A 69,721-nucleotide genomic window follows, 5' to 3' on the forward strand; every position below is an offset into this window, starting at 1 on the left:
AGCCCCCTCTCATCCTCTGAGCTGCTGCTGCTTTCGCTGGAGCTCGACGTCTCGGACTCCTCGATTGTCCTCTCGAATTCTTCAGCAACAAGCGCCTTCCTGCGCTGATACGTCTTTGATGATCCTTTGAAGCCACCTTGTGTTGGCTTCTCCCTGGATTCCTCTATTCTCTTGGAATCCTTGCCTTCTTGGCCCTGATGTTTGCTTACTAGTGGGTAAGGGCATTCGGCCTTGAAATGTCCCGGTCTTCTACAGTTGTAGCATAGACCCTGATTTTCCTCCTCCGTCCTTCTGGATGGATATCTCTCATTTTTCCTTCTTGAGGAGGAAGGTGAACTTTTGTTGCTCTCCTGGTTCATCTTCATGTATTTCCTGAACTTTCTCACAAAGAGAGCAAACTGTTCGTCAGACATAACATTCATAGGATTAGAGTCTGACCTTGAAGATGTGGATGGTTGCTCAGCAACAAGTGCTACGTTTCGTCGATCCACAATGTCCTCATCTCTTGGGAACATCTCGAACTCGAAGGCTTTGAGATCCCGGAAGAGTTTGTCTGTTGTGGTTTCCTTCAGATCTCGGTGATCTCTCATCGTGATCACCTTTACTTCCCACTCCTTAGTGAGGCCACGTAAGACCTTCAGGTTCAGCTCCTTTTGTGGGATCTCCTTTTCAAGGTCACTGATCTCGGTTGTGAGCTTCATGAACCGAGACTCCATGCTGTCGATGCTCTCTCCTGGCTTCATCTTGAAGTCTTCGAACTTCTTCATGGCCACGGTGAGCTTGTTTTCCTTTTCCTGTTCGTCACCTTCACCAATTAACATCAAAGTATCCCATACCTCTTTTGCCGTTTTGCACTTCCTCACTTTTGGGAAGATGGTTTCGTCTATAGCTCTGAAGAGAATATCCTTGGCAATATTGTCCAGGTTGTTTCTCTTCCTATCATCACTGGTCCATTCTTCCCTAGGTTTTGGGATGTACTTTGGTGTTTCTTGGGTTTGAACTGCAGCAGTATTAACCATTAGGATCTTGACTGGTCCAGAAGTTAGAACCTCGGCCATCTCATCATGGAGGGCTGATAAGTACGCAAGCATGCGTGTTTTCCAGTCGTCAAACCTGCTAAGATCAAAGAGAAGATGTCTCGACAACATGCTGTCCATATTGAAAAATTATCTCGTGCTTTGAAAATATTTAAGAAGATTTTTCAAAGAAGGATCTCTAGGCAATATAAACAAAGGTTTATATCGATCAGAGAACTCGCTCTGATACCAATTGTTGGTCCCAAGGGGATGGGGTACAAGTCTAGAGGGGGGGGTGAATAGACTTGTATAAGATTTTGCAAATCTTTTCGACCTCTCGTGTGTATTGAGCTTAGGATGTTTAGGTACGATACCTCACGAGGTGAAGACAAAGTTTTATGCGCAGCGGAAATATTATCCCCTTTTTGGTTAGCACGAGTTTGGGTTAGTTCGAGAGGTGTGATTATATGCAGTGCAATCGAGAAGTTAGCGAGAGATAAAAACAGAAAGTAAATGCAAGAGAGATTTTTAAGTGGTTCGGCCAACCCGCCTACTTCCACTCTTCTTCCAGAAACTCCCTGGAAGGATTGCACTAAAAACTTCCCTTTCTAGTACAATAACGAGCGCTTGAGCTTTGATCACCAAGCCCGCCTCAAGCCTCAGGTTTTTCGCCCCGCTTCCAGTTACTCCACCTCTCGAGCACTTGACCTTTGATCACCAAGCCCGCGTCAAGCCTCAGGTTTCTTTCGCTCGGACAGCAGCCAGGTTACTCCGCCTCTCCTCAGGTTTTTCTCCCCGCTTCCAGTTACTCCACCTCTCGAGCGCTTGACCTTTGATCACCAAGCCCGCGTCAAGCCTCAGGTTTCTTTCGCTCGGACAGCAGCCAGGATACTCCACCTCCCTTGCTTAATCCAAAGCAAGACGTTGTTGATAGTCACAGTTGAATGTAACAATCTCCAATCTGACCACAAGCTATCGTTGAATCAACTTTGATGTAGAGCAGCTTTGGTCACCTTCTGGATGTATGACAGTTTAGCTTTGTAACTCTCTTCGAACACTAAGATGTGTTCTCTCGCTGTATTGAATATCAGGATGATATTCCAAGTTAAGCACTTTGCACTGGAACGTTTTATCAGACACCTCTTGTTAACCTCTTGACCTCTTTCACAACCCTTTCTTTTTTCTGTGTCTTTACGTCCTTATATATGAGAGTAGAAGAATAGTTCCGTTGGAGGGAAAACTATTCCGTTTGAAATTGGTCTCCCACGCCGAACATGGGTCTTTGCACAATTTCAGCATTTTTCATGGAGTAGTGGTCTTTGTAACTTGAGCCTTTTGTTTTGTAGTGAATATTCCATATTCCACTTTCTTGAGTTCATGCTTCACTTGCTTCTTTTGGATAAAGTTACTCTTTTTATGTTCCCATCATTCCTTGTTTGGGGAATCTGACCACTTCAGGATTGGTGCACTTCTTGACCGTTTGTGGTGGAGGTCTGACGTGTCATCCACTTCCGTCCATTTTGAAACCTCCCGCTCAGCACCTCTTCAATATTTTATCTCCATGATATTCTTCTTCTCCAAACTTAGAGTATTTTATCTGCACATGTTGACTAACATTCAGCCTCTTGGAGAAGTGCCGGTTTATCGAGACCATAAAAGATGTCTCGACCACTTGATGTTTCAATCCCATGTATCGAGAGGTCTATCTCTCGAATATTCTTTACGTCTCGAACTCGATAGGTATATCGAGAGGTCCTTACCTCTCGAACTTGGCTTGTGTCTCGAGACTTAGTTGATGTCTCGTAGACCCTTATTCCTCCAGAGTTGTCTCATGCCTGCTTCTGATCTATCTGTTTGCTTACAACACGAAAACTTCTAAGTTGTTCAAACAAGTTTACCTTAAGCTTAAATATTTCCCGAGTTGAGCTCAAATTACCCGGTTGTATTTTCGCTCTTAGTTTACTTATCGAACTTACATTGTTTTGCCTATGTATCGAGACTTGGGGATTCTTACTTAACAGTTGGTATCATCAAAACCTATTACATGATGTTCCTAACAAAGTTAAGATACAATGAGATAGCATAAAAATTGGGGATCTAAACTCCTATTATTGGTATCATCAAAATCTTAGTACTCGGGGTTCCTAACAATATAATCATTTATGGTTTTAAAAGTCCTATTTAAGGATTAAATTTATTTACTAAAATCTTGACCCAAAAGTCTATTTGAGATGAGCCTGTTAAAATTATTTTTATACGTATCAAGTATCAACTCCCATAGCCTAAATGGTTTTTTAATAGCCATTGAAGGCCATTACTTGCACCATTTTAATTGAAAATGTTACATTCTCCCACTTGGTGCAAGTACAAACTCAAAGAAAACAAAGAAACATGAACTATAGAGATACGTCCTCTTAATGTGAGTAGCATCTACTATAATCACAATGTAACTTGTTCTCTAAGCATTTCATGTGGTAATCAAAACTTAATGGATAAACCTTATGTTTATTCCAGGTCCAAAAATATATTTTCTCAACGAAATATGTGCACAATACAATAATGAGAAAATATCTGAATACTTTAAGAATTTCATATAATAACTGAATGTATACAAATTTTACAAAGTGGGCGCAAGTCCCATTTTCTCAACAAAATCCCTTAACTTGAATGGTGGAATGCCTTTAGTCAGGGGATCAGCAATCATCAACTCAGTGCTTATGTGCTCAATGACTACTTTCTTATCCTTAACACGCTCCCTGATAGCTAAGTACTTGGTGTCGATATGCTTGCTTCGATTCCCACTCTTATTGTTCTTAGCCAGGCCAGGAAGACCGTAGCTGAGTTGTCACAATAAACCTTTAACGGCTTAGAAATAGAATTGACATGGTTGTTTGTTTAGGGTGAGGTGCGATAATGGATATGGAAGTGGTAAAACGAAGAGTCAAGACTCCCCGAGTGTCGTGTCTCTCAAGGATGACAAATTGGAGCGAATTAGTGTTGGCACTTAGGAGGTTGAAGTGAAAGAGTTACGGGAATAGCTAAGGCTAGATGTCATTTGTACTAAAGTTTGAAGGTTTAAAATGGTTGTGTTTAAGGAAAAGGAAAGGTGGAGATTGGGACTCCTGACTAGCATATGTGGTCTACTATCTAGTGGTTTTGTAAGCAAATGACTTGGATTTGACTAGGGAGTTCATGGCACTTCACCAAGTGGCGTCACACTTGGACTCCCACATCCTCATTCGGTTGGGGCATCTTATCAAACACCTTGTCTACCACTCCTCTCGGACCTCTTCCTTTCGGACTAAGGGCGGAGATGTGAGTGAGTTGGACTCAAGAGTGGCCGCTATCACGCACACACTCACTTTCACTGGGTTTCCTACCTAATGTGGCCACATTTAGGCACAAAGCATAATGAACATCAACCACACAAGTTTTATCATCCAAAAATCACAAAGCTCACATACTTCAAGCAAAGTTATATCAAATCAACCACATAGTTTAGCTTCGGGGCCACCAATCCCCTTTCTACTCTAAGCTATCATTAAAATAAAAAAGCAAGAAGAAGAAATGAAAGTCTCAAAGAAAACAAATATTAAAGCAAAATAAACATTGAAGAGAAGAGTACCATCCATGGTGAATGGTTCCTTTACATTTTGTTCTTGAAACTTCAATCCCTCTATCTTGATCTTGAATCTATTCTAATAGAAAGGAAGTTTTCCCCCAAGAGAGGAGAAAACCCTAAGAAACTTCAGATCTAAAACTATTCTATGCCTGCCATGTTTTTTTCATCTATCCAAAAAAGGGGTTTAATTAGGCAACCCAAAATCAAAATTCCCGAAGTAGCCCCTGTGGCCAGACCACGCCGGCCCACACGCGTGGTGACAGGCGTGGACAGTTACTGGAATGGATCCACGCTCGTTCACACGCGGTTGGTCGCGTGGGAGGTTCCTGCTTTGCGGCTTCGTTTGCCTTTTGCTCTGTTTTGGCCTCGAATCCCTTTTTGATCTGTGGAAACACTTCAAAACTTTTCTTAAAATTAATGTTAGAAGATTTTGATCACATCCGAGCTTAAAATGCATGAGATTTTTATAAACGGGTGGCAAAACTTTGCATTTGATCCTATTTTAGACCCTTAATATGTAATATTCTTGGTGTTTATCAAGAATCCATAATTCTAAGCCTTTAAATGAAATTCTTAAGCCATACACCTTGAGATGTAGCCTCAAAACAAGAAACGGACTCGGCTCCATGGTTGAAGTGGTGACAAGAGTTTGTTTAACACTTCTCCATGAAATAGCTCCATCGGCCATAATGAAAATGTTTCCCGAAGTTGATTTCCGAGAATCAACGCAACCAGCAAAGTTCGCGTTAGAGTACCCAACAATGTCCAAAGTGTTCATTTTCCTGAATACAAACTTATAATCCTTGGTACCTTTGAGATACCTTAAAACCTTCTATGCAGCTCTCAAAGTTCTTAGAAAGGAATTGTTTAACCTCGTGCAACATTCATTTATCATTTGATGTAAGCAAAATATCATCCACATATAAAAGAAGAAAACAAATTTTACTCCCACTTGTCTTCTGGTATATGTGATGTAGTGTGAGCGGGGTGTGAAAATGGGTGTAAAGTCGAACCACGGGGATTGGATTTTATGGCACGTACAGAGTAATCACCTAGACTCTAGTCACCAAGGTGTTGAAACCCGTAAGGATCCAAGCAAACATATTTTGGTTATGGATTTAACTAAAGTATTTTTGGAATTTTGGATATAAGGGAAAAACAAGATTAAACTAGGTGAAAATTCTATTTGGAAAGATGGGTTAAATTAGGTGAATTACTCTATTGATGCATTAACACTAGGATTGGGGGATGAACAATGGCCCTAAGTTCTTAAGGCTAGCACTAAGGAATCCAAGTTCCCAAGGATTAGAACAAAGGTTGTCCCATTTCCATGGTGAACCAACCTAAGTTCTTGAAGAACAAAAGCTATATAGCTCCAAATCTACCCCTATTTCCATAGAAGAGAAAATGGATTTGATATTGGGTTGGCTTAAATCTTCCATCCAACTTTCATTGAAATGAAAGACTTTCCAAAGACAAGCAATAATCATTGGCCACTAACTATTGAAAGATAGAAATAAACCCAATTCAAACTTAAGAACCCTAAATGGGTGTTCATCCCCTTTTATGCAATAATCACATAACAAGCATCAATAGAAGCAATAAACACCTAATCTAACCCATATATAAGACTACTCACTCATATCGATGGTAAACATAGCAAGATTCAACAAAGAAAACATAAATAAGCAATAAATGTAAAAACAAGTTGGAGAAGAGGAAAAGAGAATTTTACTATCAATAAGGAAGAAAATGTTGATGGAATCCCTTCCAAATCTTCAATACAAGCTCCAAGTGTGTTCCCCAAATGTAAATCTAAGCTATACTAAGCTAATAATTGCTAAGGAAATGAAGGAAAATAGTTCTAAACTCTCTAGGGTTCGGACTTGGGTACAAAATGCAGAAAAATAGCTTAAATACTGTGCAGAGTACCGGGCAAACGGCCTACCATACGGCCGTATGAGAGGCCGTATGGTAGGGCGTATTCTTCTTCGCTGATCGGGGCCAAACGGCCATCCATACGGCTGTATGGATGGCTTTTCAGCCCTCTTTTCGCCTTCTTCTCCAGATCTTCTTGCATGCACTCCTCCCGACCTCTAACATCGTTCTTTTATGCTCCAAAAGACTTCCAAATGACTCATTGCAACCATTTTATCTAAAGAACATCAATTCACACAAACAAGTCATATGTTCCAACTCAACTACAAGCATTTTGTTATCAAAAAGGTTAAAGAATAGGGTGAAAAACGTGTTACAAATCAAAGACATCAACTCCCCCACACTAGAACATTTGCTTATCCTCAAGCAAAGACTAGAATAACCACTACCAAGCAATGAACATTTATTCCACTTCCTTCTTGCACCACCAAACAAACCACAAACCCACTCATGACAACCCATCCAATCTTCAAGAATCATTTAGGCTTCACAAACAAGTTTCCTTCCCAAGCCAATAACCAAGTGCCAAATTATTAGATTATGTGAGGACCCTGTGTGCATAAATGCTAAGTTGGGATTATGCAAAACATGGCTAAAGATGAGATCCCATGGGTAAATGGTTAAACAAAGAAAGGGTATGGAGATAAACAAAAATGAGAGAGTTTCACACCTAAACATAAACTAATCTAAAAGAGATTTGACTAATATGGACAAAGATCAAACTATAATAGGAAAAAGGGCAACACTCTAGATTTGGGGTAAAGGTATGACTTTTTCAATAAAGATGGAGAACTTTAACTTTTATTCAACTATTCCTTCTCTTTTTTCTTTTTCTCTTTTCAAGAAATGATTCTCTTTTTTCAACTTTTTCCAAGATTCTTTTTCTACTTTTTTTTTTCTTTTTCTACTTTTTCAAGACATGACTTTCCAACATAAACAATATCTTCAAAATATTCACAAAAGACCCCCACACTAAAATAAAACTATCTAGAGTGATGCTAATGGCAATGAGCTCCAAAAGAATAATCTCTCCTAGACTAAGGAATAAGTGTTATACTCTCTCAAAGGGTGGAAGGGAAATATTTTTTTATATTTTTGGCTAAGGGCTAAAGGGTGAATTAACAAGGATGAACAAAGAAAAACAAATATAGGAGTGGAACAAGTGCTAAACACTTTATTAAATGAACAAAAGGCTCAAAAGGGGGACAACTAGGGATAAACACATTCACAGGGTAGGTTTTAAGGCTAAGGGTTAAACAAAAATGGCCTATATCATTTCAAATCATGCAATTTCCTAGGATTTTCACATTGGGGAGTAATAGGGCAAGTTCTAGCAAACCAACCGTTACCGGAATCTCACATAAGCCTTCACTAGCTAAGCACAACACACAGGATCAAAATTATTCATTTATTTACAGGCAAACAAAGTTATTGGCTCAAAATTATTCATTTATTTACAGGCAAACAAAGTTATTGGCAAGGGACTGAATCAATATTTACAGGCAAACAAAGTTATTGGCAAGGGACTGAATCAATCATAAGTTTAGCTTCAAATCATCCATCAAAAGTAAGATTGCACAAGTACCGCCATACAACCACCAACCAACAATAAGGAAGTGTTCATAAGTTCATGCAAGGAAAGTAATTACCCAAGAATTATGCACAAAGAATCATCCAAGCAAAATTAAACAAAAAGTAATATATACAACCCAAGATTCAACCCACAAAATGGTCCCCCCCCCCCACTAGAACCAACCATCGTCCTCGATGGACCAAAAATAAGCACACTGGGGGAACCACTAAGACAGTTAGAACATGAAAATGAAAGATAATAGGAATTAAAAGAAAAAGTTCAAGTGCAAGTAAACTAAAGAAACCGAAAGTGCAAAGTCTTAAGCAAAACAAATAAAAGTGCAGAAAATGTAAAAAGATAGAGTTTAGAATTCTTGTCCATAGGAGGGGCAACAACACCCTCGCAATTATCAATGACTAGGTCCAGCAGAAGGGTCATAGGGGCAGTAGGGGGGCCCTGGTGGTGGAAACTGGTTGCGGTGCTAAGCTTGATAATCCTCAATGCGGGTCACTGCCCCCTCCAGATGATCGATCCTCGTGTTTAGGGTTTGCACCCCGGTATTGATCTAGTGTTGCTCGGTCTGTACCAACCCAACCTGCTGGTAAATCTGCCACATCTGGAGTTGCATTGCGCCCAGTTGGGCTAACACTTGTTGCTCAAAATTGAGCCTCGTTGGCTCATCAGCAGGGGCGCCCTCAACAGGCTCATCTTCATTCCCTCCTTCAGCTGGCTCAGCTCGCCCACGATTCCCTTGTTCTACACGAGCCCCTTTTCCTTGAGGCATCTGTTGATAGATGGCAGCCATGAGTTCCACTGTGATCTCTTGCACACCTTGGCGACTGGGTTAAGTGAGGCGCACCCTTTGTGTATTGAGCACAATTCTGGTAAGGTACGAACCCAAGAATAGGACCCTCACTTTGGGTTTTTCTTGATTCTGGAACAGGTGTGCAATGACCATTCCCATGTGCACAGGGCGCTGCCTGACCATTCCATAAAGGCACAACATGTCTAGGTGGGTCAAAACGCCAATGGAGTTATGGCGGCCACTAACAGAACGAGTCAGAACGTGGTGCATAAACTTGTGGGCCATGTTGGTGAAACTCGAGGACCGGCTCGTGGAAGTTTTGAATACAGTGTCCTCATCTGTCAATTCATCCCAAAGACTCTGTTTGCAGCGCTGTTCGATGGTCACAACCCTGTCGTCCATTACATCCTCATCCAAGTTTTGAATAGCATCCATCTCCATATATTGACTGATTTCGTCGGCACTCAAATGGAATGCTAAACCCCCCGCTATGAATGATATGTTGCGAGTGGAGGGAAAATCAAAACTATGAATCTGTAGGGTCGCCATGACCTCAAGTAGTAAGGCCGTGTGAGTCATCTCTCGAAAATCCACCAGCAAAGCCTTCCATTCTAGCAATTCTGTCATTTTCAAAATCTCATCTTTGACTCCATAGTGCTCCGCCACACCCATATTGAGAACATAATTCGTGTAGATCTTCTGTTTTTTAAACCACTCATAGCGCTCTTGATGATCAGTGTTAGGGAATCTCAATTCTGCCGGCCCTTGGACGGGTGGAATGGTGTCAGCGGGCTTTCTGGCGGCAGATTTCTTGCGCTGTGGTCTGCAAACAGGGCTCAAAGGAAATATACAAGTGCGGGTGTGTGGGTTAGGACATGGTTTCAACTATTCAACTATATACAAGAATCCAGCAAGATCATGGCTTCAAAACAAATGCTACTAACACCTTCTCTACTATTTCTATGCCTAGATTGAAAGTAAAACTGTAATGAGTATTTTTTTTTTTGTTTTTTTTTTTTTGAATTTTTGGATTTTTTTTGTTTTTTTGTTTTGATTTTTTCAGATGCTCACAAAAGAAATAATTCAACAAAGTTAAGAAAAACAACATTTACAATGTTTCCTAAGTTTAGAAATTGCAACACCCACTTCAAAATTCAGAGTATATGCATAAGAACAAGTTGGGGGAAGTGGGTGTGCTATGTAGAACTCCAAAAGCAAATGTGAACACCATGAGAGCAAAATTGAAGCATATGTACAAGAATAGAGAAATTAACAACTATAAACATGCTAAGGAAGCTAGAATCTAACAAATAATATCATAAATTAAAGCTATATGTTCATAAAAGCAAAAATTTCAGAAATTTGAGAGAGAAAGTGAAAGATTTTGAATTCAAACCTTGAAACCATGAGTAAGAAGGAGAGAAATTGAAGAAGAAGCTTGAGCCATGAAGCTTTAATGGAGAAATTTTGCAGAGATTGGCGTGGGTTTTGGGTGGGGAGGGAGATAGAGAGAGAGATTTGGGAGTGGAGAGCACTAGGGTTTGGCTGAAATGGGGAAATTTTTTCTTATATAAGTCAGGCAAACGGCCTGGTATACGGCCGTATGGGTGGCCGTATACCAGGCCCTTCTTTCGTAAAAAACACACTAGAAACGGGGTGTTTGCATACGGCTGTATGGGGGGCCGTATGTCAGGCGTCTGGAAATTCGAAAACTCACTGGAAAGATCATAAATCCAAACGGCCTGGTATACGGTCGTATGGGGGGCCGTATACCAGGTCTCTAGAACCTCAAAAACGTACTAGAATGCACCGATTTTCATACGGCCGTGCACACGGCCGTATAGGTGGCCGTTTAGGGCCCTCTTCAAACTTCAAGAATGTGATTTTTGCACCAAAAGCCATGTTTTCAACACCAATGCATCCCCAAACAACATCTAAACATTATAGTTCATCAACCAAACAAGTTTATGCAAATTCCCAACATCCCCAACACTCTTCAATGCCTTTAAGATCAATCATCACTCAAATTTTGCAATTCAAACCACCCAAAAGCAATCAACTTAAAACCCCAATGCAATGCAACACCTTAGACCTTATGAAATGCAAGAGATATGTGCCAAAGCACTTAGGGACAAGTTCTAACTCTTTAAAACAAAATGAAAGCAAGTAAAGGCATGGAATGAAAATGCAAGAAAACTAAAATGCAAGAAGGTAAGATAACATGGGGTGCCTCCCATGAAGCGCTAAGTTTAATGTCGCTAGCTCGACTCGACCTTTTTTGTTTTTCAAGAAGTGTATGTGGGAATAAAGAGATCCCACACGACATTGGCTCCCTTCACCATTGATTCCGAGGCATTGAATAGCTTCAACCTTTGTCCATTGACCATGATATGGTCTCCGGACTTTCCAATAATTGCAACGGCGTCGGATGGGTAATGTTCCACCACTTGGAAGGGGCCCGACCACCTTGATTTGAGCTTCCCGCGGAACAACTTGAGTCTTGAATTATAAAGTAGCACTTGGTCCCCAGGTTCAAAATTTCTTCTCAAGATCCTTTTGTCATGGAAATACTTGGTTCTCTCCTTGTAGATTTTCGCGTTTTCATACGCGTCCATTCTGAACTCTTCCAACTCATTCAAATTCAACAACCGCTTCTCCCTTGCTAAGTTTTCATCCAAATTCAACTTTGAGATCGCCCAATAAGCCTTGTGTTCGTATTCAACGGGCAAGTGACATGATTTCCCGAACACAAGCTTAAAAGGGGACACGCCAATAGGAGTCTTGAAAGCGGTTCTAAATGCCCATAGTGCATCATCAAGCTTGAGAGGCCAATCTTTCCTTGTAGGACCGACCACCTTTTCCAAAATTGATTTGATTTCACGGTTTGCCAACTCCACTTGCCCACATGTTTGAGAATGGTAGGGCGTAGAGAGTCGGTGGTGGATCCCATACTTTAGTAGGACCTTCTCCAAGAGCTTGTTGCAAAAATGAGTTCCATTGTCTGTTATGAAGGCCCTCTGTAACACCCCCATTTTTATAGACTAAAATTATACCAAATTTTCCTTAAATTTTTTTTTCTTAATAATTCACTAACAATATTGCGGAAGCTTTACAAAACTAAACTGAATAGGGATGCTACTGCCACATCTAACCTATCATAGGCTAAATGCAAGGCTAATCCAAATTGAAATAATAAACCTCAATCCAAAAATAAATTCTTAGGGAAAACACTATCCCTTATAAAATACACTATTAAAATCCACCAAAAATGAAGCTAATAACTATTACATTAAGTTTTTTGTTTCTTCAACTAACGCTCTCGTACAATCCAAGCTTCATTCGATTCCTGCTAGTTAATCAAAGCAAATAACAATAACAACAAAGAGAAATGGGTTAGCAAAAACTTGCTAAGTAAGGTTTTACTCCACTCTGTAAAATGAATTTTTTATTTTTTTAATAATAATATTTATGTTTTCCAAAATATGTAGCCAATAGGCCTTTTGTACTCACTCCAAAACTTAACATCGAATAATAATATTTTTTTTCAACCATAATATATAAGTTGTACCAAAATAATATCTTTTCTCATTTTCAAAATATGGAGAAATAACATACATTTCAAAACTGCAACCATCATAGAAACTGGACTAAAACCTATGTGCGCACACCCATGGGATTCTAAGCCCACTAGGTAGTATATGATCCAAGTAGTCAGGTTTTCTACCTACTACCACTCAAACAGTTTGGAAACTGGACCATAACCTATGTATACACCCCCAAGTGGATTCCAAGCCACTGGGTAGTAAATAGCCCAAGTAACACAGTAATCACTCTACTGTACTACCCCACAAACATATGGTTCCTCCAAAAATACATGATTTCTCCCATATATATACTTTCTTAAAAAGATAATTTACTCTCAATAGATATTTCCTCCAATATATACAATTTCTCAAAATCAGTATATACATATATATCCACACGTAATCATTTAAACTATTTAAAAAAAAAAACAAAATGAATGCCGTGAGATCAACATATACATATATTTTTATATCTAATATAATAATATTTTATTTTCTAGAAAACCATGCGTACATAACATTCATATGTATATAATAATTATTTAACTCTTTAGTTATATTCACATACACACATACATCATCATTTTCTTTATGTATACAAAATAAATACATATGTGCTACTACGTATATACATATAATTAAAGATATATACATACACGTACATACTATATAACCAAACATTTTATGGAGAATGAAAGAGATTTTATGTACAAACATATAATCAAATACATTATAATATAATAAACATTTCATTTCAAGTAATATATGAAATTTACAATTTTCATGAATAATTAAATCAAATATTTTCTCCACATAACTCTCACATATAATAATTTTTTTTTATACTTCAAGGTAAATATTCATATTTCATCTAGGAAACATATCATATAAGAAAATACAAATTTCACAGAGTAGAAGTAGAGAAGTGAACATAAACACTTACATATCCTCAGAAATCCTCAAGAAATTCAAGCCTACTCTTGCTCTCTCAAACTTTCACACCTTAAACAATTGTTTCTCCTAATTCTTGTGGAAGAATTTTTTTTTTTTATGGAAAAGGGATTCGGCCACCATGAAGAAGGAAGAAGAATATTTTTTCCATCAAGAGAGAGAGGAAGAAGGAAATGAGAAAAATTTTAGCCACAAGCAAGAGAGAAAGAAGGAGATCACCGTCTCCACATTAACAATTCTATCCATAATATATAGTTGTGATAAGATCAAATAGTATTTGTAACATATATAACTTCCAATCATATCCAATCAAAATAAATTTGATTTAATTAACAGTATATATATTACATATATAATGTAACGTACATATATAATTAAAGTGATTAAATAATATATATATATATATATAACATTATATAATTAAAGTAGATCATGTATGTACATTAACTTATAATAATAATAATAATAATAATAATAATAATAATAATAGTATTACTGTAATGATGATGATGAGAATAAGGTTTCAAATGGACATTAATAAATAAAGAATTGATATGGTTGGAAGGTTAAGATCTTGGTGTTTAAAAGGAGAGGTATAGGGTTCAAATCTCAACATAAAGAATATTTTTTTTATGCTCCATAAAGATTGATACTATTTTCCAATTAAATACTTATTTTCCTTAGCAAAAATCAGGGTATTACACCCTCGGCATGCCAAATCTTGAGAAAATGTTCTTCTTGACAAACTTAAGCACGGTCTTTGCATCATTTTTAGGGGTTGCCACTGCTTCTATCCATTTTGAAACGTAATCCACCGCCACCAAGATGTATTCATTACCAAAGGAGGAAGGGAAAGGACCCATGAAGTCCATCCCCCAAACATCAAAGATCTCAACTTCAAGGATTCCTTTTTGAGGCATCCCATGCCTTCTCCCAATTGCTCCGGTTCTTTGACAGTTGTCACAAGTACGCACAAACTCCTTGGAAGTAGCAAATAGGCTCGGCCAATACAAACCCGACTGTAGAATCTTCAAAGCGGTCTGGTCGGCACTCATATGCCCCCCGTAAGGTGAGGAGTGGCAATGAGTCAACACACTCACAAACTCTTCTTCTGGAACACATCTCCTCACAATGCCATCTACACACCTCTTGAACAACAGGGGCTCATCCCAAAAGTAGTCTCTAACATCATGCAATAATCTCTTCCTTTTGTTGTAGCTGAAGTCCTTAGGAATGTAGCCGCTCACAAGGTAATTCACAATGTCGGCGAACCACGGCGCATAATCCTTTCCAAGCTTGCTTAGGATGAAGAGAGTTTCTCCTCTAAAAGTATCATCAATTGGTAGCTCATCACTTCTCCGGCCCTCTAATCGTGACAAATGATCCGCCACGACATTCTCGGTGCCCTTCTTGTCTCGGATCTCCAAATCAAACTCTTGTAGAAGTAGGACCCAACGAATCAACCGTGGCTTGGCATCTTTCTTTTGAAATAAATATCTCAAGGCGGCGTGGTCGGTGTGCACTATCACTTTGCTCCCAATCAAGTACGATCTAAATTTATCCATAGCAAACACCACCGCTAGGAGCTCCTTCTCGGTTGTTGCATGATGTTGTGTATATAGTGGAAGTGAATGTGAAGTGGTAAAACGAAGAGTTAAACTCCCCGAGTGTCGTGTTTCTCAAGGATGGCGAATGGGAACCGAGTTAGTGTGTTGGCATCTAAGAGGTTGAAGAGAAAGAGTCACGGAAGTGCTAAGGGTTGGGTTCATTTGTAAGAAGGGGAAGATTGATAGTGGTTGTGTGAAATAAAGAAAAGTAAAGTGGAGATTGGGGCTTTAGGCTTTTCCATGTGGTTTATCTTTGGTTGGTTTTGCGAGTGCAAGTTGTGGAATAGACTAGGGAGTTCAAGGCACATTACCAAGTGGCATCACACTTTGGACTCCCACATCATCATTCGGTTGGGGCATTTCATAGAATACTTTGTCTACCACTCCTCTCGGATCTTGTCCTTTCGGACTAAGAGCGGAGATGTGGGTGAATGAGACTCGTGAGTGGCCGCTATCGCGCACACACTCACTTCCTTTGGGTTTGCTACCTAATGTGGCCACAAAAGGCACAAAGCTTGAAGAACATCATCCACACAAGTTCAACATTCAACAAGCAAGAAATTCACAAATCACAGCAATAATGTTAAACATCCACATAGATCTACCATGGGGCCACCAGTCCCCTATCTAATCTATTCTAGCATACTAAGAAACAAGAAAAGGAAAAGAAAATTCAAAGAAACAAGTTTTGATTTAGAATTTGAAGAGAATGGTTACCACCCTTGAAAAAGGGGATCTTTACAAGCCTTGATCTTGAATTCCCAATCTTCCTCTTGCCCTTGATCTATTCTAAACTATGGTAGCAATTACTTCAATTTTCGCCGGGTCCACTTCTATCCCTCTTTCGAACACCTTGTGCTCTAGAACAATGCCCTCCGTGGCCATGAAATGGCACTTCTCCCAATTGAGCACTAGATTCACCTCTTGGCATCGGCATAGGACTTTGTCAAGGTTGGCCAAGCATTCATCGAATGACCTCCCATAGACGGAGAAGTCATCCATGAACACTTCCATTATCTCCTCCACAAGCTCGGAGAAGATTGCCATCATACATCTTTAGAAGGTTGCCGGCGCGTTACACAAGCCAAATGACATCTTTTTGAATGCATAGGTGCCATATTGACATGTGAACGTGGTCGTTTCTTGATCATCTGGGTGGATTGAAATCTGGAAATACCCTGAAAAACCATCTAGGAAGCAAAAATATTTGTTGCAAGACATTCTTTCAAGCAATTGGTCAATGANCTCATCACTTCTCCGGCCCTCTAATCGTGACAAATGATCCGCCACGACATTCTCGGTGCCCTTCTTGTCTCGGATCTCCAAATCAAACTCTTGTAGAAGTAGGACCCAACGAATCAACCGTGGCTTGGCATCTTTCTTTTGAAATAAATATCTCAAGGCGGCGTGGTCGGTGTGCACTATCACTTTGCTCCCAATCAAGTACGATCTAAATTTATCCATAGCAAACACCACCGCTAGGAGCTCCTTCTCGGTTGTTGCATGATGTTGTGTATATAGTGGAAGTGAATGTGAAGTGGTAAAACGAAGAGTTAAACTCCCCGAGTGTCGTGTTTCTCAAGGATGGCGAATGGGAACCGAGTTAGTGTGTTGGCATCTAAGAGGTTGAAGAGAAAGAGTCACGGAAGTGCTAAGGGTTGGGTTCATTTGTAAGAAGGGGAAGATTGATAGTGGTTGTGTGAAATAAAGAAAAGTAAAGTGGAGATTGGGGCTTTAGGCTTTTCCATGTGGTTTATCTTTGGTTGGTTTTGCGAGTGCAAGTTGTGGAATAGACTAGGGAGTTCAAGGCACATTACCAAGTGGCATCACACTTTGGACTCCCACATCATCATTCGGTTGGGGCATTTCATAGAATACTTTGTCTACCACTCCTCTCGGATCTTGTCCTTTCGGACTAAGAGCGGAGATGTGGGTGAATGAGACTCGTGAGTGGCCGCTATCGCGCACACACTCACTTCCTTTGGGTTTGCTACCTAATGTGGCCACAAAAGGCACAAAGCTTGAAGAACATCATCCACACAAGTTCAACATTCAACAAGCAAGAAATTCACAAATCACAGCAATAATGTTAAACATCCACATAGATCTACCATGGGGCCACCAGTCCCCTATCTAATCTATTCTAGCATACTAAGAAACAAGAAAAGGAAAAGAAAATTCAAAGAAACAAGTTTTGATTTAGAATTTGAAGAGAATGGTTACCACCCTTGAAAAAGGGGATCTTTACAAGCCTTGATCTTGAATTCCCAATCTTCCTCTTGCCCTTGATCTATTCTAAACTATGGTAGCAATTACTTCAATTTTCGCCGGGTCCACTTCTATCCCTCTTTCGAACACCTTGTGCTCTAGAACAATGCCCTCCGTGGCCATGAAATGGCACTTCTCCCAATTGAGCACTAGATTCACCTCTTGGCATCGGCATAGGACTTTGTCAAGGTTGGCCAAGCATTCATCGAATGACCTCCCATAGACGGAGAAGTCATCCATGAACACTTCCATTATCTCCTCCACAAGCTCGGAGAAGATTGCCATCATACATCTTTAGAAGGTTGCCGGCGCGTTACACAAGCCAAATGACATCTTTTTGAATGCATAGGTGCCATATTGACATGTGAACGTGGTCGTTTCTTGATCATCTGGGTGGATTGAAATCTGGAAATACCCTGAAAAACCATCTAGGAAGCAAAAATATTTGTTGCAAGACATTCTTTCAAGCAATTGGAAGCAAAAATATTTGTTGCAAGACATTCTTTCAAGCAATTGGTCAATGAAGTATTTGTTGCAAGACATTCTTTCAAGCAATTGGTCAATGAAGGGGAGATTGCAAGACATTCTTTCAAGCAATTGGTCAATGAAGGGGAGAAGGTAGTGGTCCTTCCTAGTAGACTTGTTAAGCTTTCTATAATCAATGCACATCCAGTGCCCGGTAACAAGTCTAGTAGGGATCAATTCATTATTTTCATTTTCAATGACCGTCATTCCGCCCTTTTTCGGTACAACATGGATGGGACTAACCCATTTGCTATCCGAAATAGGGTAGATGACGTCGGCTTCAAGCAATTTCATTATTTCCTTTTTGACCACATCTTTGAGATTGGGGTTCAACCTCCTAAGAGGCTCCACGGTGGGCTTGGCATCGTCCTCAAGGTAAATTCTATGCAAACAATACTTCGGGTCAATGCCAATTAGATCCCCAATCTCATACCCAATCATCCTTCTATGTCTTTTTAGCACATCAAGCAATTTCTTTATTTCATCATTTTTCAAAGAAGCATTAACTATCACGGGAAATGAAAAGTTAGAGTCAAGAAATTCATACCGAAGGTTGGGAGGCAAGGGCTTGAGTTCTACCTTGGGAGGTGGCTCCTCCCCAATTGGATCACATGTGGCATATAGCTCCTCCACTTCATCCTCCAAGGTGCATGGTTCTTCAATTTCCTCATCCTCAATGCATAGCTCTCCCATTTCCTCCCATTAGGCCATTCTTGCTTCATTAACGCACCCTTCTATCATCTCCACCATATTGCATTCATCCACGTAAGAAGGTTGGTGCTTGGCCATTTTGAATATATTGAACTCAATTTTATGCTCGGCCACTTCTATCACGAGCTTGCCTCTCTTCACATCTATGATGGCTCCGGCGGTGGCTAAGAAACGCCTACCAAGGATAATGGGGACCTTGGTATCCTCCTCAATGTCTAGAATCACGAAGTGTCCCGAAATGAAATATTGGTCAATCATGACTAGGATATCCTCTAGCACACCAACCGGGCGCTTGATTGAACGGTCCGCCATTTGGAGAGTCATTGTAGTAGGCTTAGGTTCTCCGAGGTTGAGCCTCTTGCAAAGGGAATACGGCATGAGGCTCATACTAGCTCTAAGATCACATAAGGCACGGCCTACCACAAATCCTCCCACAATGCATGGAATAGCAAAGCTCCCGGGATCTTTCAACTTCGGTGGCAAATGTTTTTGGAGAACGGCACATGTCAAAGCTCCTTCACTCATATCAACCACCGCACTCTTTTCCAACTTCTTCTTGTTACTCAAAATGTCCTTCAAGAATTTTTTGTAAGAAGGAATTTGAGTAACAGCATCAACAAAGGGCATAGATATTTTAAGCTTGTCCAACATCATCTTGAATTTGTTCTCTCTCTCGGTATCTTTTGACTTCCACAACCTTTGTGGAAATGGTAGGAGGTTACATGGTATAACCGAGTCATGTGTTTGCTTGCCCTTTGGTGCAACCTTCTTGTTTTCATTGCTTTCATCTTGCATAGGAGCCTTCCCTTTTGCTTTGTCTCTTTGAATGAGAAGCTCCTCCTCATTGTCACTCTCAAGAATGTCTTGTATTTCCACTTCTTCTTTCTCTAGTTCACTCTCATTTTTCTCATTCCCTTTCTCAAGCTCTTTGTCATTGGTTGGGTATGGTGGATCCTTCAAAGCCTTCCCACTCCTAGTGGTGATAGCATTCACATGATTCCTTGGATTTTTTATGTTAGCCGGTGCTTACCACTAGAAGAGGAGGCTTGGTTCGAACCTTGGGCTCCTCCACTTTGTTGTTGAGTCCGAATACTTTCCACTTCGGTTTGCAACTTGCTCATTTGATTCATTATCATTGTCATGAAAGTCTTCATATCCGGATCTTGGGAAGAGTTAGAAGTTCCTTGGTGATTTTGATTGTTAACATACCCTTGACCACCTTGATTGTTCCATTGACCTTGGCCTCGATTGCCCCTCCAATTGTTTCCTTGATTTCCACCCCTATTGCCTTGATTTCCTTGAAAACCCGGGGGTGGGTTCCTTCCTTGGTTGTTCCATGAATTCCCGTATTGATTTCTATATTGACCTCCATATTGATTCCTTTGTTGACCATATCCTTGGAAACCTTGCCCTTGAGGCCTAGAGAACCCTATTGCATCCACTTGTTCCATATTTGAGAATGACCCTTGGCCACTTGGATCCAATAGTTGACAAGATTGAGAGGCATGATTTCCTCCACAAATGGCACAACAAGCAACTATAGCCATACTTTGAGGTCCTGGTGAATTGCATGGTGATTGTGGCAAAGAATAAGAACTTGGCATAGTAGGACCTTGAGGTGCCGGTTGGGTAACCGCTTGCACACTTTGCTTGGGAGCTTGCATCATTTGCTTGAGCATATGTTGGATAGAGTCCAATTGGGCTTACATGGCCATCTTATCATCCACTTCAAACATTCCGGCCGGCCTTTCTTTCTTGGGAGGTTCACTTATTTCATTATACCAAAATTCTGTGTTGGACGTGATTCTCTCTATCAATTGTTCTCCATAATCCGGCCCCATATCCATGAAAATTCCTCCATAAGATGATGTGTCGAGGATGATCTTGGAACTATCCAATAGTCCCTCATAGAAAGATGATATGAAGTCCCCTGGAGTAAGCAAGTTCTTGGGGCATTGTCTCCTCAAATCCTTGAACCTTTTCCATGCCTCATGTAGATTTTCATTCCCAAATTGTTGGAAGTTTTGAATAAGTTTCTTCAATTTTGCGGCCTTGGAAGGAGGGCAATACTCTTGCATAAAGGCCTTGTATAGTTGCTCCCATGTCAAGAAGTGGTTGGCCGAGAAAGAGTTGAGCCAACTTAATGCTTGATCCCTTAATGAGAAAGGGAACAATCTCAACTTGGTAGCATCGGTAGGAATTCCATTCATCTTGATTGTGTTGCAAATCCTATCAAAGTGTACAACATGGGCCTTTGGATCCTCAACTCTTGCACCCCCAAATTGATTGGCTTGAACCATTTGAATAAGGGATGTCTTTAGCTCGAAGTTGTTGGCATCTACCCCCGGGTATACAATACAATCCTCTTCCTCAAATTCCGGGGCTAAGTGGGCCGCCATTGGTGATTGTACACCTTGTTGAAATATCGGGGGAACTCCTTGTGGGAAATTTTGAGCAAATTGTTGAAAGAGATTGGGATTCATTTGGTTTAGAAGATGTTGCATCCCAATCCCTTGCCCTTGTTGTTGTTGCCCATAACCTTGGGGCATGCCACCTTGATAGAAAGGGAATTGAGCTTGTGGCATCCCCATTGCTCCTCCGAAGTAGGGATTTACATTCGGATCCGCCATTTGTTGCACCGGTACTTGAACGGGAGGTACCGGTGCTTGAGGTGCATTTAGTTGCCCTCCTTGAGCTTCTTCATTGTGTTCCCCTTGCCTCGGGCTTTGTATTGTGCTTGTTCCATTTGGGGAGCTTTGTCCCGGGTTGCTCGTGGCTCCGGTTTCCATTTCAATCTCAAAGTTTTCAAACTCATTTAGCCACCCGAGCAAAACCCGTTTGTCCCTTCTTATGTCCCTCAAGAGCTCTTGGTTTAGGGGAAACAAGTTCACTCTCCCCTTTGATCTTGTGTGCATAAACCAAGAGGGAAACCTATCAACAAACACCAAACAAAACACTTGGAAACAACTTGGTTATGGGTTAGTACAAATAAAACAAAAACAAAAATAAAAGCTTGATCTCCTAAAGGTTTGCTAACCTTAATTCTAGAAAAATAAAGGTAAAGACTCTATACCACCAAATTGCCAATCCCCGGCAACGGCGCCAAAATTGTGATGTAGTGTGAGCGGGGTGTGAAAATGGGTGTAAAGTCGAACCACGGGGATTGGATTTTATGGCACGTACGGAGTAATCACCTAGACTCTATTCACCAAGGTGTTGAAACCCGTAAGGATCCAAGCAAACATATTTTGGTTATGGATTTAACTAAAGTATTTTTGGAATTTTGGATATAAGGGAAAGACAAGATTAAACTAGGTGAAAATTCTATTTGGAAAGATGGGTTAAATTAGGTGAATTACTCTATTGATGCATTAACACTAGGATTGGGGGATGAACAATGGCCCTAAGTTCTTAAGGCTAGCACTAAGGAATCCAAGTTCCCAAGGATTAGAACAAAGGTTGTCCCATTTCCATGGTGAACCAACCTAAGTTCTTGAAGAACAAAAGCTATATATCCCCAAATCTACCCCTATTTCCATAGAAGAGAAAATAGATTTGATATTGGGTTGGCTTAAATCTTCCATCCAACTTCCATTGAAATGAAAGACTTTCCAAAGACAAGCAATAATCATTGGCCACTAACTATTGAAAGATAGAAATAAACCCAATTCAAACTTAAGAACCCTAAATGGGTGTTCATCCCCTTTTATGCAATAATCACATAACAAGCATCAATAGAAGCAATAAACACCTAATCTAACCCATATATAAGACTACTCACACATATCGATGGTAAACATAGCAAGATTCAATAAAGAAAACATAAATAAGCAATAAATGTAAAAACAAGTTGGAGAAGAGGAAAAGAGAATTTTACTATCAATAAGGAAGAAAATGTTGATGGAATCCCTTCCAAATCTTCAATACAAGCTCCAAGTGTGTTCCCCAAATGTAAATCTAAGCTATACTAAGCTAATAATTGCTAAGGAAATGAAGGAAAATAGTTCTAAACTCTCTAGGGTTCGGACTTGGGTACAAAATGCAGAAAAATAGCTTAAATATTGTGCAGAGTACCGGGCAAACGGCCTACCATACGGCCGTATGAGAGGCCGTATGGTAGGGCGTATTCTTCTTCGCTGATCGGGGCCAAACGGCCATCCATACAGCCGTATGGATGGCTTTTCAGCCCTCTTTTCGCCTTCTTCTCCGAATCTTCTTGCGTGCACTCCTCCCGACCTCTAACATCGTTCTTTTATGCTCCAAAAGACTTCCAAATGACTCATTGCAACCATTTTATCTAAAGAACATCAATTCACATAAACAAGTCATATGTTACAACTCAACTACAAGCATTTTGTTATCAAAAAGGTTAAAGAATGGGGTGAAAAACGTGTTACAAATCAAAGACATCAATATGCAATGATCTAGGATACTTTCAACAAAACCATATGATTAAATGACTCCGTCAAACTTGATATACCATTGGCGAGAGGCTTGTTTTAAACCATAAATGGTCTTTTTGAGCTTGCAAACCAAATGATTGACTTCACTAGAAGAGAATCCTTTAGGTTGTTTCATATAAACCACCTCTTCTAGATCACCATTAAGGAATGTCGTTTTCACATCCATTTGTCGCAATTCAAGATTGAAATGTGCAACCAAAGCCAAGATTATGCGAAGTGAATCTTTCTTTGATACAAGAGAAAAGGTCTCCGTGTAATCGATTCCTTCTTTTTGATTGAATCCTTTAGTAACGAGCCTAGCCTTGTATCGCTCAATGTTACCTAATGAGTCATTTTTAGTCTTATAGACTCATTTACAACCAATGACCTTAGACCCATTAGGTAACTCAACAAGGTCCCAAACCTCATTGCTCCGCATGGAATTATTTCTTCTTTCATGGCTTCATACCATAAATCTGACTCTTTACAGTTTATGGCTTGTGAAAACGTTTCTAGATCATTTTCAGCTCCAACATCATACTCTTGCAGATACACTAGGTAATCACTAGGAATTGCTGATCTTTTATCTCTAACAGATTGTCTCACAGTTGAACTACCATCTCCTTGAGAAGTTAGCGGTTCAACTACCGCTTTAGGAATTTCCTGAATTGGTTTATCGGTTGAGATAATATCAGCATCTCGTGGAATTTCTTCAATAGGTTGTTCAATACCCGTATGATCTTGAGGGGTGCTTGAATCTATTATTAACCTATATGATGATGTAGAAGGACATGATTCAATATGATCATGATTAGAAATCAAATCATTGAATCTATCTCTCCCACTAATTATGTCATTTTCAAGAAACTTAGCATTTCTTGATTCCACGATCCTAGTTGAATGAGATGGACAATAAAGTCTATACCCTTTGGAGGACTGTGCGTATCCAATAAGAAACCACTAATTGTCCTTGGGTCCAACATCTTTTCTTGTGGGTTATATACCCTTACCTCAGACGGGCATCCCCAAACATGCATATGTTGCAAACCCGGTTTCCAACCTTTAAATAACTCAAATGGTGTCTTTGGGACAGCCTTGGTTGGAACATGGTTTACTATATACGTTGCCGTCTTAAGTGCTTCGGCCCACAAGAACTTAGGAAGTTTGGAGTTGCTAAGCATACTCCGCACCATGTCAATGAGCGTTTGGTTTCTTCTTTCAGCAACACCATTTTGTTCCGAAGAACCAAGCAAGGTATATTGGGCAACAATCCCATGTTCTTGAAGAAACTTAGCAAATGGACCAGGTGCGTGTCCACTTTCAGTGTACCTACCATAGTATTCACCACCCCTGTCTGATCTTACTATATGTATTTGTTTCGCACATTGGTTCTCAACTTCAGCCTTAAAAGACTTGAAGGCATCCAATGCTTCGTTTTTATTATGAATCAAATACACATAAGTAAATCGAGAGTAATCATCAATGAAAGTGATGAAATACTTCTGACCTGGCATATCCATATCTAGACAGCAAATGTCAATGTGTATGATTTCCAATATGCTCGAACTCATTTTGGCACCTATCTTAGACTTGTTCATCTGCTTTCCCTTAATGTAGTCTATACAAGTTTTGAAATCAGTATAATCTAGAGTACTAAGTACCCCATCATTTACCAATCTCTTTATACCTTCAATGGAGATATGACCTAATCTCTGATGCCATAACATAGAGGAGTTCTCACTAATACTTGATCTTTTGGAACCGGAATGAACATGCAATGAACTATAAGTGGTATTGTCTTGTAAAATGCAAACGATAAAGACCATCAGACATTGTACCGTATCCAACACAAGTTGATTTATTAAAAATATCGAAACGCTTGTCTTGAAAATTAAAGGAGAAACCCAACGGCACAAGTCTTGAAATTGAAATCAAGTTTCGGGAGAAACTTGGTACATAAAACGTTTTATTCAAAACCAAAACAAAACCACTACTTAAAATCAATTTGCATGTTCCAATAACTTCCACTTGCGACCCCATCTTGTTTCCTAATAAGATGGTCCGTTCATTTCCCTGTAAAGAGTTTGCAATGTGGATTGTTAAACCAGAACCAATCCACCAAGTATTAGCATTATCTTCAGCATTAGATTCATAACAAACGAATGATGATAGATTACCTTTCTTCTTGACCCACTTCTTATACTTGGTGCAATCTTTCTTCATGTGTCCCTTCTTTTTACAGAAGAAACACTTATGCACCTTCAGCTTGAGGTGAAATGTTCCTTTCCCCTTAGCCATAGAAGTGGAAACTCGAGATTTGCTAGATTTAGACTTCTCACATGCTGTAGCCAGCATGGCACTTTCACCCATTTCCATCACCAATCTACCTTTTTCTTGAACACACATGGTCATTAAATCATTTATAGACCATTTTTCCTTATGTGTGTTGTAAGATATTTTAAAAGGTTTGTACGATGATGGCAGGGTGTACAAAGCATAGTACACAAGAAAGTCATCTGACATATCTACCCCAAGAGTCTTAAGTTGAGTCACAATGTCATGCAATTCCATGATGTGCTCACGCACACCTTTGACGAAGGTGAGACGAAGAGAGGATAATCTCATGATGAGGGTGCTTGCTAAAGCCTTTTATGAAGTGACGAACTAGTCGTCAATAGCCTTGAGCAATGCTCGGACATCTTTATGTTTCTCACTAATGGAACCCCGAATCTCATTAGATATTTGCGCCTAGATGTACATTGTGCTAAGCCGATTAGATCTATCCCATCGCTCATATAGCGCAACCTCATCTTGGGTACTTTCTGTAGTGGGGACAGGCGGTTTCTCATTGTGAATAGCGTAGTCCAAGTCTTTCCACCCTAAATTAAGAAGAATGGTTTCTTTCCACATCTTATAGTTGTCGCCCCTAAGTTCTGGAACTTCGATGTTCAAATCTGTGTGAGTAACGGATTGAGATGTTGTAAAGGTAAAGGTTTGGATTAGAATTTTGAGGCATAGATAGAACTGAATTGCATACATTACCAATGTAAATGATGCATGTCCTAGATCTAAATGCCATAAAAATTGCCTATGGGCTAAATTTTTACGCAAAAGGGACCTTGGAAAATTAGAATAGAAATGAGATAGGTACAAGGTTGAATTTCTATTCTCAATGTTAAAAAAATACCAAAAACTATATGCCGATACATAATTGCCTGTGGGCTAAGTTATGATCATAGTTTGGTATTTTAACCTGATCAAACATACAAATATAACAAAATTGCCTGTGGGCTAAATTTCATTATATTAAGTATAATTATTCACAATTTATGCCTAAACTTTATGCGATTTCGGAAAAACTTGATGCATAATATTAATTAAATTAAGGATGCTATGGCTACTCCTTAATCAACTAAAATTGTACTATCGCATCGGCATAGATTTTGAAAAAGGCAAAACAAATTATGCAATTAACATGATATGCAATTCCCAAGTATACTCCCAGGAAAGTTGGTTGAGCTAAGTCCCATTAAAAACCAACTCCTTAGACAGAGTATGATTTCAAGGGAACTTGCAGCACATTGGCTATTTTCAAGTTTTCTTCCCAAGAAACTTTCCCTAGATCATGCAATTTCACATTATAGCATAATTGTTCTGAAGGTGTTATTCAAAACTTTGATGTTCACTGTTTGGAAAAGGCTTTAAGGATAGGTGAACTTTTGAACTTAATGTACTAACCTTCAGGCACTACCGTAGTTGTACTAAACCGTATGTACTATGTAATATGCTAAAGTTCAATATCCTAAGGAATTTCACTAATTCCTAAATATGCTTTTCTAATGGATAATATAAATTGCATAATTAAAAAACTAAATATTATGCTAATTGGACATAAAACGCATATTACAAAAATATAGATATCATATTAAACAACAAATTGCATAAAACATTATAGAAATTTAACAAATATGACATATTAAACAATAAAATTTAAATTCAAATTCAAATTTCAATGAAAATTTCTTTAAAAAACTATATAATTTTCAAACTTTACCAAATTGCAATTTGAATAAAAATTATATTAACAATGCAAATAGTAGGCCCAAAATAATAGAACAAATATATATTGAACATATAATAAATCAGGATTCAAAAACAATAGATTAAAGGCCCAATTAATATATATACAATTATAAAACAAAAACAGGCCCAAAACCATTTTTTTATAATAGGCCAAGCCCAAAACTGGACCCGACCCAACACCCTTAATCAGCTTAGAGATCAAACAACAAAAAAAAAAAAAAACAAAACCTAGCACGCAGTAGATTGAAGCCAAATGAGAGAAGAAGATCATCGAATCGGAAGGGGGAGATATCGCCAAATCGAACAGGAAACACCAGTCAAAGCCGATGTCGCCACTCGCCATCCTCACCCTCGACCCAACACCGCCACCCCTCCGCCGTCTCCAGCCGCACCGTCAACCGGCGACCACTAGGACAGTGTCGGCTCCGAAGAGAAAGAGAGAGAGGGAGAGCGACGATCCCAGACCAGGAAGCCTAGCCCCGCGACCACCTTCTCGCCTCGTCGCCTCGCACCGTCCGCCAACTTCGTCATTGCCGGAAATAACAGCAATCGACAACCGCCGGAAACCAGCGTCACCGTCACTCTCCATTGCACCAGAGATGAAGGCGCAACTCCGACCAACCGAGGCCCAAAAACTGCAATTAAAGTGCCCAAGTTTTTTTCTGGGGCGGCTGTGACACCAGAAAATTTCTGCTCCCAATTCTACTTATTTGAATTTCCAAGTTACTCCTGTTATTCCTCAATATTCATTTAGTCCTTCAACCATATTCATTGAACCCTACTCCTATATTCATTTGAGCCATGAGTCATTTCTTTTGGACCAATAAATCCTTGTATCATACAATATTTTTTTGAAGTATATGAGATATATACAAATAATATTTATATATATATATATGAGTATATACGTATAATACAGTATATATATATACATTAATTATTTTTGTTATATGTATATATGGTACGTATGAAATAGTATATATATATATTGTATGGTACGTATGAACACATAAAGATTTATATACTCCAATTTATCTATACATTATATATATAATATTATATGGACCATGTATTCATAATTATACTATAATATATATGTTTATATTAGTATTATCCAGCCGTATACATATATATTATATGTGTATATGTATATTAGATTTATCTAGAAGATCATGGATTATTATCTCATTAACATCTAATATTTTAAATTGGAGGTTACTATTTCTAATTGGAGGTTACAAAGTCTATATTTTATGACCAATTTATTCTCATAACTCCAATTGGTAGATAAGGTGATGATTTAATCTCCTTCTTCATTCCCCACTCTCCTTGACCGATCATTCCTCCAAACAAGAAAAAATTTTTCCTTTTGCTTCTTCTTCTTCATTTCGGCATTCAATATATTTATATATATAAAAAAATTATTCTCTCTCAAAGTCTCTTCAAAGAGTTGGAACCATCCTTCTTGGCTAGTAAGTTATTTTGTTCTTTTTATGGGTAAAATAGATGTGGAATTTTATTTGATTATATGTTAAATGGGTGTTGTTTTGTTGGTTTATATTTTGTGTTGATGATGATGGTAAAGGAGGAGACATTGAACCTTTGAAGGTTTAAGAGAAATATTAGAAGAATTAAAGCCATTCAAGTAAGTGGGTTGATTTCTCTCTTGCTTGCCCTTAAATTAAAATGATTTTTGTATATATATCGTAGTGAAAGGATAAAGTATGGCTTGATGATTGAATATGTGAAAATCCCTATTTTTGATATCAATACATGGGTGGTATGATATATGAAATTTGTTCTAAGGAATTGAATTGGTTATAGAGATGTATGATTCAATTACTAAAATTTTATTTTATGAAAATGCTTGAAACTATGCACGTATGGAAATTTTAATATAAAAACATATATATAAATATTAGTGTATGTAAGCTACGTACGTATGATATATATATCTTTTTACAAAATTCTATTTTATGAAAATGTTTGAAAATACGTACGTAAGGAAATTTTTAATATAAAAATGTATATCAATGTTAAGTGTATGTAAGTTATGTACGTACGAGATGTATTGCTTTTGCAAAATTTTAGTTATAAATATTTACGTACGTATGATGTATCTTTTAAGGTATAAATATTATCATATTTTATATATAATAGAATATATGTACATATGAGCCTATTTCAAAATAAAACAACAAAAAATAAATCAATCAATCAATCAATATTTCTTTTATTATTATAATGTACGTATGTGTATATATAAATATAAGAAAAATTATTTGTTAAGTATGGTATGTATAATCTTCGTATATACGTATATACGTATGTACCTAGTTAATTATATTATTAGGACTGTATAAATAAATGTATTTATATATACTATATCGCATGGGCAGTAAATATATATGTATGTATGTATGTTATTTAAAAAAAAAGTATATGTATATGGCTATTGTACCGTATTATTTATTTATATATGTGGTATTTATTGCAAAAATATAATTATATAAATATTTTTATGCACCGTATATTTTATTTATGTACATGTAGCATTTTATACGAATATATGTATTTATTTGCATATATATATGGGCATGTATATGTTTATATATTATTAGCCGTATGTATATGTATTAATACTATAATGTTAAAACAAATGTTTGTTATGAATTAACAAATTTTGTGGTATGTAGTAAAGATGGAAATTTGATTTTTAAATTGTTAAGTATTGGATTTGTGGTTATACGTATGATTTGGTGATATTAATCATAATAATAGTAAGCATAAGAATATAAATATTTTGGTGAACGTATGGTATGAGTATGCATATAGTTAAGTGTAAGATGAGATTTCTTGTGTTTGAGTACAAGTATGGTTTTGATCAAAATATTGATTTACAAAATTATTACTTTATTTTGAGCCAAAGATTTATTTGAGCCTAATGAATTTTATGAAGCTATGTTAGAAATTTTTTTTTTTTTGAGGTATACTCAATATTTGAACGCAAGTGTGAGATTTTTGATAGATTGATTTTTGGATCAAATGCGATTAAATGATCTTTTCAAAAATGCCATTTTTGTAAAATTGAGAATTGAGGATTTACAAAACTATTGCGTTGCCAATTTATTTATGAGCAAAAGAAATATTTTCAATCATAATTATTCTCAAGTTATGGAAGCTATGTGAAATTTGTGAAATTGTAAATATGTGGTTGGAATTTAAATGTTGAGGAGTGCCCGTAAGGAACAATCCTCGGGTACTAGGACACTATGGTGTGTTCTGTTGAGATGGGTCTGTGTACCCTAATTTCAGGAGTAGTCAGTAGAAACCTTATCCTGGCTACTAGGGCTGGTAACTTCCCGTTGAGGCTTGGAATCCTCATTCGGGGGTGTGCACACTTAAGGTTAGAGTCCGGTTTCCATTAGAAATGGGAAATGTGTCGAGTGTTCGGATGTGTGGGAAGCACCGGTCACTAGGGCCTAAGAATAAAGGACCCTGTCCCATTTATGTGTGATTGATGCGCTTCCATATGTATTTTGTGGTATGTATTTTGGTGGTGTGCAAGTGTGGCACAAATATAAAGTTTATAAGAAAATTTTATAAATGATGATATTGTGAAAAGTTCTATATGATTACTTTACCTTATACTTACAAAATTGAAATATTTTTAATATGGTATTGCAGCCCAAGTTGAGAAATTGGTAAAGTATTTTTCCCTTATGAAATTATTAACATTATTAAAATTATTTTTATAGGGGCAGGCAGTCCCTTACTTAGCATGTTTGCTAACCCCTTTCTCTTTGTTATGGTTTTGCTGTTGCTTATTTGAGTAACAGGAAATAGTTGATGAAAGATGCAGTGACAAGTGCACTAAGAAGAGTTGCAGTTGGCTTTGGGAATTTAGTGATTAAACTTTTGTATTCAGGACCTGTTTTAAGATCTCATTGTTTAAGACTTATAGTTGAGAATGTATGAGTTACGTTTTGTGGTTTAGCCTTAGCATTTAGGTTGGTTAATTGCCTAAGTGTGGCGGCAATGCCCTCAATAAGATTGTGAAAAGCTTCCGCATTCTAAGTTTTGTTTTAAGAATTACTTAATTAATTGGTGAAAATGAGGAAAAAAAATAGGCCGTTTTTGGGGGTGTTACAGCGGCGATTTCGCTGGAAGGGACCCCGACGACCCTCCACGGTCACCGGCCAGAACCTCCAACGAGATTTTTTTTATACAAAAATACAATATATATACAAATATATGCGAAAGTTTGTATATAATTTCCAAATGTAAAACTATTGCATACAAATTATCACAATTCATACACCATCTATATTAGCATATAGTTTCACGAGAAAAATATTGCATTCATATCATATTCTGGAAAATATATAAAATGCAATATCTACAACTAGGCAGAGATTAACAAGCTCTGATACCAAATGTTAGAATATAGCATAAATGAGACTAACCTCCAGCCATAGTTGTCCTTAGGATTGCCTTGGTTGATGCTGTTGAATGTGATTTCTGCAAAGTGTCTCGCACTTATTCTCATGTCTTAGTATAGATGGTGTATGAATCAGAGAGTGTAACCTGAGCAGTGGGGGACCAGTGTGTTATATAGCCCATAGAACCATCGATAGGCTTTGTAACAGTTTCCGTTACATGGCACCACTTTAATAGCCATTAAAGGCCATTACTTGCCCCATTTTAATTGAAAATGTTACAATAATTACTACATGCCATCTGAGCATAAGGTGTTTGGCATAGATATGTCAAGTTTAGTTTATTCTAATAAGATAAAGTTGAAATCTTCTATTAGATTTATTAATTTTGTATTATAGATTTTTTTTATTTCATTTGTTTTATTTTTTGAATTTTAATTAAAAATTGTTAAAATTAAAATAATAATTTGATTCGAATATATATATATATATATATATATTCGAATTTAATTATATATAATTTTTTTAATATTATAGATGTTTTAAAAATTTTTATTTGTTTTGAATTTCAATTCAAAAAATAATTAAATTAAAATAATTTCATTTTGTTCAAGTTTAGTTATTATCTTTTTTTAATTCTATTGTTAAATTATGTACGACAATTGAAATAATTCTTTTTCAAACTTTTCATGTGCATAAAAGTAAACGTTGATGCAAACTAAAATAAAAATAAATCAAATCCAATCTCATTGTTATTTGTAATTCTATTTTCCATCATTATATTGCTATATATATATATATATATATATATATATATATATATATATAGATCTCTATCCTTTTTAAAGTCATTAAATAATAATATGGTAACTTATAAAAGAGAAAACTATATATTCTATTAAAATAAAAAAATTCTAAATCAAAATAGATATGTTAAGTGTTTTTTGCATCCACTAAAGTTCGATCTCATGACCGTCCATATAAGAGAATCACTACATGTCATCTGAGCACAAAGTGTTTGGCATAAATATGTCAAGTTTAGTTTATTCTAATAAGATAAAGTTGAAATCTTCTATTCAATTTATTATTTTTGTATTATAAATATTTTTAATTTCATTTGTCTTATTTTTTGAATTATAATTAAAAATTGTTAAAATTAAAATAACAATGTGATTCGAATATATATATATATATATATATATATATATATATATATATGTATATATATATATATATAGACAGACACAGACACACACACATTACTTTAACTGAAATAATTTTTTAATCTTTCCATGCACATATTGGGAAACTTTTTTTCTTTTTGAGCAAATCCACTGGGTTTTTCTCCGCTCGTTTAACGGTCTGGGTCCACCCGTGTTTGCTCCGGGAGGCACAAGAGCTGGCATAGGGGAATCATCACTTGTGGGAATCGAACCCGGGTTTTCCCGAAATTCACATATTGGGAAACTTTGTTACAAAGTAAAAAATAAAATATATAAGTACAATCTCATTGCTATTTGGTATATTTTTTTCTTCATATATATATATATATATATATATATATATATATATATATATATATTCATTTATTTATTTATTGCTAAAAAGAGAAAATAATAACTATAATACATATACACATATTGAATCATTGTTGCATGTCAAAAGTTTCCTAAAAAAATTGTTGCATGTCAATTTGTTTACTTCATCTAACTTTTAAAAATAACTACGATATTATTACTATTACATATAAATTTCTCCCTACATAAATGAGGTTGGTTTTCAATGTTTAAAAATGGGAAAGGTGAAATATATCATTATTATGATTTTAGCATTCTACTCATGACAAATATAAGTATTATTGCATTAAATAAAAGTTTTGTAGTACAAATGCTATAAACAAATTTTATAAAATACCATAAATTATAAAAATTTACAAATCTAAAATAATAGTTATTATTTAAATATTATGAGCCCAAAACTAATTAATTTACATTAATAATATAGCTAATGAAAAACTAACATAAAAATGAACATTGTATTAATAAATATTATTTGTATATACATTGTATTACACAATCATATAAGTAAATGCGTCTGATCAGTTTAAAATCACATATATAAAATTTAAAATTTACATTTTTTAATTTCTAAGTATAACTTTCTTAGTTATTATTCATATTGTTAGAATTATAATATATATGAAATACGATTAGAATAATTCGATTTAGTTATGTAACTTTTTTTCTATAAATTTATCTAAATATGTACATGGTTAGAGATTATATTAATCATGCAAAATTTTAATTTTAATTTTGTATGTTATGGTAATAGTTTGACCAAATATATGAAAATTCAATTATATTATTATATTGTACATTTTAATATATTTTCATTTTAAAATTGTTTTATTTAAATTCATAATAATAAAAAAAATTCGTGCATCGCACAGGTAAAACACTAGTTAATGTATGAATTCATGAGTAGTTGTTACTACAATGGCGGCAATTGAGTATAGAAACACGGGAGCTATAAGGTGTAAAATGAGTGAATTTATATACCTTCCCTCTGTTATAAATCATACTTATTGTGGCAATTATTATGTAACCGTTGTAACGGTCACCATTATGGTTGTTATTATTGTTAGTGTTATATATATATATATATATATATATATATATATATAGAAATGTATTCCAATGAGGACACACACATTATGAAGGACTATGAGGATAAATCTTGTGCATTGATTTTTAAAAATTAATGGTGTAGGTTAATTGTAATTTTAGATTATGTTTTGTTTAAAATAGACGCGTAAGGAGTTGGATTAAGAGGATGGGGGTATTTTTGTCTATTGTAGCGTGTGTTTTAATTATGGTAGGCTTGTTTTATGGATGTCTTTTGGGTAAAATACGCAACTGAAGATTCTACTTCCTTTTCCAGTTTTCGACCTTCACTTTTCCTACTCTCCTCGCAACCCCGGTTGTCGGCATCGTCGGCGGTTTGAACCTCAATTCTCGGCGGTAGTCTCTATTCATTCTCTCCTTGTAGCCGGCTTCTCGTCGACGTTGGCAATTGAAGAGCAGTACTCGGCGGCGTTGAGTTCATCCTAGAAGGCAGTGTGCTTAGGTCATTAATGGCGGAGCGAGGAGGGTCGCGGCCGAGCAAACGGGGTGGAGGTTCATCGTCGACGTCGAAACCAGGTCGGTATCGCCGTTTCTATTTTTTTTTCTTTTTGTTGATTGTTTTTTATTATTTTTATATTAGATGGTGGCCATGATGTTCTGTCATTCATGCACACTGCAACGACTACTAAACCACATATGTGCTCCAAGGTAGAAGATGATGTAGGATCTAGTTGTGGTAACGAAAGTAATGAAGTTTCGGGACTATCCGGGAGTAAGAGATCAAGGGAAGAGAAAAAACGCAAGACTTTAAGCATTCTACAAATGATCATTCCTGGTGATGTCTGCTATTTTGTACAATTATTCACCCCTTATTCTAGTTGTTTTGAAGGTTATTTTCTGTATCCTAGCGAAATTGGGAATTGTTTGTGTGTTATACTGTCCAAGTGCTGAATTATCTACAAGGAACAACAAAGGAAGAATATTGGAACATTTTGGACAAGTTCTGGAAGAAAAGGGAATTACAAGGAAGAATACAAATTGGAAAAGAATTGGAAGTTGCCTAATGGGCCAAGGCCCATCTACCTCCTATATATCTACCTATTCTCTACAATTGAGGCAGTTCCCCTTACAGAGTTCTAAACCCTAGCTTAGTTTATATTTCCCCAGCATAGTTTAGACTAGTTTTACATTAGATTATTTTATTTCAAGCTTAGAATCTTGGATTGAAGATTGGATTTGTTCTTTATCAGTTAAGATATCTTATTCCTTTATTACTTTCTTGCAATGTTTATGGTTATTTATTGCTTTGCTTTGTTTACTCCCATCATGCGGGAGTAGTTCGTTTATGGGTTTGGATTAGGGGTCCATTGTTAATCTTGATGTTCGATTTATGATTAATTGCATAAAAGGATTGAATCTTTTACCTAGGGTTCATGTTGATTTGGGGATTTCTTTGCACTAGTTATTGGTTTGTGGCCACAATTAATTGCTAGTCTAGGAGAGGGATTCATTACAACGACAGTTGGATGAAGACCTCGAGTCTTACCAATTTCAACTTAATTTTCCTACTATGAAAGTAGAGGTAATTTTGGGGGCTTACAATGCTTAGGTGCTTAAGGTTATGATTGATGCATCACGACAGTGGGGCAATCTTAGCCTAATTATCTTATTGATTACGAAAGTAACTGAGTTGAATTCTTTTGTGCATTTCCCATAAATCCCTTGGTTAATTATTCCTTCCCTAATGCCGAGTTTGTTAGAACATCAAGGTTACAATCCCCCTTATCTGGCCCATACCTTTATCATATAGTTTTCATCTTAATCAATTGTTTTCTTTTATTCTACATCATTCAGTCTTTGTTACTTGGATTCTATAAATTCATGTACTCTAGTGCCTGGTAATTCACACAGTTTCGTGCCATAACACCAATCCTCAGCGGAACGACATTACACCCTTTTTACACTCATCATTTGTGCTCATCACATTTTGGCGCCGTTGCCCGGGATTGGTTTATCTGGTTTTGATTGTGTGATTAATTTCTTACTAGCATTAGAGTTAGTGAATTTTAGGTGATCAAGTTTTATTTTATTTTATTCTTTATTTGAAAAAAAAATTTATTTGCACTAACCCATAACTAGTTCCTTCCAAGAGTGTCTGTGGTTGTGTTAGACAGCAGGCTACCCTCTTTTATGCACACTAGATCGAAAGGGAGCACGAACCTTCGTCCCTACGATCTAAATCTTGAGAGGAAGTTAAGGAGGGAAAGGAAGTGTTACATGATTGGCTTCGAGAGTTCTAGGACTTCGAAGTAGACATGGAAACCGGAGACAGTAGCAACACTGGCACCAGCCCATACTGGTGTCAACACACAGCAGCACCAGCGGCAGAGAAAGGAAACAGGGGACAACCCTGGAGTTCGTGCTGATCCTCCAGTACCAAATGTTCATAATCAGGCACTGAATTATAGGGCCAATCCAAACCCGAATGTCTATGTTGGGGGAGGATTCGGAGCTCCTTTCATGCAGCAGCAGCCTGTATACGAACAGCCAGGCTATGGGGTTGGGATGCAAAATCTTCTCTATCAGATGAATCCCAACCTGGTCCAGTAGTTCGCCCAGCAGGTCCCACAAGCAAACCTCATGGCAGCACATTTAGCTCCTGAGTTCACTGAAGAAGATTGCATTGTGTACCCAGGAATTGAAGCAAATAATTTTGAGTTGAAGACTCAACTCATTCAGATGGTCCAGAATAATCAGTTTGGAGGATCTCGGGTTGAGGACCCAAAAACTCATATTGTGAATTTTGACCGAATCTGCCAGACCATCAAGATGAATGGTGTTCCTAGTGAAGCCATCAAGCTGAGACTGTTTCCTTTTTCCCTGAGAGATCAAGCACAGAGTTGGTTAAATTCCTTTCCAGCCAACCACTTCATTACCTGGGAACAGCTCCACAAAGCTTTCATGCAGGAGTACTGCCCTCCTTCCAAGGCTGCCAAGTTAAAGAAGCAGATCCTGAATTTTCAGCAGTTTGGCAATGAAGATCTTCCTGAGGCTTGGAAGAGATTTAATGAGTTGAGGAGGCAGTGCCCGAAAAATTTGATGACCCAGGTGACTTTATTTCATCATTCTATGAGGGGTTGACTAACCGGTCAAAGATTATCCTAGATACCTCATCCTTTGGGGGTATTTTCATTGATATGGGACCAGCAGCTGGAGAGCAGTTGATTGAGAGGATCACCTCTAACAATACTTACTGGTACACTGAGGGGGATGATATACCTAAGAGAGAGAAAGCAGCTGGGATGTTCGAAGTTGGAGAAAAGATGGCAATGCAGGCTCAGCTGGACACCATACAACACATGCTAAAGCAGTTAGTACAGGGCCCTACTCAAAGTGTCCAGGCAGTTACTCAGCCTCCACTAATTCCACAGAATCCTTATGTTCCTAACCCCTATTCTGTGCCACAGGTACTTCTTGTAGCCTGTTGTGCAACTTGTGGTGGAAATCATGTAGCTCAGACATGTCCTTTGTTAGACTTCGGTAACCAAGTCCCTCAGCCTAATGTGGAGCAAGTTGATCTCATTGGTTATTCTAGACCACAGGGCCAGGGGCAAGGTTATGGGACCTATCAACAACAAGGAAGAGATCAGTTTGTTCCCTCTTGGAACAATCAAGGCAATCAAGTAAGGAACAATCCACCAGGTTTTCAAGGTAATCAAGGAAACAGAGGTGGCAACCAAGGAACTCAGTGGAGAAATAATCAGAATAATCAGAATCCCAATCAATGGCAGTTCCAGCAAGGGAATCAGAATTTTGGGACCACTCAGGGTCAAGGTTCCTCTAGACCATCTCAGGATGTTGATATGCAGCTTCTCATGAACACTATGATGGCTCAGTTTGGCAAGCTACAAGCAGAGAATTTTCAGCTGTTTGGCAAGCTACAAGCAGAAATAGATGGTCTCAAGGCTCAGCAACAAGGAGGAGGTAATCAGTTTTCTAATCAACCTTCCTCTTCGAATGGTAGACTGCCAGCAAGCACTGAAAATCCAAGGCACCAAGTGAATGCAGTCACCACTAGAAGTGGATTAGCTTTGAAGGACCCCCATTTTCCTTCGAATGATCCAGTGCCTGAGAAAGCTGATAAGAAGGATGAGGGCATTCAGGTTGAGGATGTTCTTGATGATAGTGAAGAGGAACCTGTGGTGCAGAGAGGTAGTGTTAAGGGGAAAGCTCTTGAGCAGGATGAGAATGCTCCAAGTAAGAAGCATGAAAGGAAGAACAAGAAGGTAGATGACTCGGTTATACCTTGCAACCTGTTACCATATCCACAGAGGTTGTGGAAATCAAAGGAGTCTGATAGAGAGAGCAAGTTCCATAAGATGTTAGATAAGCTGGAGATCTCCATGCCTTTTGTTGAAGCAATCACTCAGATTCCATCGTACAAGAAGTTTTTGAAGAATATTTTAGGTAATAAGAAAAAACCAGAGAAGAGTGCGGTGGTGGATCTGAGCGAAGGTGCCTTGACCTGTGCAGTTCTTCAACATAAACTACCTCCTAAGCTGAAAGATCCAGGTAGTTTTTCCATCCCTTGCATCATTGGTGGATTTGTAGTTGGGGGTGCTCTGTGTGATCTGGGTACTAGTGTTAGTCTTATGCCATATTCTTTATGTAAGAGGCTCAACCTAGGAACACCAAAACCTACCTCCATGACCCTACAGATGGCGGATCGCTCCATAAAGCGTCCGGTGGGAGTTCTAGAGGATGTCCCGGTCATGATTGATCAGTACTTTATACTGGGGGATTTTGTTGTAATGGATATAGAGGAGGATACCAAGGTTCCTATTGTACTTGGTAGACCTTTTCTAGCTACTGCTGGTGCACTTATTGATGTGAGAAGAGGAAAACTCGTGATGGAAGTGGCAGAGAACAAGATTGAATTTGACATATTCAAAATGGCGAAGCACCAGCCCTCATATGTTGATGAGTGTTACTTGATAGAAGGGCTGGGTGAGTGCACTGCTGAAAGTAGAAAGATTGAGTTAGGGGAATTGCATGTTTCCCCTATTGATCCTAGACCCCCTGAACTGTCAAGTGTGCTGAAACAAAAGAAAAAGTTCTCTGGTCCTGGTGGTTTCTACAAAAGATAGATGAAGGAGCTGTCTAAGTTCAAAAGGCCACCGGATCGCGTGATCCACAATTCCACCTGATATCCATGAGGTTGAGTCGAGCTGACGACAGTAAACTTAGCGCTTCATGGGAGGCACCCCATGTTATCCTTTACTTTTTGCACTTTATTTTACTGCATTTTTCTTTTTATTTTTAGTTCGAAGTAGAGTTAGGAGTTTTTCTTTGTTTACGGGGAATTCCTGGGGTTATTTTAGTGAGAGATTTGCATTATTTTACCTTTGAGAGAGTGGGGAATGGTTAGAATTGAAGAGGTTAGGCCTTAGAACAGTTTTAGGACATATTTTGGACTAACTTGCAGGTGAAACTGAACTTGGGCGCGAAAAGAACAGAAGTGCGAAAAGAGAGCTCTGGATCACGGCCAGGCTCACGGCCGTGACCCCAACCGTGATGCCTGGGCGTCGATTCCAGTAGCTACAGAGCAGAATAGGGCTCTGGGTCACGGGCCACCTCCCGGCCGTGACCCAGGCCGTGATGTCGGCAGCAAAATTCCAATACCGAACAGGCAAAATAGGGCTCTGGGTCACGGGCCGCATCCCGGCCGTGACCCAGGCCGTGATGGCTCCGGGATATTTCTAGTGTTGAACAGCGGTTTAGAGGCCTCTAGGTCACGGGCCACATCCCATCCGTGACCCAAGCCGTGATGGCGGTCCTTACGAAAGCAAAAAAAAATAAAATAAAAAATCTGATGATAAAAAAAAAATGTTATGTTTTCTAGTTCGTGAGGCCTTGTTTGTCCATCAAGGACGATGTCCAATTTAAGTGTGGGGGGGGGTACTATTTCTGATGAATTTTGAATGCAGTTTGCTTGAAGGACTCAATTTGCAACTAAAGGTAATGTGCTTTCCTTGTGTTGTGGCATTGACCTCTTTACTTCCTGCTGGTTTGTGGTTTGTTTTGGTGGTACTTGTGCAGCCCAGCTTGTCAGGGATGATTCAAGGTTGAGCTTGTGATAATTCAGTTTCTTGCCAGTAGTTGGGTTAACCTCTAACATAAATGTTCCCCCTGTGTGTTATGCATTGCTAGTGAAGGCTTATGTGGGATTCCGGTGATATCTGTTCTGTCATAGCTTGTCTCAGTGCTCTCATAGTGAAGTCTAGAATTTGCATGCTTTGAAGTGATTTAGGCCATTGTTGTTAGCCCAAGCCTTTAAACCTACCCTGTGTTACAATTATTTTCCCTAGTTATCCCCTTTGAGCCTTATTTTTGTTTAATAAGTGCAAAGCACTTAACCTCAGTCTTTGTATTGTTTTTCTTGTTTAGCCCCATCATTTAACCCTTAGCCCTTAGCCATATATTTTCCATTCACCCTTAGAGAGAATGTAGCATTTGTTCTATATTTTCCATTCACCCTTAGAGAGAATGTAGCATTTGTTCTTTAATTTAGAGGAGATCTTAGAGAGAATGTAGCATTTGTTCTTTAATTTAGAGGAGATTTTAGAGAGAATGTAGCATTTGTTCTTTAATTTAGAGGAGATTTCCCTTGTTGAGCTTACTTTAGAGAGAGATATTCAGGAGATTTCCCTTGTTGAGCTTACTTTAGAGAGAGATATTCATGTTATCTTTGTTCTAGTGTGGGGGTGTCGTGAAGGAAGTTATTGGTTGATTGAAAAGAAAGAAAAGAAAAGTGAGAAATTGTTGTTAAAGAAAAGTTTGAAAAAGAGTTTGAAAGTGAAGAAAAAGTTTGTGAAAAGAAAGAAAAAGAAGGATGAATAAAAGTGCAAGTCAGGTTGTTAGAATAAATATCTTCACCCCCACTAGTTTAGAATACTCTTGTGCTTTCAAATATTTTTGCTCTCTTGCTCATATTTTCCATGTCTCCTCTAGGTTTAGTTGTGAATAGGTGTGAAATTCTCTCTCTTTTGTTTATTTTTCCATATCCTTTCTTTGTTTAGCCACTCACCTTTAGCCCCATTACAAGCCAAATAAAGTCCTATTTGATCTTAGCATGCAGTTTTAGAGTGATCTATGTGAGTATGAAGGGCATGTCTATGCGAGTTCATCTTAAGCCAAGTCTTGCATAATCTTAATTGAGTACATGTGCATACAGGGTTTAATCTACCTAATTTCGGGTGCCCGGTTATTGGCCTAAGAGTGGAACTCACTTGTGATTCTTAGATGATTCTTGAAGCAGGTTAGGTTGTACAAGTTGGTTGGTGGTATGTTCGGTTGAGCAGGAAGGTAGTGTGATCAGTTGCAGTGCATGGAGGGTGGATTATCCTAGGTAATTGCTTGAGGACAAACAAAAGTTCTAGTGTGGGGGAGTTGATGTCTGCTATTTTGTACAATTATTCACCCCTTATTCTAGTTGTTTTGAAGGTTATTTTCTATATCCTAGCGAAATTGGGAATTGTTTGTGTGTTATTTTGTCAAAGTGCTGAATTATCTACAAGGAACAACAAAGGAAGAATATTGGAACATTTTGGACAAGTTCTGGAAGAAAGGGGAATTACAAGGAAGAATACAAATTGGAAAAGAATTGGAAGTTGCCTAATGGGCCAAGGCCCATCTACCTCCTATATATTCTACCTATTCTCTACAATTGAGGCAGTTCCCCTTACAGAGTTCTAAACCCTAGCTTTTAGTTTATATTTCCCCAGCATAGTTTAGACTAGTTTTACATTAGATTATTTTATTTCAAGCTTAGAATCTTGGATTGAAGATTGGATTTGTTCTTTATCAGTTAAGTTCTCTTATTCCTTTATTACTTTCTTGCAATGTTTATGGTTATTTATTGCTTTGCTTTGTTTACTCCCATCATGCGGGAGTAGTTCGTTTATGGGTTTGGATTAGGGGTCCATTGTTAATCTTGATGTTCGATTTATGATTAATTGCATAAAAGGATTGAATCTTTTACCTAGGGTTTATGTTGATTTGGGGATTTCTTTGCACTAGTTATTAGTTTGTGGCCACAATTAATTGCTAGTCTAGGAGAGGGATTCATTACAACGACAGCTGGATGAAGACCTCGAGCCTTACCAATTTCAACCTAATTTTCCTGCTATGAAAGTAGAGGTAATTTTGGGGGCTTACAATGCTTAGGTGCTTAAGGTTATGATTGATGCATCACGACAGTGGGGCAATCTTAGCCTAATTCTCTTATTGATTACGAAAGTAGCTGAGTTGGATTCTTTTGTGCATTTCCCATAAATCCCTTGGTTAATTATTCCTTCCCTAATCCTGAGTTTGTTAGAACATCAAGGTTACAATCCCCCTTATCTGGCCCATACCTTTATCATATAGTTTTCATCTTAATTAATTGTTTTCTTTTATTCCACATCATTCAGTCTTTGTTACTTGGATTCTATAAATTCATGTACTCTAGTGCCTGGTAATTCACACAGTTTCGTGCCATAACACCAATCCTCAGCGGAACGACATTGCACCATTTTTACACTCATCATTTGTGCTCATCACCTGGCGTAAAGGGGAAAGATTCAATGCTCGTCATAGATGAAACCATTCGATGCTTGAGATCCCTGAAAGCCGAAGCCAGTCATTGCGGCTTTGATAATCTTTATTGTGCTATAGTTTTGGAGTAGTAGCATGGGATGGCTTGCCAAATGCCAATGAATAAGGGGATTAAGTACAGTATAATTGGGGACCAGTATGACAAAGTGTGGTTCGTTGCTGCATCCTTTCACAGCTGCTCAGGGAAGTCAATTTGTGCTCTCTATCATGTCATTGGAATCAGTAGTAGCATTGGATTTTTGAAGTCTTAGTGTCCTTCGTGTCATGTTTTTGAAGAGCTGCTTGAAGTATTAGATTCTCATATTTAAACAAAATAATGTGTTTTTTTTTTGCATTTTTAATAATATATATGTTGGATATTTATTTTGTGGAATTATGTGTTTGCTAAAATATTAGTGTTCATGTTGTCTGCACAGTTGGATTTATTGTGTGCCCAATGTGGAGTTGTGTGGCTTTGATGTTTGAATTATGCGTTGTTCTTTTTATGGTTTGTTACTGGCTTTCCCTTCGTTAATTGAATTGTTTATTGGTGATAGCCAAAAAGGTTAGGGCTAGATCGTCGGTGGCGTGTTCGTCCTGATCCCCCATTGATGATGATGATTTTGTTGAAGATCGTGCTCCTTCCTTAGAAAAGATGCAACAAGTTCCTCCGACGAATGCCGCGGATACTGTTTTGACCACCGATGAGCGGGAAAGGTTTCTTGGTCTTAGAGTTAGATTTCAATGTATCGAACAATGTTTGACGGTTTAAATGTTCGTGGCATACTTTCGTATTTACATATGGGTTTACTATACTGTTTTGTATTTTTTATCAACAGATGAACTTGCTTTGTTATCACCATTTTCTAACCACAAAATCTCATATTAACATCAAAATTAAAACAATGACATATGCATATTTAATCACCATTTACTAATTCAATTTTCAACTTGTTACTATCTACATTATGCAATCCACCATTTAATATTTTAATTTTGTCTTCTACACTTTAATATTAAAAACTTAGAAATAAAAATACTGTCTATATTCCTTCAAAAAAAAAATACCTTTTATATTCGCAACTTTTGACCGTCCTACCTTAGGGCACACAACAACAACCTCAATGGCACACGAAAATATTAAAACAGTATATGAATGCAGGCTTCTACGATTTATAATCAATTAACCTATGGCTATACGACTTGGCAATTCTGCACTCCGGACGCTTCGGAATTTGCTCCCTGTACTTCTGGGCACATGATTTTTTTTTATTGTGGCACACATTGTATTAGTACATGGCATACAAATTGCGTAGATTGCATTTCAGGCTTTGAACAACTAGTGTTTCGGGATTAATTTATAGTTTGTTCTAGGCGTCCTCATATTTTTCCATGTTCATACGCATAATTATTCCACCAAATACAGCCATATTCATGCACTTGAGTTAATCATTATGCTTTCTTTTTTTATTTCTTTCTCTTAAAAAATAAGTTTACTTCATGCCTGTAACAACCCAAAACAAAAACCATATAATTAAACATTATTTCTTGCTCATTGTCATCCAATCTAGTATTATCATCATAATCCACCCTTATTCACCTTCTCCTATTAATGCAACTATGTAAAATTCATATTCACGTTTTCATTGTTATGCAATTGATTAAATTATACAATAATCTACCCTCTTTTTATAATTTCAGTCTATTCGTTACGTATTTATACTCTAATACACGCCAGTCACACAACCCATAAATACCAGGCACACGATTTATATAGCTCAGGCACACCACGATATTTATAACCTTCTCTAATCTTTCACCACTACTAATATCAATGCATTTGGTTCTACCACCAACCACGGGTTCCCCTACTTTCTTCATAGAATTATTCATTTTTCAAACGTATTATAACTACTGCAGTTTTCAGAACTTACCGTACCATTGCGGAGTGTCGTGCTTCTGTGCTAATTCCCTACTGTTTTCTCATTTTCGTAAAGCCTTTAACTAGTGTGTGTTTCTTTATTTGTGTATGAATCCAACTTCTTTTTGGTTAATTCAAATCATACTTTAATTAAAATTCTTGTTCATTCTCTTATTTGCCCTTAATCTAAATTTGGAGTCTGTATCCATCACTTAATCCTAACTAATCTCAGCCATTTAATCTAATGATTTGGATGGTTATGATGGGTCCTTATAATCCTCCATAATTATAGGTCCTCATGTGAATAAGGGCCTATATATATATATATATATATATATATATATATATAGAAGTTGATCTAATGAAATACTCTCTCCCTATTCCCTGCTATCTCTCTTTTTCTTTTCAATTACTTGTAATGTTTACCGGGTAGGAGCTAATGGCCAACCGGCGTACCTTTTATAACACGTTATCACCACGCGGACATTCTTGGACTTGAAGTCCATTACTTCATTATTATTGGAACAATATTGTAGAACCAGAAGTTTTATGATCGTATTTTGAGTGACATTGTCCTTACAGTAAAATCACTTATAACTCCAAATATCCTCTAGTAAATTTATGCGATAAACCAATGAGTGTTTCTCATAGATCAATTAGTATTAACTTCTTTTGATCTCCACGATACTAAATTCCAAATTAGTTATGTTTATCTTACCTCCACTGCCTTATGAGAGGAAAATAAAAGTGTGTTTTGAGTGGGTATGGTTAAGAAATATTGGTTATATTCAACCCACATAAGCTCCAGAAGAGTCAGAGAATCATTGTATAAAATGTCAACTTAAATCAATACTGAAGATTGCCATATCATCTCCTCTATACTCTTTTTGAAACAGTTATTCTACTTTAAGAAATGTAGAACTTGAAGATTGTCATCTTTAGGGGGAGATGATAACTACATTTACTTAAATCAATCCTGAAGATTGTACTTTAGCAACATATGAATACATATATACCATGTACTCTTTTCCTCACTAGATTTTTCCTATTGGGTTTTTCTAGTGTGGTTTTAACGAGGCATGAGTATGATATAATAAACGGGGATAAACTTGTAAATAAATACTTAAATAGACGAACCCCAAAATCCTGAAGATTATGCCTTGAAGAATTATGATTGTACTCTCTTTCCCTTAACTAAGTTTTTCCTATTGAGTTTTCTTAAGTTAAGGTTTTTAACGAGGCAATGAGGAAGGTTGTTGTCTTCAAGGGGAGCAACAACATACACATAAGTTAATTGGTCCAAAAGACTACCAACTCTTGCAAATCCTGAAGATTAAACGCAGCAAGTTATGGTTGTACTCTTTTCCCTTAACTAAGTTTTTTTCCCACTGGGTTTTCTTAGTGTAAGGTTTTTAATGAGGCAACCAGGATTATGTATGAGTTTATAAATATCATGTACTCTTTTCTTCAACTAGGTTTTTTCCACGTGGTTTTCCTAGTGAAGTTTTTAACGAGACATGAAAATATTTGAATATACCATTCATATACCATGTACTTTTTTATTGTCTAGCAAGTTTTTCCCATAGGGTTTTCCTAGCAAGTTTTAATAATGTACAAGGGGGTGTTATAAATCATACTTATTCTGGCCATTATTATGTAACCGTTGTAACGGTCACCATTATGATTGTTATTATTGTTAGTGTTTTATATATATGTGTGTGTGTGCGCGCGCGCGCGCGCACCAAAGACCTTGTGATCCAGTGGCACCCGATGTCCCGGTTTACACTCCAACATAAATGATGGGAGTGGGTTCGAGCCTCAGTGGAGGTAACTGTTGACTCTTTATGCTTCAGTAGGTCAACGGGCATACCTTTTACAATACCCTCAACTTTAGCAACTCATGGATAAATTCTTTGACAAGAACCAAAATTTGTACAAAATCAATAATTAAGGAAGATTTATGGTTGATTTAAAATGGGAGATGAAGATTGAAAAACGGTAGAATATACAAACGGTAGGCCCGCTGGGCTTTAGGAGAAAATGATAGATCCATGATCCACAAATCCTATTCCTATATAGACCCATCTTAAGGGTTTTATCTCAGTTTGTTCGTTTTCATCTTCGTACAGACTCGGCCGTCTCAGCGCTGTTATCCTAGCTCTCCAAGATGGTACTTCTTTTCTCTCTCTTTGTAGAATCTATCATTTTAAGTCCAATTTCATCTTATCAACACGTTTCAATCGGACTGATTTTTACTGGTATTTACAAGATTAGAAAATGAAAAAGGGTAATGTAAATTCAATATTTGATGCAAAAAAGGGAAAAAAAAAAGTTCTTTAAAGATTTCTTTTTCAATTTAGAAGAATGGAGTTGGTGGAAATACGTTTTTTCCCTAAAAAGAAAGGAAAGGAGCAGAGATAATCAAGTAGTAAACGTGTATTGTAGTTTTATTAAAGCATATTGTACCTGAAACTATAAGGCTTTCAAAGAGGACCAAAGGTTTTAATTTGCATTTATTTGCACCTGAAGGTTTCATGATAAGAGTATTTGTTTGATTCAGTTATTGCTCTGTGCTCTGTGATTTTTGGTGCTTATATTTTGCTTGTTTCTGTCTGCTTTCTGTATTCTATAACTGAATCATGTTTCTTTATGTTTTTGGTTAACATTCTAAACTTGAATTATGTTAACTATGTACCCAGACCAAGAGAACCAAGAAGGCTGGTATTGTTGGGAAGTACGGTATGTATTCACTTATTTTTATTGAGTTATTATGTGATATGAAGTCAATGTTTGTATGGAGTTAGTTTTGCTACAATAAATGATAGGAATTGGGAGTTGGGATGATGCAGAATGATGTATTTGTGGATTTAACTGATAGGCCAATCTAGTAATCAAGCGTGTGCATATTTCCTTAATTTCTTCAACTTTAGCTAGCCAGAAGAACTCTTTTAGTTATCCTGCACCAATTTTTTGCTCATTCTGACTCATGGTTAACTTGGCTGTTGTATCATTTTGGCATTGTTTGCTATAACTTATGAATAAGCAACAACATATCAGGTACCCGCTATGGTGCCAGTTTGAGAAAACAAATAAAGAAGATGGAGGTCAGTCAGCATAGCAAGTACTTCTGTGAGTTCTGTGGGAAGGTAAGGCATGCCATGTTTGGTGCATTTTATAAATTTCTCAGATTTTTGTTGTTAATTACTCTGGTCTGGTGTATGAGAAAATTATATATTTTTGCAGTACGCGGTGAAGAGGAAAGCTGTGGGTATTTGGGGTTGCAAAGACTGCGGGAAAGTCAAAGCTGGTGGTGCTTACACACTGAAGTAAGTGGGTCTCACCAAATTCACTCTTCTGAGTTGTTACTACTCTTGTTTCTAAGTATTAATTGGTTCTCACTTTCCTTGGCAGCACTGCTAGTGCTGTTACAGTAAGGAGCACCATCCGAAGGCTTAGGGAGCAAACCGAGAGCTAGAATTGTTTAATTGTTTTGTGTCCACTTGAGACTTTTATACTATGGTTGTTTTGTAGCTATCAAAATCTAGACCTTTGTGTAATGTTAGAGGGTGTTTTGATGTGTCTGATTTTTGAAACATCTGAATCTTTTGCATGTTGTGTGGGAGATTATTCTGCTTACTTTTAGTTTTAGGAGGTGCCAATACGGCAGAAGAACCTCACCTAAATATGGCTTGCACAGACCAGATCAAGAAGGATGATTAAGAATAAGGATTTCTTAAAACTCAATTTTCAGAAGTCATTAATATTATACGTACAGAAAGCCGGCTGGGTCAGGTTTTCCCTCGACTCCAGCGCTCTAATTATACTGGGCTACTTTAGAAGGTTAACAAATGACCAAGTAGTAGATAGGCACTGTATAGAAGAAGTGATACCATATGGCTGGCTCTTTATCCGCTCCTCACTGCCAAGGTTTAGCAGAACACCACACTGCAGTTTTAAAAGGCGAGAGCCTGTTCTAAGCACAACTCCGATGATGCATTTGCTTTTACACCATGGGAATAGGAAGCTCGTCACTGTTTCTCCGATGATGCATTTGCTTTTGCACAGCTTTCACGGCTGCTACTCTAGCTGCATTTGCTGCCCTGTTCGCTGCTGCTACCGCCTTGTTCACCCTTTCATCCACCTTAGCTACATCATATGCTTTCTCAGCTGCTCGTCGTGCTTCCTGTGAAAATAACATTAAAAAACATACGATTCAGTTTTTGAGTTGTTCCCTTCTCTTCATCCACATTTCCCTCCGCTATGTGTATTCCCCAAGTAGTAAGGCAATTTGCATGAGAACAGAAAATATGCAGAAAAGAGACCTTTATAAAATCATCAAATATCTCACAACTAACTGTTTTATACTCTGCCACAGATTATTCATGTAGCCCAAATTAATTATACCCAAATCAGATTGAGAAAAATGATCACACAATTAACATTACAATTCCATCACAGTTAGCAGTAACAGGCACAATAGAAAAATATCCCTTGTTCGCCACACACTAGATAGGTTATGATGACAAAAACTAGTTATCGTTATGAATTTACCTGGACTGCATTAAGCACTTTCGAATGGTAAACAGCAACAGGAGATACAGGATAGGACACACTTTGTGTGCTTGGAATGTCAAGAACCCCATTTTGCCAGTGACCTGACTGAGTTTCTCCATTTCTAAAAGTATACATTCCCAATCCTTGTCTCCTGCCTTCGTGCCAAGCTCCTTCATAACGATGCCCATTTGCAAAGCAATAAACCCCAAATCCATGCATCTTATCAGCAAAATATTCTCCAGCATAAGTGTCACCATTCCTAAGATGTGAAAAAATGCGGAATCAATACTCAATAAGGCAGGCTATTGACTGAAAATAAAATTAGCCATTCTAATTTATTTTTTCAAGATGCAATATGTTGCAAGAGCTCCAAATTAACAATGTCTATTACCTCAGCCTTGATATTTCCAACACAAAATGACAAAATAAAGGTGTTACTTTATAGTTTATAACATGGTCTGCGTGAATCAAAGGAAAGAAGAGGGGATGGATGAGATGCATGATGCCATCATGAACTTTATTCCTTTTCAAATGTAAAAGTCTACTACTGTATGCAAAGGCAATAATTTTTCCTATCAAAGGAGTTAATAATATGCTCCAGCACTGGCTTTAAAAAAAAAAAATCAAACACATGTTGCAAGGTTGGTAACTTTACATTTGCTAATTCCCATGAAAGGCTGCAAGTGTTAAAATCATTTTATCATATTTATTTATTTATGTAAGCAGTAAGTATGTTGAGGAATAGAGTGTCAATGACCTGGATACTACACCAACTTAAGAGACACAGCTACAATTACGTTTACAATAAGCTGATATTGTCACTTTCAGTAGTACCCTATGGTATTCAAGAATCATTTAACAATTTGCACAACTATACCCCTCACAACTTCAAGCACAATGTAAATATTATGCTTTGATATGATCCATTCAGAAAATAAGACCATTTTTATTTTAACAAAAATGGAACTAAATTAAGGCTGTCTGGACGAATATTTTCCAAAGCCACGGGGAAGGTTGCATACTTTATCCTTGTGCAGGCACAACATGAGGAGTAGCTTAATGCACTGAATCAAACCTCTTCTATGTAGTACATTTATATACACTATGCTATTTTTAGTATAGTCTACTGCTTGTTCAAAATAATGCATCCTAAAAGATACTAACGGGAAAGGTGAGTCAGTTGGTGAACAACATACTTGCTTACTGCTTTACCTAGGGATATGAATCATCTTTGCAGCATGATATGTTAGTGAGCATAAAAATCATATTCACAACTATAGTAAGTCATAACACCTGAAGTCCGCAGCAAATCAAATTATGATTAAGAGACATATTAAAGCCACCAAATTGAACCACAACAAGAATAAGAACACTAGAAAATGGGCACGACAGTCTACAATAACAAACAAAAAACAACTAAGATGAACCTAAAAAGAAGGAAAAATGAATGTCTAAAGAATACCTGAAATGGTAGTGGCCAAGGCCATGCTTGACACCCCATTTGAATTCACCAACATATCGGCTACTGTCATCACAGGTATGCACCCCACACCCATGACTCTGCCCATTTGACCATTCTCCTGCATAAACATCCCCTGTATAAAACCTATAAACTCCAAAACCATGCCTAAGTCCTTGCCTATATTGGCCTCTATACCGGCTCCCCCTTGCCCACGTCTCAACTCCATAACCATCATACTTCCCATCAACCCAATCACCTTCATACCTTCCACTCATGTAATAATAGTAAACACCACTCCCACTGCATTTCCCCTTGTGAAACTCACCCTCATACACATCCCCATTTCTATATGCCTGCACAAAATTCCCAGAATTCACCTTTTTCTCAAACTTAGGCCGAGACCCGATAGACCAAAATACCGGCAAAGGCCTTCTGGACACTTGGTTTGACAAGGACAGCTTAATTGGTAAAGACCTAGCAAGGAACAACCGAATCGAGGGGAGCCTAGGAAGGGCCAAATTCAAAGAAAACAACAGAGCTGCCGAGAAGGCAAAAGCCGAGAGGAAATCAAGAAAAAAGGAGTTAGTGGGATGAGAAACCAGAAAATAGAAAAATGGCAAGGAAAGGAGGAGGATGAGGCGGAGGTGAACCCGGACAACACGGCGAAGGTGACGAAGCTGATGGTAAACATGGACACCCATAATTCTAAAAGAATGTTGACCCTTGGCTGCCGGCGACGGAGGAGCGGAAGAAAAGGAATATTTGTGAAGAGAATTGCTCAAAGTGGGGGATTTGATGATGGAGTTTGAAGAAGAATTGGAAGGGTTATTGGAGGAGACCCCCAAAAGGGGTCTCTTGTGAGGGGTGGTCTTGCTATTTGGCACCACCATCGGCGGGGCAGCGTTAGGAGCAGGGGGAATCGAGTCATAGCCATCGTTGATGAAGATTTGAAGGGTTGTATTGTGCGGGGAAGCAGCAGAGGGAGAAGGCGGAGGAGGAGGAGGCGGAGGCGGAGAAGAAGAAGCGGCAAAGAAGAAAGCGTGGGGGGCAAGATGGGGATTATTGTGTTTCTGGTAAAGCGAAGAAGACGATGAAAGCAGGGTAGGGTTGAAATCGGAAGAGACGCCGCTGCTTTCTTTTCCGATCTGAACTTCAGATTTCTTCTGATGCATTACCTATACATGCGGATAAAGATACATCCACGCTCGCTCGCTCTCTCTCTCTATCTCTCTCTCTCTCTTCACAAACCACAATATATCGCTTTCCCCTGCCAATTCCAGAGCTTATCTCACCGGGGAAACACGAAATTGGGTGGAAATTTCCCACTTTTCTTGAAATGGAATGATTCTCTCAATTCGCTCTTCTTCCCTTTCTCAACCTGTATGGATGGAATTCTACAAACGGAACCTGTGCACAACAATATATATATATAGTGGTGAGTGTAAGAGAGTTTTGTGTTATGGAGAAGAGAGCGGAGAGAGCAAGAAGATTAAGGTATTTTAATGGTGTGTTTTTCACCGAATCTGTAGAAGAAAGATGGATTTCAAACAAAAGCCAACCCCTGCCTAGCCTACAAAAAGCCCACTTCTACACACCCATTTTGCCCATTCCCCCTCATCATTCTATTTATTTGCGATACTACCACTATAATTTTCTTCTTCCTTTTTTTTTTTTTTTTTTTTCTTCTTGCATTTATGAAAATTATTTTTAAAATTAATATATTTTCAATGACATTTTAGCATAGCATTTCAATATTTTTATTTACAAAAAACTTCGCAGCCATTACTCTAACCAACCAAAAGACTACAAGAAGGTAAACCAGTCTAAGTTGTCCATACGGTCATACCTGACCGACTTAAACCTAAAAGGCTAATATAGAGCTCTCATGAAAAGTTGAACTACTTAAAATATTGTAGTTACCAAGCCAACTATCCGACTAATTTGGTTGGGATTGCTCCCAAAATGATTGAATATGTAATACTTTTATTTTTAGTTATTGACATTTTTATTATTAATATTATTGAAATTTCAATAACGATATTACTACAAGAATTAATTATTTTTTTTTGTCAAAATTTTTGTTATCATCTAACGTGGTTATAAAACTCTTTTATTTATTGGTTATTCTAAATTAGCCAACTGCATCTTGTGTTAGAAAAAGAATTTATTTACTAATCAAATAGATTAGTAGGAATACATGATAGATATTTAAAATTAATATCTTATAACATAATATCATTTTTTGTATTAGGAGAAAATGAGAAATTATAGTTTATGCTTAGTTAAGAACTAGAAATAATGATAGTATAATTTCACTAAATAATATGGAGGGTCTTGCACATACTACACATAATTTCTCAAGAATATTTATTGTATCCTATGAATTTTAAATAGGGCAAAAACATGTGTTCCCAAATAATAAGCTCAAACTTGCATTAGTATTTCAATTTTGTAAAGGTAAATATTGTGACAATTTAAAATACAAAACCTTTTAGAATTATATAGTTTAGCTGTTTTGGGTCTTAAACATTGAAATTCTGGTTTTTATTAGAATACCTATTAAGACAGTACAACAAAAGCACAAGTTGTAGGTATGTCTCTCATGTCTACATTTGGTTATTATATTGCCAAAGTGAATCACCAAACATGCCATGTCTTTAGTCTTTTGCTACTATTAGCTTTGCTTGTTTTATTCTATGCATATTTCCATATAAGCACCTACATTAGATGAATTAGTTTGGTCTCAATTCATTTTATCGTGAGAAATGTAATATTTTTTAGTTTAAGTATAATATTTTTCATGAACAAATAAACAAATATTACATTTTAACTACTAGACTTACTCACGTTAGAATTCTATTAATTAATAGCTTGGTTGTAAGTGCTTAAATGAGAGAACCACTCTCCTTCTGAGAATTGTGGATCAATTGTGGAGAAGATTTGTAGATCAATGGTTAGAAAATAAGATAAATAAGTGGCAGGTTAGTTTCAGAAATATTACTCACCCTGTCTTATTTGTCAAATCAACTTTTTATTCTCTGTTTATTTTTTAATAGTTTTGTACTTATTTTTATATTTGAGTTTTTATATTTGATAGTTATTTTAATGTAGTTTTTTAAATATATAAATTTTGTATACTAATACTAAACTTTTTTTTGAGTATTATTGACTCTGTTACAGTGTGTGTATATATATATATATATATATATATATATATATATATATATATATATATATATATAATGAATTAAAAAAAGCTTTATTGCTACTGTTGATTTTATGATCTAAATAGTCAACGACGGGGCAACACAGTTTGTTGGAAATTGGAAATCAGTATATTGCTAAGGGCATTTATACAGTTCAATTGACAAATTATGGTACTTAGCCTAATTAGGAAAGTAAATCTCACAAATCACGAGTATTAAATACAAATTGATCTCTTAAAACATGAAGAATATAACCTTCTATGATAAAAGAAAATTGATTTCCTAAAATTAGATCAAGATCCTCCCAAATGGCAAATTATGGTCCACACAGCTGTGTGGATCATAATAAAATGTACATTTTTAATGTACTAAATGTACATTATTTTTGTACTGAATGTACATTATTTTTATATTATAAAAATAATGTACATTCAGTACACAAATAATGTACATCCCCTGAATATAATGTACATTGTTTTTATACTGAATGTACATTATTTTTATATTGAATGTGCATTATTTGATAGTATGGTCCACACAATAATGATTGCTCCCAAATGTACCTTCCATAATTGAGAAGATGCATACACCAAGTCTCAATGCGTGTTGTTTATTGAGTTTTTTTTTTGTTTTTTTTACTTTTGGTCCCACGACTTTTGGATCATTTTCATATTTGGTCCCATGATTATTAATTCATTTCTACATTTTGTTATTAACTTTTCCCTATTTGATTCCACGAATTTTAAAATTATACCAAATTTAATTTAATCTTCCGGCCTAATTTTATGATCACATGTGACAAAAATTTTTTAGTTGAAAAAGGTCATAAAAATGACAATTTTGTCCTTTAAGATAAGACACTTGAATACTATGCACTCACACTCAATAAAATAGAGAACACAAATATGGTTATTAGTGAAATGAAATTAGGAAGGATGACCAAATGTGGCAAGGTTTTAAAAGTGGTGGACTAAATGTGAGAAAAAATTAATAATCGGGGACCAAATGTGAAAATGACATGATAAAATAATCATGAGATCAAATGTGTAAGAATTAATAGTCGAGGACTAAATATGAAAATGATTCAATAGTCGTGGAGTCAAAAGTGAAAAAAAAAAAACCTTGTTGCTTAGTTTTAGGGAGGAGAATATATATATATATATATACATATATATACATGACAGAGCTTCATGTGCGAACGTGCGGATCTGGGTCACCAAGTATGCATGAATGTACCAGGGTGTGGTGCATTTGTGCATTTCTAAACACGTGCATACTTGGTGGTGCCCATCTGCAAATCCACATGGAAAACTTTGTCCAAATTTGATTCGTCATATATATATATATATACACACACACACACACACACACACACATAATCAAATGAGAACAAGTTCTTAGGAGAGAAATAAGAATATCAGAATTACATTCAAAAAAATTGGACGGATCAAATTAAATTTTTAAAAAAATTATGCGGTATTTTCATAATTATCAACAAATTACTATGCAAACTTGAACATTAAAATTTGTAATTTTCATACTTTTTCAAGGTTGCATATTTATATTAACATTTTGCATATTTAGTATTAAAAGATTGCACTTACAAAAATGTGAAAGTTCATTACACTTAGGTTTCGATTTTAGAGTTTATGATTGAGTTTTTGATTTTATTTGGTTTAATGGTTCACTTTTTACTACTTAAGCTCTAGCATTTATGGTTTAGATTTAAAATTTAGATTTTTCATTGATTTTATAAATTTACCATGTTTTACATATTTACTTGTTAAAGATTGCATATTTAAGTGTTCAAGTTTGCATAGTGAAATTGATGGTAATTACGAAAATATCATCATGTTTTTTATATTTGTTAATTTGAACTAATTCATCGAGTTTTTACAATGTAAGGCTAAGATTGGTTTTTATTTCTCTCTCTCTCTCTCTCTCTCTCTCTATATATATATATATATATATATATGCGAACTTCTTCAGTAATGCATGGTAAGTTCTTCATGAATGTACAATAACTACTCTAGCTCCGTGACTACTACATGAATGCACAGAAATTAATACACAAATGCACAGTTCATTCATGTAGTAGTCACAGAGCTGGAATAGTTATTATGCAATTTATGTAGAACTTTCGTGCATTACTAAAAAAGTCTGCGTGTTCTCATCTTAAGAGATGTTCTAACTTGAATTGAAAATAAATAAATAAATAAATAAATAAATAAATAAATAAATAAATATATATATATATATATATATATATATATATATATATATATATATATATATATATATATATATATACATGCGCATATAATAATTTTGGGTTACACAATTTTTGTCGGGCTGGGACGTGGGGGACTCTTGGGGTTGGGGATTCAACCCTTTGGGAGAAGGGTTAGACAATTGTTTGGGGTGATGTCATTATTAATCAACGTGTGGATAACATTAAACATCTTTTAATTTAAAGTTTGAATGTAGCATTAACCGTTTTTATTTTGTTTTGTATATGGTTTTGCTCCTTTTATAAGTTTGAACCTCAACTTGATATTCCTCACCATTCTTGTTTTGAAAATGGTTGAGGTAAATAAGGGGATGTCTTTATTAGCTTATATGATCCTAAATATTTGTACATTAGTGGTTACAACAAAACCAAATTCATTAAATGCTATAGGAAAATTGTATTAAAGTTTAAAGTTGTTAACAACTAAAAGTAATTTGTATTATTTAAATATAATTAATTGAATTTTAATTTTAATTAATGATCAAACACTTAACCATTATATGAAATTCCTATCAAAATTTACATTTGTTAAAAACTGTTAGGAACATCATGTAATAGGTTTTGATGATACCAACTGTTAAGTAGAAATCCCCAAGTCTCGATGCATAGGCAAAACGTTGTAAGTTCGACAAGTAAACCAAGAGCGAAAATACAACCGAGTAACTTTGAGCTCAACTCGGAAAATATTTAAGCTTGAGGTAAATTTGTTTGAACATCTTAGAAATCTCGTGTGTTGTAATCATATAGACAGATCAGAAGAAGGCATGGGACAACACTGGAGGAATAAGGGTCTGCGAGACATCAACTAAGTCTCGAGACATAAGCAGAGTTCGAGAGGTAGGACCTCTCGATACAGTTATCCAGTTCGAGACATAAACAGAGTTCGAGAGATAGACCTCTCGATATTTGAGTTCGAGACATTAAGCGATCAAGATATCAACCTTGGTCTCGATACACTAACAATTCTCCAACAAAGCTGAATGACGGTCATACTTAAAGTTTGGAGAAGAAGAATATCATGGAGATGGAATAATGAAGAGGTGCCGAACGTGAAGATTTCAAAATGGGCGGAAATGGATGACACGTCAGATTTCCACCACAAACGGTCAAAAGGTGCACCAATGCTGAAGTGGTCTGATTCCCTACAAACAAGGAATAATGGGAATATAAAAAGAGTAACTTTTACCAAAAGACGAAAGTGGAGCATGGACTCAAGAAAGTGAACTATGGAATATTCACTACAAGACAAAGAGGTTCAAGTTACAAGATCACCACTCCATGAAATATGCTGAAAATATGCAAGACCCATGATCAGCATGGGAGACAAATTTCAAACGGAATAATTTTCCCTCCAACGGAATTATTCCTCTACTCTCATATATAAGGACGTAAAGACACAAAAGAAAAAAGGGGTTAAAAAAATTCTTAAGAAGTGTCCGTCTAAAACGTTCAAGTGCAAGTACTTAAATTTGGAATATCATCCTGATATTCAAAACAGCGAGAAAACACATCTTAGTGTTTAAGAGAGTTACAAAGCTTAAACTGTTATACATCTAGAAGGTGACCGAAGCTGCTCTACATCGAAGTTGATTCAACGATAGCTTGTGGTCAGATTGGAGCCTGTTACATTCAACTGTGACAACCAAAAACACCTTGCTTTGGATTAAGCAAGAGAGGTGGAGTAACCTGGCAGCTGTCCGAGTGAAAGAAACCTGAGGCTTGACGCGGGCTTGGTGATCAAAGGTCAAGTGCTCGAGAGGTGGAGTAACTGGAAGCGGGGAGAAAAACCTTGGAGAGGCGGAGTAACCTGGGAGCTGTCTTGTGAAGATCCTGAGGCTTGACGCGGGCTTGGTGATCAAAGGTCAAGTGCTCGAGAGGTGGAGTAACTGGAAGCGGGGAGAAAGACCTTGGAGAGGCGGAGTAACCTGGGAGCTGTCTTGTGAAGATCCTGAGGCTTGACGCGGGCTTGGTGATCAAAGGTCAAGTGCTCGAGAGGTGGAGTAACAAGAAGCGGGGCGAAAAACCTGAGGCTTGAGGCGGGCTTCGTGATCAAAGCTCAAGCGCTCGATATTGTACTAAAAAGGGAAGTTTTTAGTGCAATCCTTCCAGGGAGTTTCTGGAAGAAGAGTGGACGTAGGCGGGTTGGCCGAACCACTTAAAAATCTCTCTTGCATTTACTTACTGTTTTTATCTCTCGCTAACCTCTCGATTGCACTGCATATAAACGCACTTCTCGAACTAACTCAAACTCGTGCTAACTAAAAGGGGATAACATTTCCGCTGCGCATAAAACTTTGTCTTCACCTCGTGAGGTATCGAACCTAAACATCCTAAGTTCAATACACACGAGAGGTTGAAAAGATTTGCAAAATCTTATACAAGTCTATTCACCCCCCCCCCTAGACTTGTACCCCATCCCCTTGGGACCAACAATTGGTATCAGAGCAAGTTCTCTGATCGATATAAACCTTTGTTTATATTGCCTAGAGATCCTTCTTTGAAAAATCTTTTAAAAATTTTCAAAGCACGAGATAATTTTTCTAATATGGATAGCATGTTGTCGAGACATCTTCTCTTTGATCTTAGCAGGTTCGATGACTGGAAAACACGCATGCTTGTGTATCTATCAGCCCTCCATGATGAGATGGCCGAAGTTATAACATCTGGACCAGTCAAGATCATGATGGTAAACACGACTGCTGAACAAACCAGAGATACACCAAAGTATGTCCCCAAACCTAGGGAAGAATGGACAAGTGATGATAGGAAGAGAAACAACTTGGACAACATTGCCAAGGATATTCTCTTCAGAGCTATAGACGAAACCATCTTTCCAAAAGTAAGAAAGTGCAAAACGGCGAAAGAGGTATGGGATACTTTGATGTTAATTGGTGAAGGTGACGAACAGGAGAAGGAGAACAAGCTCACCGTGGCCATGAAGAAGTTCGAGGACTTCAAGATGAAGCCAGGGGAGAGCATCGACAGCATGGAATCTCGTTTCATGAAGCTATCAATAGAGATCAGTGATCTCGAGAAGGAGATTCCACAAAAGGAGCTAAACCTGAAGGTCTTACGAGGCCTTACCAAGGAGTGGGAAATGAAGGTGATCACAATGCGTGATCACAGGGATTTGAAGAACACCACAACCGACCAACTATTCAGAGATCTCAAAGCCTTCGAATTTGAGATGTTTCCAAGAGATGAGGACGTGGTGGACAGACGGAATGTGGCACTGGTTGCGGACCAACCAACCACCTCCTCAAGGTCAGATTCTAATCCCACTGATTTTTTATCTGACGAACAGTTTGCTTTCTTCATAAGAAAATTCAGGAAGTTCATGAAGAAGACACCGGAAAGCAACACAAGTTCACCTTCCTCCTCAAGAAGGAAAAATGAGAAATACACATCCAGAGGAATGGAGGAAGAAGATCAAGGTCTATGCTACAACTGTAGGAGACCAGGGCACTTCAAGGCTGACTGTCCTTACCCTAAGGTAAGCAAGTATCAAGGCCTAGAATGTAGGAACTCCAGGAGAAAGGAGGAACCTAAAGAGAAGCCAGCACAAAGTGGCTTCAAGGGAGATACAAAGAAACATCTGCGCAGAAAGGCGCTTGTTGCTGAGGAACTCGAGAGAACAATCGAGGAGTCCGAGACGTCGAGCTCCAGTGAAAGCAGCAGCAGCTCAGAGGATGAGAGGGGGCTCATCTGCTTATACACCGAGGAAGAAGAGAATCAATGCCTAATGGCCATTAACAATGAGGTAACCTCTACTTCCACATCTCGCTGCTCTATTTCTACCTCTCGTTGTTCTTCTTTCAGAAGCGATGAAGATCCCTTTGAGATGCTTGAAACATTCAAAAGGGATCTCGCAGTCGCTAATAGCACTCATGCCAAAATCAGGGAAGAAAACAGCAAGCTAACTGCTGAAAGAGATATGCTTAAGAACGTCTCGAAAGAGAATTCAGAGCTAACTCTCAAAGTAAGTGAGTTAGAAGCTAAAGTAATCCAACTGACTGAAGAGTGCAAAACTCGAGAGATCACCGAAAATGATCTTAGAAAGGTTATAGCATCATACTCTAATTCCTCCAAAGCTATGGAGAAAATGGTGAATGATCACAGACCTACAAGTGATAGAACCGGTCTAGGGTTCCATCGAGACCATCTCTCGAGAAATAAACAGACCAATGGTTTGGGAACTTCAAGAAATGGAGGATCTCAACCCAAACCAAATAAAGGTCATAAAGGACCAACAGAAAAGACCAGAGTAGCTATTCATAAACCGTCCCTATACACCAGCAATGGAAAGTATAGGAAAGCTACGAAGAATGGCCGGGTAAACAATATCGAGAGATCACCTTGCTATCTCTCGCAAGGCCATTCCAAGTACAAAAAGAGCTACATTCCATATAATGCGCCTCAAGGCAAATATGGAAGGTCTGAGATCCACATAGTTAGGAACTCACGGATGGAGAAAGGCAGACTCTATCCATCTAGTGAGGATTGGTCATCGAATCACAATGTCTGGAAGAAACCTCACTTTCAGCAATTTCACATGACCAAACAGCGTATGAAAGGCATGGTGCATAAGCCGGTCGAAAAGTCTCTACCTAAGTTGATTTATGCACCAAAGAGGCCTAAAACTTTTGCTAGCATTCCTTATGATTATCAAACGTACAATGGCTACATTGCGCCTAGGCCTGGAATAATGGGCACAAGGTATAAATGGATGCCTAAACTCACTAACCCACCAGGACCCAAAGTTTGGGTACCTAAACTTGCTTAATTGCCTTGCAGGACACCAGGGACATGTGGTTCATTGACAGTGGATGTTCGAGACATATGACTGGAAATCTAACACTGCTAGAGAACATCCAACCTATCGAAGGTCCCTTGGTGACATTTGGCGACAACGAGAAGAAGGGACGCACAAAAGCTTTTGGTGAAATTCAAAAGAATGAGCTGGTTATTAAGGGAGTATCCTACGTTGAAGGGCTCAAGTTCAATCTCCTTAGTACAAGCCAGTTCTGTGACAAAGGCTACAAGGTTGTCTTCACCAAAAGCAAATGTCAGATTATGAGCGAGGAATCTCTCGAAGTCGTCTTGGAAGCAGCAAGGAAAGGAAACATGTACATAGTGGATTGGAGGTCTGCAAAACCATCCCTATGTATGCTAGCAAGGAGCAAGGAAGATTTATGCTGGGATTGGCATAGTAAGCTTAGTCATCTGAACTTCAAGACTATCAACAAGCTTACTAAGAGGAACTTAGTGGAAGGACTGCCCAAAGTGACGTTTCGAAAGGATAAAATTTGTGAGGCATGTCAACGGTGCAAACAGATCAAATCCTCCTTCAAGAGCAAAGCCGAGACATCATCCACCAGACCATTAAGTCTTCTTCACATGGACTTATTTGGCCCAGTGGATCCACCCAGCATAAAGGGAAAGAAGTACACTCTTGTGGTAGTAGATGCCTACACAAGATTCACATGGACCGTGTTCTTAACCAAGAAAAGTGAGACAAAAATTGTCCTGCCAAATCTCTTGAAGCAAGTTCAAGTTGAAAAGGATGTCTCGATACTAAAGATCCGGTCAGATCAAGGTGGAGAGTTCATAAATCAAGTAATCGAGAGCTACTGCAATGAGAACGAGATTCATCATCAACTGTCAGCTGCTCGAACGCCTCAACAGAACGGGGTTGCTGAAAGAAGGAACAGAACTCTCAAAGAAGCCGCAAGGACCATGCTCTCACAAGCCAACATATCACAAGGATTTTGGGCAGAAGCAATCAACACAGCGTGCTATACCCAAAATCGGTCCTTGATCGTGAAAGGAGTTGGAAAGACTCCATATGAGTTGTGGAATGAAAGAAAACCGAATGTAAGCCACTTCCACACATTCGGGTGCAAATGCTATATCCACAACAATGGGAAGGCTCAACGAAGAACTTTTGAAGAAAAGGCAGATGATGGAGTATTTCTGGGATACTCATCGACAAGCAAAGCATTCAGAGTCTTCAACAAACGGAGTTTGGTGGTTGAAGAGTCCATACATGTTACCTTTGATGAAAGGGCATCGACAGATCAACCATCAAAGACAACGGAAGCAGCTGAGGAAGATCAGCCAGAGTCTATCGAGAGATCAAACTTACCTCTCGAAGACAAGCAGTCGATAGTTCGAGACGTAGCAGAACTCCAGTCAGATTCAGATGATGAAGAATCTACCAAGAAGAAAGCACCTGACTCAGTTGATCCAATCCAGATCATAGATGTTCAAACCACATCTCAACCTTCAACGGAAGTATCAACTGAGGAGCCACAACCCGACCTAAGATGGCTGAGAAGTCACCCTGCTGATCAAGTGATTGGAGATGTACGTGACAGAGTTCAAACCAGATCAGCATACAGAGAAAGCATGTTTGCTTGCTTTCTATCGCAAATAGAGCCTAAGGTGATCGAAGAGGCTCTATGTGATCCAGATTGGGTGCAAGCCATGCAAGAGGAACTTCATCAGTTTGAACGGAACGATGTTTGGGAACTAGTTCCGAGACCTCATCATCAGAATGTCATTGGTACAAAGTGGGTTTTCAGAAACAAGATGAATGAGGATGGAATTATTGTTAGGAACAAGGCCAGACTTGTTGCCAAAGGCTACTGTCAGGAGGAAGGAATAGATTTTGATGAAACCTTCGCTCCAGTGGCACGTCTCGAAGCCATACGCATCTTTCTCGCATATGCCGCCTTCAAAGACTTTAAGGTATATCAAATGGATGTCAAGAGCGCTTTTCTGAACGGACTTCTCGAAGAAGAGGTGTACGTTGAACAACCTCCGGGTTTCTTGAAGGACGTGGGAGCTGACAAAGTATACAAATTAAAGAAGGCACTTTACGGCTTAAAACAAGCTCCGAGAGCTTGGTATGATACCTTATCCTCTTTTCTACTTCAGTGTGGGTTCACCAAAGGCCTAGTGGACAAAACATTGTTTAGAATTAAGGACGGGGATCACATCTTATTGGTGCAAATCTATGTGGACGATATCATTTTTGGAAGCACCAATCCAGACTTGTGCGAGAAGTTCTCCAGGTTGATGAAAGGGAAGTTCGAGATGAGCATGATGGGAGAACTAAACTACTTCCTTGGATTACAAGTGAGACAGCTTAAGGAAGGCATCTTCATCAATCAGGAGAAATACACCAAGGATCTGCTCAGAAAATACAATATAGAAGGGAAATCCTCAGTCAAAGTACCCATGGGAACCTCTCTACGTATCGATGTCGACAGTGAAGGTCGAGAGGTTGATCAGACCACTTATCGAGGTATCATCGGATCTCTTCTCTATTTAACTGCTAGTAGACCAGATATATCCTTTGCAGTAGGTGTATGTGCTAGGTTTCAGGCAAGTCCTAAGGAAAGTCACTTAAATGCATCTAAAAAGATTCTTAGATATCTCAAAGGTACGCAAAGTGTTGGACTTTGGTATTCGAGAGGTGGATCTTTCGAACTTATGGGTTATTCAGATACGGACTTTGCCGGCTGTAAGATAGATCGAAAAAGCACATCAGGGACATGTCAGTTTCTAGGTGGAAGACTTGTCTCATGGTTTAGCAAGAAACAGCATTCGATAGCTACAAGCACCGCTGAGGCAGAGTATGTAGCAGCTGGAAGTTGCTGTGCTCAGGTTTTATGGATGAAGCAACAATTACTGGATTATGGGGTTGAGTGTAAGGAGGTTAAAATCATGTGTGACAATACAAGTGCTATTGCCATCACCCACAATCCAGTGTTACATTCTAGAACAAAGCATATTGATATTAAGTATCACTTCATCCGAGACCATGTTGAGAAGAAGGACATTACTTTGGAATATGTTGCAACGGAGGAGCAACTAGCAGATATTTTCACAAAAGCGTTATGTGAAAATAGATTCTCTCAACTAAGGTTAGAATTGGGAATGATAGAATTGGGATGAATGGTCAAATCTTATCTTCTTGTATTTAGTGCCATGAACTGTTTCGCATGTGAGGGGCGGTTTCATCAACTTTATGGCAGCTTTGGAGTTACACAAGCATTGAACGGTCATTCATATTGCATCCCGTGACTCAAAAGTGATAACCTTATTGGGCTATAAATAAGAGGGTTTCTTTCAGAAGTTCATATCATCAACTTCCCATGGAGAAAAAGAAAGGAAAAGATGATGTTCCATTCTTTTATAGAGGAAAGAAACCGGCAGTCAAGTCCAAAGATTTTCAAGGAGAAAACTATCCAGAATCAACAAAGGGTGAACAGATTACGGAGCTTCCTGATAATCCAAGCAAGAATCCTATTCCCATCCAAGGTGAATGGATCCCCAAATACGAGGAGATCCACAACGATGGGATACTGGAATCGGGAGGAGAGTCCTGCACAAGAGGGACTCCTACTGCTGCACATTCTGGAAAAGGGCCTTCCTCAACCAAATGGAGAACCAAGGGAAATGGAGAGGAAGACCAGATGGGACTTTCTGAGGTCAGCAGCAGTCAAAGGGGTGATCATACCTAATCCAAAGACCTTAAGAGGATTAGCGATGAAGATGGTCACTCCCAACTATAGTAAGCAGCTCCGAAGAGAAGAACAAGAAAAGGGAATAGCCACCCCTAGTTCTGTTATTAGAGAAATAGGACTTTAGATGGCTAGTTCCTGCTTTAACGATAGATTCTTATTAGGCTGACCAAGGCCAAACAAAAGTTTCTAAGGAATCTAATAGGATATTGATTCATATGTAATGTATCTGGAAATCACTAAATGAACTTAAGGATATGTTCCAAGTGATATCTTTTAGATGAATCAAACTTGTTTCTCTCGCAATCTGTGTTCGAAAGGTAGTTCGAGAGGTCACCCGATCAGTTTGTCTATATACGTTATGTCTCGAAGAAGGGTAGTTCGAGAGGTCACTTCGAAAGATAACAAACTGATATCTCTGAACGGAGGAATAAGGAGGGTTAGGGATCAATCACTCAGGGGGAAGATCCTTAACCAGATCAAGACGTAGGAATAAGGAGGTTTAGGGATCAATCACTCAGGGGGAAGATCCTTAAACTCATGTGGAAGACATTTCACCTTCGAGAGGTGAATCCGATAAGTTCAACGAATACATGAAGGAAACGGCTAACTTTGGATATTAATGCTAGCCACGTGGTCATCGGTTACTGGCGGTTTTCCGCACTTAAGGGAGTTATCTTGATTAGTGGGAGCATGATCATATAGTTACTTTTCTTTATTACCCCACTATCCTGAATCTAAAACCGCTCTGTTAATTTACCAAAAATACCCTTATTTTTCATATACGCTGACCGTTACTAGGGGTATTTCTGACCTTTTACTTCTTTAAAGAAAACCGGTATCCTTCCTTGGGTCAAGCTCTCAACCCTACCCATATATCCAACCCGAATCCACACGATATAAAAGCCAAATCCTTCTTCTTTACCCGGATTCAAGCTAAAACCGTTTACCCAAAATCCCCAAATACTAAACGCAGTACACATTCCCTCCAAAACACCTAACCTTCATCAATGGCGTCCGAATCCTCTACATCAACCTCATCTTCCGACGCATATCAGAGGGAGTTGCTACACATTCGCTCTCAGTTCAAACAAGTCAAGGCGGGGAGTATCCTTGACAGAAACGGCTTCATCACCAACTCCCCTAATCCAAAAATGGCGGAAAAAGTCCTGAAGAAGTTTGAGAAAGCAGGACTGATGAAATACATGACGCACGACTACGGGACCGTTCACCCCCTCGACTTCACAGAATGGTTCGCAAATGCCAAGGTCACGAAGGGTAAAATCGAAAGCCGCTTTAATGATTTTCCCATCACAACATCTGTAGGTGACCTCAGAGCGGCATTTGATTTCGCGTCATCGGAGGAAGCAGTCAAGCATCTATCGGATTACGACTTGGACAAGCAAGCTTTCTGGGAGAAAATCCGACTAGCGACTGCACCACCCAGAGCATCCTCTGCCCTCCGCAAGTACCACCTAAAGGAGAGGTTTGCTCTCGCTGCCGACCTAATCATGAAGTTTGTGCTCGGCAAGGTGTCCGGAACTGACGAGGTTAGTCTAGACCTCCTCAAAATCCTCCATGCCATTTGGAACAACAACAAGCTGGACTGGGCACATATTATCTTCAACTTCCTCCAACAGCAAGTGATGCGCTCAGTCTCCCACGCCAACCTGTCGATCAGTAAAAAGGTTGGTTTCGGCTTTGTTGTGCAATTTCTTCTAAGCCTGAAGGGCTTCGAACTGAGGGAGGGAAAAGAGATTCATCGAAATACCTATATGGGTAGGACGAAATCTCTAGTCCCCAAAACTAAAGGTGTTAAGGCTGCACCTTCTCCCTCACAGCCAAAAGGAAGGGGCAAAAGGAAAGCCCAAACCAAGGGAAAGAATTCTGATGATGAACCTCTCGATGTACTGATACAAAGGGTTCATCTGCCAAAAAGGGCTAGGAAAACCAAAACTGCTGTTGTCACCCAGATCCGAGAGGTAACACCCTCTGTTGTTCAAGTACCGTTTGAGGACAGGGCACAAGCCCAGGGGGAACCTCAGGCTATACTGGCCACTGAGGTTGAGAGAGTACCCCCTACCAGGTCCCTGTCAGCAGCCTTCTCTGTCGGTCTATACGCTGGTGATGATGCTGAAGGAAATGTTAACTCTGTTGGTTTATCTCGAGAGATGGCTCGAGAGGTTGAAGGTACTGGGATCAGTGATCCAGTACAAGGGGGTGCAGAAGAACCACGTGAGATGGTTCGAGAGACAGACTACACGGTCAGGGTGGGAGATGATCTCTTGGAGCATAGTCGAGAGATCACAGCTCAGATAGACGAAGCAATCTCTGCCACTGAAATCATCTCTGATGGGCGGGATGACTTATATGAAGAAGTTTCCACTCAGTTGGCAGTGGAAGCACCCATTCTTGATGACTTCTCCAGGATGATCAGGTGGATCAACTGGAGAACCAGTTCTTTCACTCAATTGATGAGTCAAGCAGCCGAAATGGAGGCAGAAGAGCAGTTTGCACTCCAGTGGTTGGGCATCTCCGAGATCCCAGCTCAACAACTAATGGATCTTGCCCACGAAACACAAGTAATGAAGCTGAACAGTGGAAGAACTGATAAAGGGAAGGGCATAGCAGTTGATGCACCAGAAGTTGAAGCTGAGCCTGAAGAAGATCCTGAAACAGAAGCTCAATTTCGAGAAGATATCAGGCTCGCCACTGCCATCTCCTTGGGACAAAACATTGAATTCACGAGAGGTCTAGGAGAGACCTCTGGGGTTGCTCACGATGATATCGCAACAGCCGCAATCCCACTGTCCCGAGTCAGCAACTCTGCTCTGGACGAACAGGTAGAAGCTTCGAGAGGTGAATCCGAGACCTCTGAAGCACTTCAAGTGGCACCCAACACCGTTCTACTTTTGCCACCACCCGCGTCCACACCCTCGAACACTACAGATGAAGCACAGACAATTCGAGAGGATGAAGTTCCGTTGCTCACACTGCCAGGTTTTCCTACTGCTCCTGAAATAATCATCATCCCAGACTCATCGGAGCAGACCGAAGAGCAGCACAATGAGCAACATGAGCAGAATGTTCCAAGTTCTGCTGGTTCGAGAAGTGCTGAGGTGGACGATGCAACTATCGAAGATGGAAACAGGGAAGCATCTATCGAAACCTCGTCTCCAATTCCACCAGCAGATGACCAAGTTCCCAGCACTGGTTCGAGAAGTGATGCCGAAAGGGAACTTCTATTGGATGAAAACCGGGAAGCGTCTAATACTGAAGAACCCTCTCCGGCTGATCCTATCTCCACAGTTGCTGAAGCTGAGGCTCCAGGTTCGAGAGGTGAGGAGCAAGAAGTGATCCATCCCTCAGGTGGAAACCGGGAAGCGCCTGACATGGAGCTACCTTCGAGCTCTGAACCCTGTGTCCCTGTGGATCCTCAGACAATAAATCGAGAGGTGGACTCGCATCTGCAAGTCATGGGTGGAAATCTGGAAGCACCCAAGTCCCCTCCGACAAAAGGTACATCTCGATCCTCATCTCCTACTTCTGACTATGATCAACAGGCCGAAGAAGTCTTCATTGGCGAAGTGCGTCAATTCATGACTGATCAATCTCAGAAGATGGCTCAGCTCGAAAGAATACTCGCTGTGGTCCGCAATGCTGCAATGCCTGCTGCTGGCACAAGTGAATCCCAAGGCCGTGCTGCAATGCCTGCTGCTGGCACAAGTGAATCCCAAGGCCGTGCTGCAATGCCTGCTGCTGGCACAAGTGAATCCCAAGGCCGTAATGCTGAACTTCTCGAACAGGCAATATGGGCTGAGGATGCAGCACGGAAAGCCACTGATGAAGCCGCTGTAGCTCGAGCAGAGGCTGCAAGTGCGAGGGCTGAATTAGCCGAGATGCGAGCAGAGCTTCGAGCCTTCCAATATTCCAGTGAACTTCGACAGGATGTGATGAAGGCCATACTCGATGTCCTGTCGAACCAAGTACCTGCCCAACTTCAAGCAATCTTCGAAGGTATGTCCATCCTCCTCTCCCGTGCTGATGATGCCAACAAGGGGGAAAATAAAGGGAAAAAGAAGGGGGATACAACGGGCAAGAAAAGGGCAGCAAGTGAACCAGCTGGACCACCTCCAAAAATACCAAGAATAATGAGTAAAGCAATGGAGGATGCTAAAAAGGCAGAAAACCTAAGGGTCCAGCGCACACTGGAAATGGAGAGAAGGAGAGAAGAGGACAGAGAAAGAAGAAGAAAAAGACAAGAACAACAGTCAGAAGAAGAAAGGAAGATAGATAATATCATGACAAGCTTTAAGTTTGGGAACATAGAAGACACTGAGCAAATTCTGACCCTAGAGATATTCAAGCTGCTGAAAACCACTGGGATATCTACACACAGCAATATGTCTCCAGAAGAATGCATTGCCTGGTGGAAAGATGGAGTAATTGATGGTGAGTTCGTGGGGGAAGCCTACAGGAACTACAGGCATCTAGATGTCACAGATGAATACTTAAGCCTGGTAAATCCGAAAGACCCCATCAAGACACGAGAAGCCATTAACAAGAAAAGGAAAGCCAACAAGAAGTAAGCTCTCGTGGTCCAAACTCCATCTCATTTCAATGTATTGCTATCTATGTTGTTCTTGGTCTTATTTCTTTCAATCTTGTCTACTAAACTCTACTTTGTAAACATTCCCTTTTTATAATCATATATATCTTTTGCTGGGGGTGTTGCGTGAGTTATATTATTCATGGTTTAGTAGAGTATTTTGTCAAACTTACCATATGCGCTGAAAAATAAAATCCTTGTTAATTCTTTCTATCAAATCAGCCATAAAGAGTAAGTATAAGTGTTGGCATCATCAAAAAGGGGGAAATTGTTAGGAACATCATGTAATAGGTTTTGATGATACCAACTGTTAAGTAGAAATCCCC

General features: G+C 38.3%; 4 protein-coding genes and 1 long non-coding RNA gene across 5 annotated transcripts; 3 read left to right on the top strand and 2 right to left on the bottom strand.

Annotated features, from left to right (window-relative positions):
• Positions 1-18,591: 18,591 nt before the first annotated feature.
• LOC116029619 lies at positions 18,592-20,267 on the bottom strand. Its single transcript, XM_031271667.1, has 2 exons — positions 19,810-20,267; positions 18,592-19,573 (listed from the first exon to the last, which is right to left on the bottom strand). Exons 1-2 carry the CDS (start codon positions 20,265-20,267, stop codon positions 18,592-18,594), a joined length of 1,440 nt encoding a protein of 479 aa, XP_031127527.1.
• An 8,425-nt stretch (positions 20,268-28,692) lies between these two features.
• LOC116028505 lies at positions 28,693-31,202 on the top strand. The gene is made up of 2 exons (XR_004100161.1): positions 28,693-28,770; positions 30,965-31,202. It is a non-coding gene; the product is annotated as an uncharacterized LOC116028505 (long non-coding RNA).
• Positions 31,203-37,385: 6,183 nt separating this feature from the next.
• LOC116029620 lies at positions 37,386-39,335 on the top strand. Its single transcript, XM_031271668.1, has one exon. It carries the CDS (start codon positions 37,386-37,388, stop codon positions 39,333-39,335), a length of 1,950 nt encoding a protein of 649 aa, XP_031127528.1.
• A 7,486-nt stretch (positions 39,336-46,821) lies between these two features.
• Positions 46,822-48,377, top strand: LOC116029369 (60S ribosomal protein L37a). Its single transcript, XM_031271348.1, has 5 exons — positions 46,822-46,913; positions 47,443-47,482; positions 47,801-47,889; positions 47,987-48,069; positions 48,155-48,377. The coding sequence occupies exons 1-5, from the start codon at positions 46,911-46,913 to the stop codon at positions 48,216-48,218; spliced, it is 279 nt and encodes a 92-aa protein (XP_031127208.1). The 5' UTR covers positions 46,822-46,910; the 3' UTR covers positions 48,219-48,377.
• A 77-nt stretch (positions 48,378-48,454) lies between these two features.
• On the bottom strand, positions 48,455-52,321 carry LOC116029368. Its single transcript, XM_031271347.1, has 3 exons — positions 50,760-52,321; positions 49,295-49,556; positions 48,455-48,926 (listed from the first exon to the last, which is right to left on the bottom strand). The coding sequence occupies exons 1-3, from the start codon at positions 51,929-51,931 to the stop codon at positions 48,747-48,749; spliced, it is 1,614 nt and encodes a 537-aa protein (XP_031127207.1). The 5' UTR covers positions 51,932-52,321; the 3' UTR covers positions 48,455-48,746.
• Between the last annotated feature and the right edge of the window lie 17,400 nt (positions 52,322-69,721).

Source organism: Ipomoea triloba, chromosome 9 (genome assembly GCF_003576645.1).
Source record: "Ipomoea triloba cultivar NCNSP0323 chromosome 9, ASM357664v1".
In the NCBI taxonomy this organism is placed as follows: domain Eukaryota; kingdom Viridiplantae; phylum Streptophyta; class Magnoliopsida; order Solanales; family Convolvulaceae; genus Ipomoea; species Ipomoea triloba.

Coding starts and splice junctions, on each gene's coding strand:
- LOC116029619 (XM_031271667.1), bottom strand. CDS start 20,267: ATGATGCAAGCTCCCAAGCAAAGTGTGCAAGCGGTTACCCAACCGGCA. Junction 19,574..19,809: donor AACAATCAAGGTGGTCAAGG/GTATGTTAACAA, acceptor TATCACCACTAG/GAGTGGGAAGGCTTTGAAGG.
- LOC116029368 (XM_031271347.1), bottom strand. CDS start 51,931: ATGCATCAGAAGAAATCTGAAGTTCAGATCGGAAAAGAAAGCAGCGGC. Junction 49,557..50,759: donor CTTGGCCACTACCATTTCAG/GTATTCTTTAGA, acceptor TTCACATCTTAG/GAATGGTGACACTTATGCTG. Junction 48,927..49,294: donor AAGTGCTTAATGCAGTCCAG/GTAAATTCATAA, acceptor TTATTTTCACAG/GAAGCACGACGAGCAGCTGA.
- LOC116029369 (XM_031271348.1), top strand. Junction 47,483..47,800: donor TGGTATTGTTGGGAAGTACG/GTATGTATTCAC, acceptor ACAACATATCAG/GTACCCGCTATGGTGCCAGT. Junction 47,890..47,986: donor TCTGTGAGTTCTGTGGGAAG/GTAAGGCATGCC, acceptor ATATTTTTGCAG/TACGCGGTGAAGAGGAAAGC.
- LOC116029620 (XM_031271668.1), top strand. CDS start 37,386: ATGGGACCAGCAGCTGGAGAGCAGTTGATTGAGAGGATCACCTCTAAC.